Raw genomic sequence first — 72,089 nt, forward strand, 5'->3', positions numbered from 1 at the left:
TCGGAGCTGCAGCTGCTGGCCTACATCACAGCCAGAGCAATGTGAGATCCCAGCCACATCTGCAACCTACGCCACAGTTTGTGGCAATACCAGACCCTTAACCTACTGAGCGAGGCCAGGGGTTAAGCCTGCATCCTCTCCGACACTATGTTAGGTTCTTAACCCACTGAGCCACAACAGGAACTCCCAGCAGAACTTGTTTTGGAGCTTTTCTGTTAAGGGGAGTAGAGAAACACACAGCATCCCTAGGTGGTTCTGGGGTTAGAAGGTGGTTTCATTTTGCAGCAGGATAAATGGCAATATGTTTGGGGGCTCTTGGCAGTGAGTCAGAAGAAAGACTGGAAAGTGTGGAAAAGTGAGTAGCTGAAGGGGTGGAATCTGGTGCCGGGTGGAAGGAGCCTGGGTATTTCTTCTGTAGTAACAAGAGAGAAGGCAGGCTATGGTCACAGAAAGATCTAGACTTTGGTCAATGCTTGTAATTCTCTTCTGACTGCATTCGATTTCCTGGGGAAACAGGAAGCAAGCTCATTAGGAGAGAATTGAGGAGGAGGTATGGGGGTTTGCAGAGGGAGGATAAGACATGACATCGTTGTCTAGAAACTGAGAGTATAGATCAGTGAAATGAAACAGAACTGCTAGACAGCACACTGCATGGACAACTGGTTAGGATTAGGATTTTGTCAGTACCCTGAGGCGAGAGGCGGGCCAGGGAGTTGAGAGTGATTCCAGGGATGACCCGTGGAGTCTAAGCTGAATGGTGGGGGAAGGGGGGAGGGGGCAGTGAAAAGGTAGAGATTGACAGGTCCGAGGTCCAGTTGGATCTGAGAACTGTGGGACTTGGGGCAGGGAACTGGAAAGATAGGAGGTGGAGGGTGGGGAGAGGGAGGATGAAACTGAGGTTATGGAGGAGGTGCAGTCATAGAAACCAGGTTGAGGTGTGACCTTGAGAGCGTGAACTGCAGTTTGGCCCTTACCATCAGCCTCTACTGTGGCTGCTGACTACAGCAGCCCCTGAGTGGAGCTCAGAGTGGAGACCAGGAGTGAGGCACTCTGCTCTGGGAAAACTGGAAGAATAGGTCTTCAGATAGTTATATATATACACACACACACACACAGATAGATATAGATATAGATATAGATATAGATATATATTGCTTTTTAGGGCTGTGCCCATGGCATATGCAGTTTCCCAAGCTAGGGGTCGAATCAGAGTATAGCTACCAGTGTGTGCCACAGCCACAGCAATACAAGATCAGAGCCGCATCTGCAACCTACAGCTCACAGCAACACTGGATCCTTAACCCACTGATCGAGGCCCGAGATCGAACCCGAAACCTCATGATTGCTAGTCGGATTCGTTTCCACTGCGCCACAATGGGAACTCCTAGTTAGATTTTTTTTTTTTTTTAAGAGAAGGCTTTATGAGCCCAACTCTTGCATCTCCTCATAGCTAGAAAAACAGTAAAAATCCGTCTGTGATGACTGATGTCTGTGACTGGTAGCAACCTTCACAAGACCCGCAGCAAACTTCCGTAAAGTGTGTGCGTGGCTGCATGCCCCCCCCCATCGTCTTTATCACTTATATCTTAATATTTCCCCTTTCCTCTTTCGGGGAGTTCCCTTAGTGGCTCAGCGGTTAATGAACCTGACTAGGATCCATGAGGATGTGGGTTTGATCCTTGGCCTTACTCAGTGGGTTAAGGATCCGGCATTGCCATGAGCTGTGCTGTAGGTCTTAGATGTGGCTCAGATCCCTCGTTGCTGTGGCTGTGGTGTAGGCCGGCAGCTGTAGCTCCAATTCAACCCCTAGCATGGGAACCTCCATATGACGCGGAGTGTGGCCCTAAAAAGACAAAAAAAAAAAAAAAAAAAAGGAAATACTGCCTCCTGGGCTGCAGTTGCTGAATCCTTAACTCACTAAGTGAGGCCCAGGATCAAACCTGTGTCCTCACAGATGCTAGTCATATTCATTTCCACTGAGCTACAAGGGGAACTCCTGCACTGTCTCTCCATTGGCTCTCGACGGCTCCTCCCTGGTCTCCGCATCCCCTCCCTTCTCTGATTATCACCTGCTCTTTGGAACTCAGGGAAGGTCATGGAGGCTAAAGCTTATCTCCCAAAGACAAGAAGTGGAGGGCACAGAAATCCTTGCATGCCAGGAGCCCCACAGGGCACTAGCTCGGTTATAACAGGATGGGATGAGGTGGTCAAAGAGCACCCGCTTTGTGGACAGGGGACATGGATTCAAATCCAATTCCACCAATCACTAGTGAGTAAATTACTGAGCCCAGATTTTCAGGATTCTTGTTCTTAAAATGTAGATAATGCCACTCTCTATCACTTGAATAGGAAATTAAATAATGCAAGCGAAAGGTCATTGAGAAGAGCAACTCAGTAGATACTAAGTACTCAGTAAACCTTAATCCTCTTTTTGCTGAAGACTGAGTCCATTCAACAGATATTTCTGAACACCTCCCTCCCTGTTGGCATTTGATAGTGCAGGACGGTGGGAGCCATGCTTTGGAGGGTTTCTGGCAGCCTTTGGACTGGCTCAGGGGCAGTCCTTTATGGAGATTTATTGGCCCCTTACTTGGGCAAAGTTTAATATTTCTTCTCCTGCCTTCATTGTCCCCTGCACCTGTTCAGCCTCTTTCTAATGACTCCTGGTTGCTGATTTAACTTTACGACCTGTGAAAGTGTACTTGCCAGGAGCCTGGCCAGGACAGGGTAGGAGTACTGATGGGAAGGTGAGGGACTTATCAATGGCTTTGATGGGAAATAGATGGGTGGGACCAGGTCTTAGTCAGTCTCTGATTGCTCAACTCTAAAGGGGAAGAGTCATTTTTTACCTCCCAGGTGATAGCTTGGGGAAGTCTCATCTGGATTTCCACTTAGACATAGTGCATTCTTTAGAAGAGTGTCTCATTAGAGTTGTCTAAAGATGGTGTTGGCTGCCCTTGGAGACATCATCATAAAATGGAGTTCCCATTGTGGCTCAGTGGTAATGAACCGACGAGTATCCATGAGGATGCAGGTTAGATCCCTGGCCCTGCTCAGTGGGATAAGGACCTAGCTTTGCCACAAGCGACAGTGTAGGTCACAGATGAGGCTTGAATCCCACTTTGCTGTGGCTGTGGCTGTGGCTGTGCTGCAGGCTGGCAGCTGCAGCTGCGTTTCCACCCCTAGCCCAGGAACATCCATATGCCTTGGGTGCAGCCTTAAAATAATAATAATAATAATAACATACACTACCATACAAAGTGCTCAAAATTAGAGGAAACATTTGAGAAGATACCATTGAGCAGAGGTTCCCAAACCTGAATGGGCATCAGAATCACTCGGGAGGCTTGTTGATACACAGGCGTCTGGGCTTCACCCTTAGAGTTTTGGATTAAACAGGTCTGGGGCGGGGGGCGGGGGGGTAGGGGTGGGCAGAGAATTTGTCTAACAGGCTCCTGGATGATGCTGATGTTGTACATATGGGGGAAACTATAGAGGATATTTAAGCATCACATGGAGGTTATCTTTAAATGTGGGGCCACCTCTGAAATGCTATGTTTCTCTAAGTTCTTGAGGATCCCATTACTAAAAATCTTGTTGTTGTTTTTTTTTTTCCTGGAGTCTTTTCCTACTCCAGTCTTCCCCATCTCAGTGAAGGGCTGTTCACCTAGCTACGTGAGCCCCAAGCCTTGGCCTTGCCCTTAAATTCCCCCTCTTTCTCTGCTGCCTGATACCATCCATAAGCCCTAGAGAGCTCACCTCTGAACCATGTCTCTAAGTTGTCTCTGTCTCCTCTGCGACTACCCAGTCCACACATCAGCATAGTTATTGAACACCTATATCCCTGTATGTTTATAGATCCCATCTTAATTGGTTTTCCCAGAGGAGTCTCAGATGCCCCAGGGTGAGAGAAGCTGGGCGGATCACACTCTTTCCCACCATGAGTGTGTTGCTTGGGACATGGTGATTCTGGTGCACAAAGAACAGTGACTTTTACCCTCCTCATCCTCAGCATCATCACTCATCTCCAAGGCTGACACATTCTTCCTGTAAAAGGACAGATGGTACATATTTTAGGCTTTGCAGGCTGTTTGTTCTCTTTTTTGCACCGCAGAAGCAGTCAGGGATGATATATAAACAAATGGGCGTGTTTCAATAGAAGTTTATTTACAGAAACAGGGGGCAGGCCAGATTCGGCCCACCGGCCTTAGTTGGCCAGTCCCTGTCCTGGACTATCAGGAAATCTCCTTTCCACACCCCTGCTTTCTGTCTTTGCTCCTATCCCATCCTTTCCCTACAAAGCAGGCTGAATGATCTTTCAAGACAGAAACCAGAGAGTTCCCATTGTGGCTCTACGGAAACGAATCCGACACGTGTGCATGAGAATGCGGGTTCCATCCCTAGCTTTGCTAAGTGGGTCGGGGAGCTGGCATTGCCATGAGCTGTGGTGTAGGTCGCAGATGCAGCTCGGATCTCGCTTTACTGTGGTTCTGGTGTAGTCCACGACTACTGATCCGATTCGACCCCTAGCCTGGGAACCTCCATATGCTGCGGCAGTGGCCCAAGAAATGGCAAAAAAAACCAAAACAAACAAACAAAAAGAATAAGGTGGAAAGAAGGCCAGACCTGCTCTGCCCTCCAAGAATGATCTAAACAAGAGCCTTTTGGGGAGAGCAATGTACTGACACCTCAGCTTACAAAACAGATAGGTGAAGAGCTGATCTAGAACCAGAATATGACACATGCCACGTTCCATTTTTACCGCCTGTGATTTCCAAAGGCCTGTGGTCCAGAAAACAAAGACCCACCTGAGGACTTGGAACTCTTCCAGACTAGCTGATGGGCCTCGAAAGGATCCTTGGACAGAGAAGATGCAGGTGCAGAAGGAGAGGCAACTTTAAACAGCAAGCCATCAAGAAGAAACTTCTTAGATAAAGTCAGAGGTTAAAAATATTGACAAGAGTTAAAATCTTGTTCTGTACTTAGTAACAAACAGGCAAAAGCCTTGCAGGGCTTCTGTAGCAAAGGAAAGTTGGATGGCACCTGGTCTTTGGAGATTATTTCTACAGTCCATTGTCACAGAAACTTATGGAAGCCGACTGGCCATCATGGCTAATGCTATTTAAATTAATGTGTGTAAATCTCTCTGGGATTAGTCCCTCCTTTTACGCTTAAGGATGTCCTAGCCTCATACATTTGGAAGATGTCAGAAGACACTGTCGGCTCGTGAGCTCCACGGCATCAGTGATAACAGAAAATTAAAGGACTGGTCCATTTAGTGGATGATTCTCTCCAAAAGGCTTCCCAACAGTGTGTGCTTCCTAAAAAAGTGCTCGCTCTCCTTCAATGCCCCACTCAAATGCTGCTGCCTCCCTCCACCCAACTTGTTCTCTGTTTCTGCATTTCCATTTGCATCGCTGCCAGAATAAATCGGGTCTCTCTCTGGTCTCTTGAGTATCCTCACATTAAGCCCCGTGTTAGAGAAAATGGCTTGCGTATTGTCCTCTCTCATAGAGGAAGAAGTTCTTTCAGGTCAAGACTCTTGTGTCCCCCAGCATTCACTCTCCTGCTGTGAATAGAGCCTTGCACATATCAAATACTCAGTGCATTTTTATTGGTGCACATGAGCGAACGATTAAAGAATGAAGCTTGGGTTGACTGGACATCTGTGCACACAAAGGCCCCACCTGTGGATGCCCTGGGGGGAGGCCCTTTTGGTTAAAATCCATTTCACACTCCTGGCTTTTTTTTTTGTTATTGTTGTTCGTTTGTTTATTTATTTACTTACTTATTTACTTATTTGTTTATTTATTTTTAATTACTTAATGGATTTTATTACATTTATAGGTGTACAACAATCATCACAACCAAATTTTTACAGCATTTCCATCCCAAACCCTCAGAGCACAGCATGATCTCCCAGGTTGAATGGAATGAAGTTCAGGACGCATGTGCTTGGACAGACGTTTTTTAAAGGTGATCAGAGAAGACAGCATCTTGTTTCAGAAGCCCAGCAAGGGGAGGTCCTCTTTCCGTCCCCGTGAAAAATGTTTCTAGAACATTTGGCTTCGTTTATTTGTCGCCCTGGATGTTGGAATAATCCGGTGGCGTATTCTCTGGTTCTGGGTTGACCACTGGGTTTGCCACATAGATGTTTGGGATAACCATGCCCACCTAGAAAACACAGGCACACGGAGGTGCACCAATGAGGGCGCAAGAAGGACTGGGCCTGCCTGGAGGCAGGAAGGGAAGCACCCTGTGCTCTCTACCCTCCTCGGTCTCTTTCCACCCACCAAGGAGCTTCTGGGACTCACAGTTTTGGGTTTGTAGCAGACCAGCTGGCAGCCAAAGTGGGCACATGCACATGCGATGCAGAATTCCAGGAGGCAGAAGATGAGAAACACGCTAGATATCGCTATTCCTGTGATCTGGAACCAGGACAGATGGGGAGACCTGAGTGTTGGCCAGGGAGTCTGAGCTCTGGCTTGGCAGTGGTCATCTCTAAGGCTTCGATGACCTCTCCTAACCTCATCTCAGCCTCCTGGGGAAAATACCTCCCGGGGTGTTTGTGAAGGTCAAGTGTGTTTGTAAAAAACTTGTGATCAATACTTTCTAACAGTTCTCCTCTGAGGGAAAGAATATTCATTGTTGAGGAAGACACCTTGATACCTTGCTTCAGGGAGAGGGGATAAGATCCGAAGGAGCTGATGAAAGAAACGTTTGTAGGAGTTCCCATCGTGGCGCACTGGTTAACGAATCCGACTAGGAACCATGAGGTTGTGGGTTCCATCCCTGGCCTCGCTCAGTGGGTTAAGGATCTGGCATTGCCGTGAGCTGTGGTGTAGGTTGCAGACGTGGCTCGGATCCCGTGTTGCTGTGGCTCTGGCGTAGGCCGGTGGCTACAGCTCCAATTCGACCCCTAGCCTGGGAACCTCCATATGCCGCGGGAGTGGCCCTAGAAAAAGGCAAAAAGACAAAAAAAAAAAAAAAAAAAAAAAAAAAAAAAAAAAAGAAAAGGAAGTGTTCCCAGACTGAGGTACAGGGAAGTCATTCTGGCTTATACATGCGTTAACTTGAATTTTATGTTAACTAAAATAGCCTGTTTGTGGCCTATCAAACATACCTTGTATATCTGCTTTAAAAATTAATTATTAAAGAAAAGGGCATGATGATCAGGAGTTAAGAATGTCAATGTTAAAAATAAAGATTAACTGCCCCTCTTCCTGGACGCACACTGTTCTTCCTTTGATGACAAAACTCCCTTCCCTGGTGCCAAGGCCACACTGACTCATGTGAACATGCGGGCCTGTTCTTTTCTTTCTTTGCAACTTCGAAGAACTATAACGCTGAGCTGTTCAATATTCTTTGTTTTGATGTTCTGATGAGATATAAAACCCTGCTGAAAACCCCCGCTTCTCCTGTTTGGCTTCTCAGAGGATTAATCTGGGAAGCTGGCTTCCGGGGGCTACTCCTTAGTTTTGCTCAAATAAACCTCTTTTCTATTCTTTTTTATTTTGGTTGCCCCCTAGCATGGGGAAGTTCCCTGGCCAAGGACTGGACCCTCGCCACAGCAGTGACAGCACTGGATCCTTAACCAATAGGCTACCAGGGAACTCCTACATAATTCTTTTACAAAGAAAACCTTCCACGGAAAAAAAAAGCCCTCAAGCAGCTTAGGTTTTTTAATTTGATGGGCATTATGTTATCCTTGCCAAGCTTCTGGAGCACCCAGTCCTTTTGCTCATCATTGGCAAAGCTCCGATGGAGTCCAGCCCTCCTTGATCAGAGGGCTGGGGTCGGGCAGTTTTCCTTCTGAAATCAGACATTGGCAGAACCGACATTAGCAGCCAAGTTTTTCTGACTTAAAAAGTTCTCGGTGTCTCTACTCCAGGGAGTTGGCCAGGCTGCAGGGTTTAGTCTTTCCTGACTCTTACCTCCACCCTCTCTCTTGACTCCTCAACCTGCATTTACTCCACATTTTTTTCCACTGGGCAACCCAGGGCTCATTGGTTGGTTCTTTCCCTGCAGGAAAAGACCCAAGCATTCTGCAGTGCCTGCCTCTCCCAGGGGAGGGGAGTAGCTGGAGGTGGGGGCAGTGAGGGTTACAAAGGGAAGTGAGCTGTGGGCACAGAGGGTTGGAGCCAGATCTGCAATAAATACTGGTCTGAGGAATTTAGACTTTAATCCTAAAGCAGCTGAGAGCATCCAGCGTTTCTGGAAGGGGAGAAACTCAAGGTACTTTTTTTTTTTCCTTTTTATTGCTGATTAGAAGTCCATGGTTTAGATAGACCATGGTTCATTTAACCATTCATATACTGAGGAGCATCAGGTTGTTTTTAGTTGTTGGCTCTTATGAATAAAGCTGTTATGAACAATCTTTTTTTTTTTTTTTTTTTTTTGTCTTTTTGCCATTTCTTGGGCCGCTCCCGCCGCATATGGAGGTTCCCAGGCTAGGGGGCGAATTAGAGCTGTAGATGCCAGCCTACGCCAGAGCCACAGCAACATGGGATCCAAGCCACGTATGTGACCTACATCACAGTTCACGGCAACGTTGGATCCTTAACCCACTGAGAAAGGCCAGGGATTGAACCCACAACCTCATGGTTCCTAGTAGGATTCGTTAACCACTGAGCCACGACAGGAACTCCTGTTATGAACATTCTTGAGTAGGACTGTGTTTGACTTCAAGTCTTCAGTTCTGTGGAGCAAGTGCCCTAAAATGCAATTGCTGTCATGTGGCAGTTTCGCATTTAGTTCTACAAGAAATCATTGAAAGAATTTCTGGTGTGTTTATCTCATTTTCATTCCCACTAGCAGGGTATGATTCAATTTCCCTGTGTCCTCATCAGCATTTGATATTATCACTATCTTTCTTTTTTTTTAATTGAAGTATAGTTGATTTATAATATTGTGTTAGTTTTAAGCATACAACAAATCAATTCAGTTATATGTATGTATCTATTCTTTTTTCAGATTCTTTTCCCTCATAGGTTATAACATGGACTTGATTGATAAGTTCTCTGGGGAGAGGCTTTTCTTGGGAATCTTGGAGAGAAAAGTCCTGGGAAGGACCTTCTGATCAAATACAAATCATAGCTAATGTCTTTCATTTACCGAGTACGCACCATGCCTGGTACACCCACTTATTCATCTGACAAATGGTTATGAGGTGTCACGTTCCAGGCACAATTCTGGGTATTTGAGATACAGCAGCGAATGGAACAGAAAAACAGTCTTGCCTTTATGAAGCTCATATGGGCGGAGACAGACAGTAAGCATGAAATGTAGCAGATGAGTAAACTGTAGAGTTTGTTGGGAGATGGTTAAGGTTTTGGGGACGTAGACTGGGGGAGGGGTAGCAGGATCCTATAAGTGATGCTTGCGGCTTTAGATGCAGTAGTTCCATCATTCAGGTGGGCCTCGTTGAGAAGGTGGTTACCGAGCAATGGTCTGAAGGGAGTTGGGGATGGAGGGAGCTATGGGGACATTCGTGGCCTCAAGATGGAAACATGCTCAGTGTGTCTGAGGAACCATCAAGGAGGTTAATTTGGCTCAAGTGTGGAGAGTCAGAGGGTGGGGCCAGGGGGCACCAGAGAGCAAGCATATTGAGGCTGCTGTAGGGATGTTGGCCTTTTTATTTATTTTGAGTAAAATAGGAGCAGCAGAAGGTTTTGAGCAGAGAAGCAATGTGATGTTACATCTCAGGATTATTCTGGCTGCTGTGCTGAACAGGAAGGAGACAAGGGTGGAATTGGGAGCAGTTAGGAAGCTGAGAGGTGATGGTGATTTGGGGCCAGTGTGGTACTGGAAGAACTGGTGAAAATGGTTGGATCTAGATGCATTTCAAAGATAGAACCAATAGGATTCCCTGAAAAATGGGCAGGGAGGGTTGGGGGAAAGATGGGGGGAGGCAATGGTGGCTCCAAGGTTTGTCTTGAGCAATGGGAAAGATGCAGTCGCTGCAACTGGAATAGGAAAACCCAAGGAAAGGTCTGGGAAGTAAAATCTGGAGATCAGAGCTGGATAGGTTCATTTCAAGATACTGAGTAAACAACTGGATATAAGAGCCTAGAGTTTGGGAGAGAGGTTTTGGCTTGGAGCTATTCATTCTAGAGTCATTGTCATAGAGCAGGTGTTTGCAGGCACCCAGGGATAAGACTGCCAAGGCAGTGCCTATAGAGAAAACAAAAGGGGATGAAAGGCTGGAGTTCCTGTTGTGGTTCAGTGGTTAACGAATCTAACTAGGAACCAAGAGGTTGCAGGTTTGATCCCTGACCTTGCTCAGTGGGTTAAGGAACTGGCATTGCTGTGGCTGTGGTGCAGGCTGGCAGCTGCAGCTCCGATTCAACCCCTAGCCTGGGAACCTCCGTATGCTGGGGGAGCAGCCCAAGAAATGGCAAAAAAAAAGGGACAAAGGACTGAGCTTAGGATACTGGGGAAAAAAGAGCAGAACCAGCAAAGGAGATAGAGGAGATAGGGTGGAAGAGGAGGAGCTGCCAGGAGGAGCCTGGACGCCATGCGACATCCATCAGAGAGGAGGCCGGACTGCGGACAGTTTGCAGAGGAGGCCTTTGGCGAAGTGAGGCCAAAAGTCTGATTCAAGTGGGTTCAAGAGAGAATCTGAGAAGAGAGAGCTGGAGATAGTGAGGGCTGACAATTCTTTTAAGGATTTTTTTTTTTTTTTTTTTTTTGCAAAGAGGACCAGGGAAAGAGGGTGGTAGCCGGCAGGGGATGTAGGACCAAGAGAAGGTTGGTTGGTTTGTTCTTTACATGGAAGGAAAACAGCACATTTATATGCTGATGGAAATGCTCCAGTCAAGGGGGAAAATGGCTGATACAGAAGAGAGCGGTGGGGGCGGGAGAGGGCAGGAGAACATGAGCCTTGAGCCGGTGGGAGAGGCTGGACTCTGCTGTACAGGTGGAGAGATTGAGTTTACATGGGACTCCCCTAAAGCTGGTTTCTCCCCCTCGGGAGCCATGAGTCCTCTGTGGCTGTTGAGCAATTGAAATGTGGCTAGTCCTAAATTGAGATGAGCTGTGAGTGCAAAATACACACTGGATTTCAAAGACTTCACATCTCAGAGAATATTAATACTTTTTTACATAAGTTACCTGTTGAATGACAACCTTATGGATAGATTGGGTTGAATAAAACATTATTAAAATTAATTTCATTTATTTTTCTCCCCTTTTTTAAGAGTGGGGACTAGAACATTTAAAAATCATGTACATGGCTCACATTATATTCCTACTGGATGACGCTGGTCCAGGTTGGCAAGTTATGGGCAGTGGGCCAAATCCAACCTGTTGCCCATTTTTTTTTTTATACTTTATCCCATTTTGTATTGCTTTCATCTTTACTATTTAGTATTATCTATTACATTTCAATTTTAAGGATATTATGCAACTAAAATTTATAAAGAAGAAAACCTTACATACCATTAAATATTTTACATAGCATAATAAAAAGAATAACTTAACTGGTAAGAGTAACACCTGTTGCCTATTTTTATCAATAAGGTTTTATCAGCACATAGTCAAGCTCATTTGTTTACGTATTTTCTATGGCTGCATTCCTGCGACAAGATAGGGTAGAGTAGTTGCATCAGAGCCCAGATGGCCTGCAAAGCCTAAAATATATACTCTCTGGCCCTTTACAGAAAATGTTCGCTGACTCCTTGTCTCTAGTAATGGGCAGGAAGGTGAGGAAATGAGCAGAAGTACAGGCTGTCAGGTACATATGCATTAAATGTATAATGGCATAAATTATAATTATAAATTGCACAAATGCAATTATAAATTAAAATTCTCGGAGTTCCCGTTGTGGCGCAGTGGTTAACGAATCCGACTAGGAGCCATGAGGTCGTGGGTTCGATCCCTGCCCTTGTTCAGTGGGTTAAGGATCTGGCATTGCCGTGAGCTGTGGTAGGCTGCAGACGTGGCTCAGATCCCATGTTGCTGTGGCTCTGGCATAGGCCGGCAGCTACAGCTCCGATTGAACCCCTAGCCTGGGAACCTCCATATGCCACGGGAAGCAGCCCTAAAAAAGACAAAAAAAAATTTTTTTTTTTAATTCTCTCCCAAAACATTATGAGGTAGAAATGAAGGCTCAGAAAGGCACGTGCTTAAAAATAACACAACAGTAAAACAACAGGTCAAGAACTTTAAACTCTTCCAATTCCTACCAAATTAGCTTGTCGTCAGGTGCTTTCTAACAATGTTCCAGACCTAGCTAGGCCGAAACCCAGAGGAACACTGGTCCAAACCCAGCTAAGTCAAAACCCTGAGGAACACGGGAATACTTGCCACGTTCCAGAATGGAGGGGAATGATGGTCGGTCCAGAGGAAGGAGGGAGCGATCACTAATTCTGCTGTGAAGAGACAGATTCCAACCAGAGAGTAGATGGCACTGAGGATGTTGAAACCCAAGCTGCTGTTCAGCTGCAGAAGACACAGAGGGTCAGGTGGGAGAGGAGAACCATTGTACCTGAAATGAGCGGCAACTCAACAAGTCTTCTTTTCATTTTTCTTTTCTTTCTTTCTTTCTTTCTTTCTTTCTTTCTTTCTTTTTTTCCCCCGATTTTTAGGGCTGCAAATCAGTGTAGCCGCTGGTCTACACCACAGCCACAGCAATATCAGATCCGAGCTGCGTCTGCGACCTACACCACAGCTCAAGCCAACGCTGAATCCTTAACCCACTGAGCGATGCCAGGGATCGAACTCACAACCTCATGGTTCCTAGTCGGATTCATTTCCCCTGAGCCACAATGGGAACTCCACAACAAGTATTTCTTAATGGGAATTCCCAGAACCTTAGTTCCTCAGCAAGTCAAGTGGTGTTCTGTGCCAAAGTGTGTGGGGGTAAATTAACTTGGAAAAAAGCTGGGTTGAACAAAGTTAAACAGGTCTTTGCTGCAGGACTTTTCAGAGCCTTTAACAAGGATTATGGATCTTCCAGAGAGGGGACTACTGAATAGAAATCTCTCCAAGTTTACCTAAGCATCTTCACAGGGTATGTTGTGAAAGGTCCCCAAGAATAATCGGACACACTTGACCTTTCATCTCATAAGAGATGGGCAGGAGGCTTGGTCCCCATATCTTGGGGTGTGACAGACTCTGATGCTCCATGATTCTGGCCATGTGCGGAAAGATACACCCAGAATTTTGAACTTCTCTTTGAAGATTTTCAAATAGATCTCATCTAGGTTAGGGAGCTGACCATTCTAAAGCCTTTACCCTGGATAACCTGCTTGTGAGAGAAAAAAAGGTACTTTCTTGCTGCATTGCTAGGGGACCAGAAACCCTGTTGATTTAGAGAGCTCAGTTGGCTGGATTTCTTAGGGAGGCAGGTGTCTGAGCCTTCCCAGCTTCCCTGACAAAGTGGTGGGGGCTGCTCTGTGTGCCTCTGGGCAGGAGGGGAGCCCTGGACCCTTGAAAGCTCTCTGTCTCCTCCTGTTAGACCTCGTAGAGAAGTTATTCTCTCTCTGCCTCCACTCTCTGATGCCTAAACTAAGGTGGCTGTGTTGCCCCCTCCTCCAGATCCTCTGGACTCTTTTTTTTTTTTCTTCTTAGGGCCACACCTGCAGCACATGGAAGTTCCCAGGCTAGGGGTCAAATCAAAGCTGCAGCTGCCGGCCTACGCCACGGCCATGGCGACACCAGACCCCAGCTGCATCTGTGACCCACGCCACAGCTTGCAGCAATGCCAGATCCTTAACCCACTGAGTGAGGCCAGGGATTGTGCCCACATCCTCATGGATATTAGTCGGGTTCTTAACCTGCTGAGCCACAGTGGGAACTCCTTCTTGGGACTCTTTCCTTCTTCAGACTCTGGCGAGGTTCATGTGTGATTACGTGTGAGCCTGTGTCAGTGCCCTATGTCTGGTTATAAGTAGGCACAAGGAAAAGGGAGGTTTTTTGGTGTGTTAATCTTCTCTTCCCCCTAGTGTGTCTTTCCTATAGGGCCCCAGCTGGGAGAGCCGGTGTCAGGAGGTGACTTACCAGGCAGGAAGATCTTGGCTGTTTTTCTGCAGTCACTGAGAGGGATCCTGAAACGATAAACTGGCATGGAAGAGAGGGGTTTAGAAAGAGGTCAGAGGTTAGGACTCCCACCTTCAGGCTTCCATGATTCTGTTCATACACCAATTCTCTCTCCCATACTAGGTTCCTCTGCTGGGATCCCAGCTCAACATGGGGGAAAGAATGAATGAAAGAATGAATGAAAGAATGGGTGGGGTGCTGGGTATCACATGACAGGGCATTTGATCGTGGGTAAGTTATGAAGTTCTCAAGTATTGATTTCCTCATCTGAAAAATGGGAAACAAATGACATGGCTACCTGTGTCACTGTCATAAGAAAATATATCCCCCGAATCTGGTCATTAATCTATCTGGCACATAGTAGATCCTGTACTTAATAGATGCTCAGTAAATGTGGCTTCTTTTCTTGCTTTTATTTTCCCACATGCACATCTTGTTGGTTTCCCAACCTTATCTCAGAACTGTCAGGCATGGGGGCTCTGGAGGAGGAACGAAGAGTTACCAGAATCTGCACTGCTTTTATTATTTCATTTTATTTTGCTTTTTAGGGCTGAACATGTGGCATATGGAAGTTCCCAGGCTAGGGGTCGAATCGGAGCTACAGCTGCTGACCTACACCACAGCCACAGCAACACCGATCTGATCCGTGTCTGGATCCTTAACCCACTGAGTGGGGTCAGGGATCGAACCTGTGTCCTCATGGGTACTAATCAGGTTCATTACCACTGAGCCACAAAGGGAACTCTGCACTGCTTTTAGATATAAAAGGCCAACATCAGTCCTTGCTTGTCTGCACATTTGGGTGAGTACCTTTTAGTTACTCAGAAAAATGCTGCATCTCTTTAATGACGGACATCAAGCATGAGGACAATGAGGTAGATTGTGTGCATTTATTCCAACACTGGTATTCCGTAGGCATAATGACTGATGAGATTACCTGCCATCTTTGCCCAGTGAGGCAGCAAGAGTGGCCTGAAAGGGCATCAGCTATGGTTTAGTAGAAGCTTTGCAGAGCATTCCATGAAGTGCTATTTTATTTAATCAACTAATTTAGTTATTTGCCTCTTAGGGCTGCACCCGCGGCATATGGAGGTTCCCAGGCTAGGGGTGCAATCGGAACTGTAGCCGCTGGCCTATGCCATAGGCACAGCCATGGCAGATCCTTAACCCAATGATTGAGGCCAGGGATCAAACCTGCACCCTCATGGTTTCTAGTCGGATTCGTTTCCACTGCACCACGAAGGCAACTCCCATGAAGTGCTATTTTAAACCTTGCCTTATTTAACTGCATAATGGCCCGCCACACACTGTAATTATTCCCATTTTACAGATGGGTTGACTGAGGCTTACAGATTTCAAACAGTGCACCCGAGACCATCCAGCAAGTGGCAGAGCTGGGGTCAGATCCAGGCAGTTGACTCCAGTCCCCTCACCCTACACTCCCTCCCACTTGGGGTCAGTGCCTGTGCCGTGGAGGGGAAATGGTTATTTACAATGAAAAGTTACTCTAGGTCCTTAAGCCTTTTATGGGAAATGCTGATTTTCCTCTGAGTGGAAAAACAAATCTCAGTGAGCCACCCTTTTGTTTATAGACTTGATGGGGAGACAGGGGAACAAAAGGCTGCACTTCTGATGTCTCCGCTGGTGCTTTTGAAATACCAAAGGAGATGGGTCTTTATTTTGGAAGGAGATGTTAGTGATCTTTAGGAAATGGAAAGATAGTCCTGGGGTCAAGAAGCCAACAAAGAACAGAACTGCAGAAAAAAGGGAGGGGGGTGGTCATGAGGGCTGAGCATCCTGGCAGAAGGGAAGATGCGTAGCGAGGATTTAAGATGCCAGCACTGCCATCGGGCGCTTAATACGTGGTGGAATCTAATGCTCAATAGAGAGCCATTAGGTGGCTAGGGTGTTAGTCTTCTCTGAAACTCCAGACTCCACTCAGGTTGGTTATACAAACACAGCACCCCGTGAGTGCTTGAGGGGAGGAAGAGGGGCTGGTTCCAAGTTAAGTCTGTGCAGAACAGAGAGATCAGAGTCGCAGGAGACGAGACATGGATGGAAACAAGAGAGAGTAGGGACTCAGAGAAAGATGCTCCCGAGAGCAGTGGCCCTGCCATCTTGTAGCTGTTGTGTGGAGGTGTGGGTGGGGCAAACTCTAGTCTCTTTTATTCAAATGTCACAGGATAAGGCGACTTAGGCTGACATCTAGGTTACTCTGGAGTTTTACTATTTGTGGGCAAAGCTGCATTTGAGTCCCAGATAGATGTGTGACTCAAGGCTCAGATTGTGGCACAGCAAGGAGAAAAAGGAGACTGGTGGGTGAAGGGGGAGGTGGGAGTGTGTGTGTGTGTGTGTGTGTGTGTGTGTGTGTGTGTAAGGGAAGGATGCTAAGGAGAATGCAAAAGAATCATAAAGGCAATGCCTTAGGGGAGAGAAAGGACCTGTAGTTCTTAGTGTTTGGGGCAGTCACAGATCGCCCTAAGAATCAGACGAAAGCTATGGACTTTGCCAGAAAACCCCCCTCTGCATCCAGCATACAAAATATTTTACCAGAATGGGACTCAGAAGCCTATGGGTGGACTCTAGCCTGAGTCTCCAGGGCTTAATGGCTTAGTCACCCTTGACCATGGCTGGAAATGCTCAGGCTGTGGTCCTGTGGTGAACAACACTCGGGGGCTATTCCCAATGCACCTTTTTATACATGGGTGCTTTTGCGTGAGTTAGAAAAACGTTCATCAACCTCTGCGTGGATGACCTAGAAAAAGGTTCTCTGACCTCTGGGGTGGTCAGATTAGAAAAGGCGCCCCCTCTGGCTGAATGTTGCCTTGCAGGGCTGTCCCTTGGTGTTAAAGGTTGAATTGCACCCTCTTAAAATTTATCTTTTGAAGCCCTAACCCCCAGATCCTAGGAATGTGACTCTATTTGGAGAAGTGCCTTTGAAGAGGTGATAAGTCAAAATGAGGTCATCAGGGTGGGACCCAATCCAATATGACTGGTATTCTTATAGGAAGAGGAAATTAAGACACACACACACACACACACACACACACACACACACACACACGCACATGATGTGAAGACCCAGGGAGGAGATGATTGCCAGGGAAGTTGCGAGGCCTCAAAAGAAACCAACCTTGATCTGGGAACTCCACCCTCAGGAGATAATGAATTTCTGTCCTGTCAGGCACCCAAGTCAGCAATGTTGGTCAGGGCCTCCCACGTTTGGTGAACAGGGCCTGAGCTGGGTTTCCACCTTCCTGCCCCCTTGGCGGGGAAACTTCTTCAGGGTACGACTCAACCGGTGGCCCTGAGCTCACCGGACATCTCTGGAAATTTCCTTGCAGGGTGACATGAGTTACTTACCCAGATGCCCGCCCAGAAGGGAAAGCCTCCATTGAATGAGATCGCCAGATATCCTCTCGCCAAGACTGTCCCCATGATAGAGGCAAGGCCCAAGTAAAACAGGCCGATCAGGATCTGGACGGCCTGTGAGGACAGCCACGAACTGAAGCCTTTTTTTTCTGAGCAGCATCCTGCCTCCCCTTGGTGCCTCATTTTTACTTTAATAAAGCTTTTGTTTTCCTGGTCTAAAACTTAATAAGGAAAATATAAAAATGAAATAAAAACTGCCCGCAATCCTCCCCACCCCCCCACTCCTCAGAGAAAACAACAGTTTACGTTGTCTCACGTTTTGGTGTTTAAACTTACATTATCCTTCTCAAATCTGTACCTTGATAACACAAAGTGTGTCTGTATATTTAACTTAATATTTCGTCATGAACAGATCCATGGTGTTAAGTACGCTTCAGCCTTATGTGTTTTAAGGGCTGCCAAGATTCCATCGTGCTGTTCTGTGGAATTGTTGGAACAGAGATCTTGGACAGGTAAAACTGGTTTTTTTTTTTTTTTTTTTTCATACTAGAAATAATACTGCGTTGAAAATCCTTGTAGATACATCTTTGTGCCTATCACTTCTTTCTTTCTTTCTTTTTTGCTTTTTTAGGGCCGCATCCACGGCATATGGAAGCTTCCAGGCTAGGGGTCGAATGGGAGCTATAGCTACTAGTATCCAGTCGCATCCTCATGGATACTAGTCGGATTCGTTTCCACTGCACCACAACAGGAACTCCCACTTATTTCTTTTTTTTCTTCTTTTTTTGTCTTTTTGCCTTTTCTAGGGCCCCCAGGCTAGGGGTCGAATCGGAGCTGTAGCTGCCAGCCTGCACCAGGGCCACAGCAAGTGGGATCCGAGCCACATCTGCAATCTACACCACAGCTCACGGCAATGCCGGATCCTCAACCCACTGAACAAGGGCAGGGATCGAACCCACAAGGTTCCTAGTCGGATTCGTTAACCACTGAGCCATGACGGGAACTCCGAACTCCCACTTATTTCTTTATGGAATGAATTGTGTCTTCCTCTCTCCTACTATGTCAATGACTATGTTGACATTCTGATCCCCAGCACTGTAGAATGTGACCTTATTTAGAAATAGGGTTGCTGGGAGTTCCCACTGTGGCTCGGTGAGTTGTAAACCTGACATGGTATCTATGAGGATGTGGGTTTGATCCCTGGCCTCGCTCAGGGAGTTAAGGATCCAGTGTAACCCGCAAGCCACAAACCACAAGCTGTAGGTTGTGGATCTGGTGTTGCTGCCGCTACGGCATAGGCCTGTGGCTATGGCTCCGATTCAGCCCCTAGCCCGGGAACTTCCATATGCTCAGGGTGCAGCCCCAAAAAGTCAAAAAAAAAAAAAAAAAAAAACAGAAAGAAAGAAAGAAATAGGGTTGCTGCAGATATAATTGTGTAACATGAGGTATACTGGAGTGAGGTGAACCCCTAATCATACTGCTATCCTTTCCAAGAAAATGCTGGGCGGAAAGACACACTTGAACACAGGAGAATGCCATGTGTGCCAGGAGAGAGGCCTGGAACAGATCCTTCCCGAGAGCCTTCGGTGGAGGGGGGGCGGGGGCATGGCCCTGTGGATGCTTTGATTATGAATTTTGGCCTCCAGAACTATGAGAATGAAATTCTGTTGTTCTAAGCCACCTAGTTTGGGGCACTTCATTATAGCAACCCCAGGAAACAAATACCAACAAGTTCTTGCACAGTGGTATGTATTCAAATGGTATATAGAAATACAAACATGGCAGCCAATACAGATATCACATTCCTTAAATTAACACAAGGGGAAGCAAACTATATGCAATGCCTGCCCCTTATTTTATACATAGTATATGTATCATATACGAATGATACATCTTGGGGGTGCATCCATATCATGACATAAAGAGCTTTGTTTTTAAATTTTTTATTATTTTTTAATTTTTATTTTAATGTTTACAGTTGCACCTGCAGCATATGGAAGTTCCTAGACTAGGGGTCGGATCAGAGCTGCAGCTGGTGACCTGCGCCACAGCCATGGCAACACTGGGTCCGAACCACATCTGCAACCTGTGAGGCAGCTTGTGGCAATGCTGGATCCTGAATCCACTGAGAAGGGCAAGGGATCAAACCACATCCTCATGGATACTAGTAGGTTCTTAACCCAACAAACCACAGTAGGAACTCCTTTTTAACTTCTTAAATTTTTGGCCATACTCATGACATGTGGAACTTCCTGGGCCAGGGATTGAACCTGAGCCACAACAGTGACAATGCCAGGTCCTTAACCTGCTGAGCCACCAGGGGACTCCATTCCTTATTCTTTTTGTATCTCCACTACATTTCATTCTTTGGATGTACAATGCAATGATTTAACCAGGATTATAATGATGGATATTTTTCTTGTTTCCATTCTTTGTTATCAAAAGCCATGCTATAATAAGTTCATACATAGTACATTTCTCATATGTATATGCATATCCACAGGATAAATCCTCAGAAATGGAGTGATTGGGTATTTTGCAAATTTGGCAGATAAAAATTGTCCACCATACAGGTTTATCAATTGACACTCCCATGGATAATACATGCAGATGGGGCTAGGGTTTGACAGCCTGTATCAGCATCTACATGTGTCATGGTTCAGCTCTGCAATGAAATGGGCCTTCTCTTGTCCTACCAAGGAAAGCCTCTTAGTGTGAAAATTGCTGTGAGCTTTATTTTGTTAGTTGTCTAACCTGCTTTTTTTTTTTTTTTTTTTTTTTTTTCCTATCAGGGACTCACTTTCTTTCAGAGGCCACATGGATCAGCACAAATGCTGGCAACAAGGCCATCATTCCAGTTTACCGCCTTTTTGTTTGTTTGTTTGTTTTGATTGTTGCTTTTCTTCCTCTTTCCTAAAATGCCTAAATCAGAAAATACCAGGCCCTATACTGAGGTCCTGGTGATGTTGTGCAGCTAAGTTTTCTCTCTTTTTTTTTTTTTGGTGCAGAACATGGAAGTTCCTGGGGCGAGGGGTGGAATCAGAGCCACAGCCACAGCAATGGTGGATCCGAGCCAGATCTGCATTGCTTGAAGCAACACCAGATCCTTAACCCACTGAATGAGGCCAGGGATTGAACCTGAATCCTCACAGACGCTATGTCAGGTTCTTTACCTGCTGAGCCACAAGGGGAACTCCAGCTGAGCTTTCTAATAGACCTGAGTTTGGCAGGGCTGGGTCAGCTCCAACCCGCCTTGCTGGATTTGGAGTTTCTGTATTTCCAACCCCTCACTCCCAACGCCAGCCATGTAGTCCCTGACTGCAGAGGGAAATTTCACTTACCCCTAAGGCTTTGCCTTCTTTCAGGGTTCCCTGGGCAGGTGGTTGACCCACAAATGCTTGGGGCTGGTAGCTTGGATACACCTGGGTCATGCCGGACGGCAACACAGTGTACCCATCCGGGGATGTCACCACAAACACGGAGTTGGGCGCGGGGCCTGCCGTATTCATTGGATTCATGATGCTAAAAAAAAAAAAAAAAAATGCAATAAGATAAAGGTAAACAATAAGGACCTACTGGATAGCACAAGGTGTTAGGAAGTTTGACACTTGCCACCAGCCTCTAGATGGAGTAAAACATGAGCCCCTGCTGCTGCTGACCCCCAGCACCCCCTGAGCAGACCTCAGGGCAGAGACCAGGAGAGAGGCACGCTGTGCTCTGGACACACAGGAAGAACAGGTCTTCAGATGGTTAGATACTTTTAGGAGAAGATTTTATGAGCCCAATTCTTGCATCTTCCCATATCTAGAAAAACACTGAACTCCTTTGATGACGACTGACATCTGTGACTGGCAGTAGCCTTCATGAGACCAGCAGCAAACATCCGCAAAGTGTGAGGCTGGCGGCAGGCACCCCCCTCCCCTTGCCTTTGGGACTTCTATCTTGATAGCCCCCTTTCCTCTTGGGAGCGGTACTTCAGAGCTGTCTGAAATACTGCCTCCTGGGCTGTCGTCAAGTGGACAGAACAAAGGATGTCATGGTCCCCTGTGAGAACAGCTACTCCCAAGGGTGGGCCGGTGAGTCCTGAGGGAGCTCAGGAAGAAACAAAGACTGGCCCGCAGCTGAGGGGCATATCAGAGGAGTGAGTCCAATAAGCCCAGACTGGAGTTCTCGTCGTGGCTCAGTGGTCAACGAATCCGACTAGGAACCATGGGGTTGTGGGTTCCATCCCTGGCCTTGCTCAGTGGGTTAAGGATCCGGTGTTGCTGTGAGCTGTGGTGTAGGTTGCAGACGTGGCTCAGATTCCGCATTGATGTGGCTCTGGCGTAGGCCGGTGGCTATGGCTCCAATTAGACCCCTAGCCTGGGAACCTCCATATGCCATGGGAAGCAGCCCAAGAAATGGCAAAAAGACAAAAAGACAAAAAGACAAAAAAAGAAAAAAAAAAAAAAACCCAGACCTTTACATCTTCCCATAGAAACTGGTTTTCTGTAAATCTTTCATTCCTATTACCTTCCCTTTGTTTCAAAAAATCATATATCTTGGCTCCCCTGAGGTATCAGGAATACCTCAGATGCTGTCTACCAGGCTTAAGTCCTAATCTTGCCCCAAATAAAACTTAACTCTAGCTTTCAGGTTGCATAATTTTTTAAGTTGACAGTTTATCTATCTATCTATCTACCTATCTATCTGAATCATTTTGCTGTATACTTGAAATTAACAGAACATTATAAATAAATTCAATTAAAAAATTCAATTCAATTTGTCAAAAAAAATCAACAAATGCAATAGTTTTTCCTCCCACGTGCACTAACATTCACATTGAAAATGATTTTTTCTTTCATGTGCTCATTTGAGCACCTCAACATTCTGTGCTAGAGATAATATGAGTACTAGTTATAGGGCATTTACAGAGTGCCAGACAGTCAGTGCTTTATAAATTCATCTCCTTTAATCCTCACACCTGCATTTTTTTTTTTTTTTCGCTTTTTAGGGCTGCACCCGCAGCATATGGCGGTTCCCAGGCTAGGGGTTGAATTGGAACTGCAGCTGCTGGCCTACACCACAGCCACAGAAATGCAGCATCTGAGCCACATCTGTGAACTACACTACAGCTCATGACAACACCGGATCCTTAACCCACTGAGCGAGGTCAGGCATCGAACCCACAAACTCATGGTTCCTGGTCGGATTCATTTCTGCTGCACCATGACGAGATCTCCTCTGGGCAGTTTTCAGAGATGAAAAAACTAAAGCCCTGAGAGTCTAAGCATGGCTGGGGTGGGGGAAGACAAGAGCCAGGTCTTTTGGTGTTTTGTATCTTTCATAAAGCTGAACAGGGTGCTTTGCATAGCAGTACCTCTGATTACAAAATTTCCAGAGGTGGAAAGTCTCTTGGAGAACATTGAGTCCAATTCTCTCAAGTTCTGGAAAAGGAAGCTGCAGCTGGGAGGCTAGACATGAATTCCCCAAAGTCCCGGTCATATAAATATTAGTTAAGTGGAGATCAGCCTCATCCAGGAAAACCTTGCTCCCAGCGCAGGGTATAGTCACTGGGCATCTCATGCTACTTCGTTTTCCAGGTTACTTGTGAATTCTGGTCTGGTTTACGCATTTCTTTTCTCCCTCTTTTTTAGGAGCAGATCCCCTAAAGCTAGTACAAAAAGTCCTGCTGTGTGTTCCACCCCACACCCAGGCTCATCCAAGTCTCATTTAGCAGAAAAACCTTATCCTCACCCCTCAGGTATCCATAGGAGCCATTAGAGTAACATACTCACTTTTGTTCTGCCAGCAGCTAAGTCTCCCTTGCTTCTCTGTTCTCAGTTTTTGCTGTAGGCAACTTGTTTTCCCTAGAGGATGATGGCCCTGGGTTCTGTTGAGGGACAGGCTTAGAAATATCCAAAGGTCACTTCACTTTTCTCCTAGGTGCAAGCTTGGTGACTAGTGGCGTAGGGCTCAGTGCCCCCACCCATATTTGCTTCCTGTTTTGGCCATGGAGCCACTTTACTGTAATTCAGTTGGGCAAGAGTTTAATGGTATCTGTGCGCAGAAGAAAGGGTTGTGCTCTGGGAGACACAGGAATGAACAGGGCATGCAAGGGTACTGTCCGTGGCTGTAAGGCAAGGCAGAATTACAAAAATGCCATGGTAGAGAAACAAGAGTCCCTTGCAGGATAACAGAGGTGAGACTGATTTACAGGGTTTGAAGAGATTAGGGAAGACTTCAAATGGAAGGTGGAATTTTGAAATCAATAAACTTCATGGGAAAAGGGGAGTCATGACAAGTGACAGGAGAATCACAATTCACACGAAGCCTATTTTTGTCTATGTCAGATCTATAGAAAATCAGAAAACCCCCAGGAGTGGGCAGGCATGGGTCCAGATGCATCCATGATGGACATCATGTGAACTGCACAGGCCAAGGGTACAAGAACCGCTGTACTAGCAATGAGGATCTTGATGGAATAGTCCAGGAGAGTCATGTTTATATTCCTACTGGCATGTAATGGGCACGAAGCAAATGCTGGCTGGGTGAACAAGTGAAATTGATGGGTTGGCAAGAACTTTGTAAAAAAGTGAGTGGGAAGAATGTTATCACAAGCAGAGATTATGGAGGCTGGCAAAGGCATGGGGGAGAGATGGCGTAGGACATATCTTGGGTTGGATAATAGTGGCTGAAGCATTTTGTGGTTGAAAGACGTTGAAAGAAATAAGAAAAGGTAGATGGAGCCAAACCTCATGTCTTTATCCATTTTTGGGGGACAAATTTCTGGATCTTAGTCAATTTTAAGAGTTCTTTGCTATATTTGGGATGTTAGCTCTTCACCTGTGATGTATTTTCTCCAAGTTTGGCAATGGTTTTCTGACTTTGTTTTTGGTGGTTTTTTTTTTTATGCAAATTAAAAATTGTTCTGTAGTAAAATTTACCAATCTTTTCTTTGGTATTGCTATAGACCAAAAGTTGGCGTTTCCTCAGCAACTCACATGTTAGAACCTCATCTCCACGGTGATAGTGTTTGGAGGTAGGGTCTTTGAAAGGTGATTATTAGGTCACAAGGGTGGGGTCCTCATGAATGAAATTAATGCCCTTATAAAAAGGACCTCAAAATTCATGGAAAAGCGCCACAATAGGTTTGTAAAATCTTAGACGTCTAGAGCTAGAATTAAGATCACTGAGCTTTAAACATCTTTCAGTTTCACAGATGAGTCTCTCATTACACCAGCGAAGAAAGTGAGAAACAGAAAAGTTGAGGGACCTGACTTGTGCTGCCAGGGGCACAGCCAGGGATGATGGACCTAGGCTTAAACCTCCCTCTCCAGTTACCAGCTCAGACGTCTTTCCATTTCAGAGGGGTCTTAGAGGTGGAAGGCCATCAACTAAAACATACAGAAGGAATCAAGATGTAAATAAGACCAGGGCCTGGAAGAAGAAGAATAGTCAAGCTAGGACACAAAAGGCAAAAAGGCTGATTTCTTGACATTTTTCACGAGGCATGCTGCACAGTGATGGTTTAGTCATGAAGTTTTTCCAAAAGTCTTGGGATTTCTGTTGGGCTTTGTTTTTTTGAAATTGTTTCAAACGATATTAAATATTGACAGTGATGTTGCAATTTTTTTTCTGCGTAAATGGCAAGCACAATCACATTTCAACAATTTCCTGCAATTATACAAAGTTTCCTTATGAGATGTAAAAGTTAAAACCACATAAACCACATGAAGTGGAACGTTACCATATGAAATCATTTCTGAAAGATGGGTTAGTATAGCTCCATGATACCTCTTACCTGTTATTCGAGAAATTGCCTTCCCTGTTCAAATTGCTTGTAATAATCCTCAAAATGTTAAACATGAGGTATCATGTAACCTAAGTGAAATGAAAATATACGTCCACACACAAACATATTTAGGAATGTTCATAGCAGCACAATTCATAATTGTCAAAGAGTGGAAACAAATTTATTAAGGCACTTGTGAGGGATGCAAGCGGGCAGGCAAGGAGGCTTTGCCTCGAGGATTAGGGGGGCTACAGTTTTACAATCCAAGGAAAGTGGGGAGGAGGAAAAGACCACCTCTTCCTTATTCAAGCAGACACCAGGCTTGCATCACTAGCTCCTCCTGTAGGACTAGGACTACCATGGCTATTGTTCAAATCAGCAGAAGGGTGGTAAAAATTGTTAAAATATATTGAATCATCTCAGATTTCTGTATAATGAGGGTCTACTACTTTGGAATGTCATCTCTCCCTTAAATTCCTATCCTTGGTCCTAAGCATCATTATCTTATTGAACTTGAATGCAGGTCCCGTTTGTCTTTCACTTAAGGACTTAATGATCTGAGCATAGCTCACGCTTTTACTTTTGGTTTATAGTTAAGCAAGTCTGCTTCATTATACAAAGTTCCATGTTCAGATGTCTTTTCTTGAGCAATTATTAATTTACAGTGATCTCCCAAAGTTCCCTAGGTATTGGGACTTCTACAACTCCCTGTGTAATTATCCTACTCCATCCCTTTCAGTATCAGATCCCAGCCACAGTTTTGATGTACATTGCAGTTGTGACAATGCTGGATCCTTTACCTCACTGTGCCTGCTGGGGATCCAACCTGCATCCTGATGCTGCAGAGATGCTGCCAATCCCATTGCACCACAGTGGGAACTCTGCAATGTAACTTGTTCTTTTTCTTTTCTTTTCTTTTTTTTCTTTTTTTTTTTTTTTTTTTTAGGGCTGCACCCGTGGCATATGGTGGTTTCCAGACTAGGGGTGGAATCAGAGCTGTAGCCACTGGCCTACGCCACAGCAAAACAGGATCCAAACCATGTCTGTGACCTACACCACAGCTTCTGGCAACGCTGGATACCCACTGAGCAAGGCCAGGGACCAAACCCGCATCCTCATGGATCATATTTGCGTTCATTAATCACTGAGCCATGATGGGAACTCCCACAATGTAACTTCTTAAAAGAACAATATCCTTTCACAGCTCTGTAGGGGGTCATGGTGACTGGCTGCTCACTTTGTGTGTCCTTACCTGGACTGTGTATCCTTGGTGACCTTTATGTTGTCAATAAAAAATTGATCAGTTGATCTAAGAAAGAATTGGAAAATTTTGTTGGAGCCAAATCTGAGGATTATAACCTGGGAAGAGCATTTCAGAAAACTCTGAGAATTGTTCCGCCTGTTAAAATTTGAGACACAGTTTATATAATTTTTTTTGAGACAGAGGTCTGTACATCAAATGATGTATTATTGACTGTTTGCACAATCCAGATCTACGCATAGTACTGGTGGGTCAGGTGACCCCTTATAAGATCCAGGAATGAATGTCATCTTTAAGGAGTTGTCTTTTTTTTTTTTTTTTTTTTTTTTTCCAAGGCTTCACTTGCTGCATATGGAAGTTCCTAGGCTAGGGGTCGAATCGGAGCTGCAGCTGCCGGCCTACACCACAGTCACAGCCACACTGGATCCTTAACCCACTGAGAGAGGCCGGGGATCAAGTTCGCATCCTCATGGATACTAGTCGGGTTCTCAATTCCCTGAGCCACAAGGGGAACTCCAGGAGTTCTCTCTCTCTCTCTCACTCTCTCTCTCTCTCTCTATATATATATATGAGTATTGTAATTCTTGTCCTTAGAAGATATAAAGACTATCATGATTTGGAAATGAGACTGTATCAAACTATGGCCAAAGAAGAACTGTCCATTCTATGCCTTCTCTTTCACCTGGTCACTCAGAAATATAATGTTATCAGCTATAATCATTGTTGCTTGTGGTCTCACATTATTTTAATCCATGCATTCACCATAGTCTACTTTCCTTTCCATGTAAACTCGAGACCCTTTTTCATATCTTGACATGCCTCATCTCGGCGGCCTGGTGGGAATACTGAAATTCTGTGCCATGCTGTCTTTGGACTGACATCACCCATTTGGTATGCTTCAGTTCCCCCCATCACCACATCTCATTTGTTGCTAGAGAAAACATTGTGGCTGGATTTTTTCCTTCCACCTGCCTCATAACAGGGTCTGACCTACTTGACCAAGTAACTGCACACAATTCAGAGATCTTTCAAGAACCAAACTGCCAGCTACTTCGGATTCATGTCTTACAAACTGATGAAGCACCTGAAATACAGGTCTTTGAAGCATGGCTTCTATTTTCTTTTCTTACAATCTAACCTTTAGTCTTTTCCCCTGACTGTGTGGATGCCTCTCAAAGGTGACGCCCCGGATCAACAAGGTAAAGGGCCTGGGAGGCGGAACGATACCGCAGAGTCCTCCTTGTCAGTGAGAAGAGCCGGCACCCACTCAGCACCACCTCCAAAGCCACGCAGGGCCATCTGCACACCTAACAAGACTCGTGTGTTGTGCACTCTCTCCCTGTGTCCCTTAAAGCCCTCGCCCAGGCAGCCTCAGGAGTTGTCTTGTTGCTCTTAGGAGAATGCTGCTTTTTATGGTTGAGCAGGTGTGCTGGCTGATGGCGGAGGTCTGACTGATGCAGAATGCACACACACAAAGCACAATGGGGGAGAGAGGAGGCCAAAGAGCAGAGAAGAATTTTTATGTTTAATTTTTTCTTGTCTTGCCATAAAATACGATTTTTATTTCACAATGTAAAATATCAGAATGTCATCTTAATGTGCGATCCTTTGTCTCAAAGATGTATTTGACTATGCCTTCGTCTTCTAACAGGCCGAACAGTTCTCAGAGCTTTCTGAGAATCTGCTTCCTGGGTTATAGTTCTCAGTTTGGCTCAAACATACTTCCCCCTTTTTTTTCTTCTTGATAGTAAACTGAATTTTTGTTGACTATAGTTTCCAGCGAGTAAGAAAACAAGTTCTGGGGGACTTGACTAGGATGGCTAGTTCAAAAATTTATATTGCATTGGTGTAGACGGATGCAAGTTCTGCTTCGCTGATGCCTCCAGTTTCATCTTAGATCTTTGACATAAGTGACTCCATTTTTTTGTGCACAGCCACAGGAACTTGGGATCTGAGCTGCTGTCTGTGGCCTATGCCACAGCTTCCAGTAATGCCGGATCCTTTAACCCACTGACAGAGGCCAGGGATTGAGCCTGAGTCCTCATGGATACTAGTTCATTACCACTGAGCCACAACAGGAATTCTCTGCCAGAACTTTTCTTAATAAATGAAAGGTGGGTATTTCTGGGTAATTACTCTAGCCTCCTTACCTCTGAAGGGATTATCCTAAAGTTTGTTTCATTTCTCACTTGGAAAGTCCTCAAAAAGATTGAGCCCCTGTTCCCTGTAACAGGAACCCACTAAGTAATGCATACTTTATTGGCTTTCCTCTTTTCTTGTATCATTTTTCCATTCTGTTGCAATATCCAAATCCTCATGTCAGCGCCTGCTCTTGAGGGGACGGAAAATAAGACACCCATTTGTTCGGTTGAAATAACTGCTAAGACTAAGAATATGAGGCTTGAAAGATTTCAGTAGATTATAAAGACTGTATGTCTAATTTAATCCTCCTTAGCCCCAAATGATGCTCACGTCCCTTCTACAGCATCCTTGTCAGTGCTAAACACTTATGGGAATGGAGAACTTGTTACTTTAATTCTCCTGTTGAGGAGAAGCAGTGAGTGGGTTACCTTCCCTTCGTGACCTAGAGAGAAGTGAGTATCCCCCCAAGATGCAGTCTCTTCACAGTGACCCCAGTCCTTCCGGGCATGCTGATGGCTTATGCAAACTTTGGTGCATTATTGTATCACTTGGGGTCCCAGCAGAAAACAGAAGGCAGTCATAAAGTGTTTAACTAAAGGAAGATTAATGAAAGAAATATTTACAGAAAACATGGGCAGGTCATGGGAACCCAAAGGGGTGTGGACACGTGTGGGAACCAGTTTACAGGGAGAAGCCATTACTTCCCCTAAGCCTTAAAGGGGTGAGTGACAGGAACCATATTCCTGCAGCAATTAAGAGCTGTAGCCAAGGACTCAGGATGCTTAATAGGACCTGAGGCCCTGGATAGAGGAAATCAGCTACTGCCAAAGCCATAACCACAAAAGGGGACTTTTCTCTCCTGACTTCCAATTTCACCGGTGGAACACCACCGGAAGGATAAGACAGGGAGAGTAGATGATACAGTCTGCATGGGTTAGCCTCCAGGGGTCCAGAGCTGGTGGAGAAGGGCTGTATTTTACCTGCCTCTCCAGACCTCCCCTCCATCCTTCTGCAGTATATTGTGTCCCAGAGGGCTGATCTTTATATGTATTTCATTAACTGGAACACTTGCCCTCCCACCCCAGCTGGTTGCAAACAACAGAAACCCAGCTGGAAGACCGTAGGAGAGAAAGGACAAATGATTTATTCTCTCAGTTTCCCCCCAGTGATGTTGCCAAGGATTGGCAGGTCCCTTGACCAAAGGTCTTAACTCCCATCAAAGTGGGCTTCTCTGTGTGGTTCTGTCTCCTGAGGTCTGGGGAACCTCTCCTTTCACTTGCCTCTTCAGGCTTAGAGGATTACAATTTGCTTCTGCTCTTAACAAATTTGGGATATTATTCTATCACTTGTGGTTTCTCTACATCCTGCCCACATTTTGCAAAATGCCCCTGTATTAACTGTCCCTAAGATTTGACCAGCCTGACCAGTTACCTGATAGCTGTAAGGGCAGAACACGGGTCTGGATGAGCAAGTAGAGACTTGTCTTTCTCTTGGGTCTCCCTCAGCCTGTCTCAAATGGAGACAAACATGCTACCCATGACGCTGTTTTATATTTCAAGGAAGAAATTGGAGTCCTGTTTATGCAAATCAATACAGAGTCCCCAGTAAATCCATGATAGTGATCCTCTTTGGGAGAAGGTCTGGCTCATGGAAAGTTCAGGGCAACTGCATGAATGTGATTTTTTTTTTCTATTGAAGGGATACAGTTTTTCCAATTTCTCTTTGGAAAAAAAGAGTGAGTCAAATCTTCAACTCAACCAAACAATTAAGAATTGTTTTTCCATCATTAGAGCAAATTCTTTTCTCTTTTGTGGAGAAATCCTTGGGAATTGAGAGCTGGGAGTGGGGAATCCATGAGGCTGCTACAATGTCAGTAGAGATGTTGGTCTTTTTTTTTTTTTTTTCTTTGGTCTTGCTTGTGGCATGTGGAAGTTCTTGGGTCAGGGACTGAACCTGTGCCACAGTAGTGACCTAAGCTGCTGCAGTAATAATGGCAGATCTTTAACCACTGCACCTCTAGAGAACTCCAGAGGGAGTTCCAATTATGGCTCAGTGGGTTAAGGACCTGATGTTGTCTCCGTAAGAATGCAGGGTTCATCCCTGGCCTCACTCAGTGAGTCAAGGGTCCCATGTTGCCATTGCTGTGGCTATGGTGTAGGCCTCAGCTGTAGTTCCAATTCGTCCCCTAGCCTGGGATCTTCCATATGCTGCAGGTATGGCCCTTAACAAAAAAAGTCCTGATATTTTGGTCTTCTTGCATCATATCTGCAGGGCAAGGTTTTCCAAGAAAAAAACATTGAGGAGAACCAGGATGTACAAAAGTAAATTGGTTAAGTTTATATATTTCTAGAATTCTCAAATATAAAGGCCTGGAGTCTCCTGCCCCCAAAATAAATGCAAGAGTTTCTAAGGCTGAATCAGTGTAGTTGCAAACAGTATCAGTTCCTCAAGATCCAGATGGATTTATGAAGGATGAAGAAGAAAACACTTCCTTTAGAAGGCTTCCTTTGAACTAGATTGATGGTCCATCCTTGGAGGCCATGAAAGAATAAAGGCTGTAAAATCTCTTGAAATAGCTAAGCTCCATTTCTATTGGCTTCCAGAAACTATTTCAGAATAGTTTATATATACAAATATAAGGTAAAGGCTTTCAAAAACCCTAAGAAGAAAAATAATAAGAATTATATAAGAAAATCTCTTTGTGCTTGGATAAAATTAAAATAGAGGCTCTGTAGTCACTGTTTACAAAGAGAGCCAAATAGTGAATTCTATTCTGGTGTTTGTACAACTATGCTAAGTAGACTAAAAAATTAGTTGTCATATGACTGAATCTTATGATTTTCTATTTGGAAAGTATATTTCTCAAGTGGAAAACTAAATAATAAAGGTGTATATTTAAAAAAAAATATACTTGGAAATTGTAAAATGAAATAACGTATAAATACTGTATGGAATAAAAGTTTAAAGAGGGTTCAGTTTTTTAAAGTGTAAACCCCTTTTTTGTCTAGCAGTTTTTTTTTAATGAGAAAAAGAGACAATTTAGCACTGTGTATAATGGCCTCACATTCTCTGTCTAGTTGTAAGATGACAAAAGTTTGGAACTTGGCAATAGGCTAGCAATTAGCAGTCATAAACATGAGGATAAAAAAAGAAGACAAATACATACAGGTGACTACAGTATACTCTCTATTTTTGGTTATCGAAAGCAATTTTATTACATGAAATTAATCTCAAATATTGAGTTATATAGCCAGCTCAATTTTTCATGTTCTTGAACACAGTGATGGGCTTTCTCTTGCTCTCTCCATTCCCAAAGAAAGTCTTAATTTAAAATGCTTTCCTTCCTGTAGATTAATTCCTTCCTTGTATATGTGTACAGGAAACTTCTCATGTTCATTGCTTAGTTGTCTCTGGGGAATCCACATATTCCTGTGGCTTCTAAAAGCTCGGTCTCTATTTATTGCATTTTTCATATGTTGACATTTCTGCAATGATTCACTTAGAGCTGGGAAGCTCAGTGTTTACACTATGGAGGGGAAATTATTGTATATCTAGTGTGACAAACAACTCTTCTTTGAAAGTCAAGGACTGTGCACCAGAACATTGTGTTAAAAATACTGGTTAGAAAATGAGCTTAGCTAAGGCCACAGAAGATCAAGTGTTGTACATAAAACTTAAATAGTAATCCTTATAAAGGTCAAAATAATAGCAATAAGGAGTTCCCATTGTGGCACAGTGGAAACAAATCTGCCTAGTATCCATGAAGATGTGGGTTTGATCCCTGGCCTCGCTCACTGGGTCAAGGGCCCAGAGTTGCCGTGAGCTGTGGTGTAGTTCGCAGATGTGGCTTGGATCCCACATTGCTGTGGTTGTGGTATAGGCCGGAAGCTGTAGCTCCACTGTGACCCCTAGCCTGGGAACTTTCATATGCCGTGGGTGCAGCCCTTAAAAAAAAAAAAAAAAGAATAGCAATAAGTTAGAGAGTAGAGTCTTCGATCCATTGCGTTATATTAAAATTTTGAGCGATATATTTATAAGAACACCTAGAACTTATTTCGTCTAGCCCTCTCACTTTACACTTGACATAACTAACACTCAGAGAAGGGCAGCGACTTGCTTACCACATACAGCTAGTTAGTGGCAGAACCAAGACTGTCTGACTATCTTCCAGCCAAGAGTAATACCTTCATTGTACTATAAAGGGCAAAAAAAAAAAAAGTTATAATAAAGTATCTATTTCATTGTGTAAAATTTCAGGACTGAATATGTTAGAAGACAATAGTTAGATGTCTGTATATTATTGTAATAATAAGTTTGGATTTAAAAGGAGAAAATCAGAAGCCATCTGTACAAGAAATATATACACACATGAGAAGCAGAGGCATGAGTAAGAATTACTACTGTAAATAATAAAGAATAGAATAAAGTAATAAAAGAACAGAGTTTTTAGTCTATGATAGGAGAAAGCTGGATAAAGTGTTAATCTGTGTATGCAGATCAGGCCAAGGCCAATGACAGCATGTCGAAGTAGAGAAAGTAAGAAATATTTTCATAATTAACCAGGGAAAATACAGTGTTAATTCCCTGTGTTATGACATGGGATGGGGAAGTGGAAAATATCCCAAAAATGTATGCACTATAAGAGATGCCACCATATACTGAGACATATGTTCATATGATGATCTTAACATGATCTTGGGTGTTGTCATCGTCAAAAAACAATGGGGTATCAAGGATGGGTTGGAAGCCATATTGGTTATAAAAGCAGCTTGGGAGAAGTTGTACAGTGAACATCCATGGATTAGCATCAGAGGAAAACTGGAAAACAAGAGCACACCCCCAAATATATAGTTTCAGCATGCAATGTTCACAACTGTTCATACTATAAAATGTTAAAATATACATATTTGAAGAGACTGTCTTTTTTTCCATTGTATATTCTTGCCTCCTTTGTCATAGATTAATTAAACATAAGAGCGTGGGTTTTATATCCTGTTACATTGATCTGTCTTTTTTTTTTTTTTTTTCTTTTTAGGGCCACACCCACAGCATATGGAGGTTTCCAGGCTAGGGGTCAATGCCAGATCTGCACTGCATCTGCAACCTACACCACAGCTCATGGCAATGCCAGATCCTTAACCCACTGAGCAAGTCCAGGGATCAAATCTGCATCCTCATAGATACTAGTCAGATTCATTTCTGCTGAGCCATGATGGAACTCCAATCTGTCTGTTTTTGTGCCAGTACCACGCTGTGTTGATTACTATAGCTTTGTAGTATAGTCTGAAATCAGGGAGGATAATCCCTCTAGTTCTGTTCTCTCTCAAAATTGTTTTGGCTATTGTTTTTTTCCATACAAACTGTAAAATTATTTGTTTTAGTTTAGTGAAAAATGCCATTGGTATTTTGATAGGGATTGTATTGGATATGAACTATTTTAAAGAGGACTTTTTTCTTTTAAGACTTCTATTGGCCACAATAGTGTGCTACTCAATTCTGAGCAGTTCTCTTAGGCATTTGTGGCCTCTTTTGTAATTTGGCCTCATTGTCCTACAGACCTTCAACTGGCAGTGTTTTGTTAAAGGCTTTGCTATGCATTATGCTCCATGCTTCATTTCTTAGGAAGCTTGAGCCTTCCCATCTCATCTCTCTCTAGTGTCCAGTTTTGGGGTCTGCTGGCTGTGGTGGCATCCTTTTTTTCTACCTCTTTCAAATTCTGAACTCCAGAGGTGGTCCATGGCCCCTCTACATGGTCACATAGCCATGCCTTCCTTAGCATTGCTAGCTCTTGCTCCATAGGTTCTGGGGCAGACCAGAAAGTCCTACATAGGTCTCAAAGACTATCACTGGGGAGTGAGATTCTTCCTGAAGACACCCACCAACTTTACAGCTATATCTCTTCTCCCTCATCTTCAGAGAGTAGACACATTCAAATGCCACACTCTCACTGTAGGATGCTGAGGTGAGAGGGTAACCTCTCTTCATAAACCTGACAGCCTCCAGAAAAGTGGGGGTGGAGGGGGTGAGTATAGTGTCCATTAGTGTAAAGGCACCAGTATTAGTCTTCTAGGGCTGATGCAACAAAGCATCACAGACAGCGTGGTTTAGAACAACAGAAGTTTATTGTCTTACTGTTCTGAAGGCCAAAAGTCCAAAGTCAAGGTCATTGTCCTCTGAAATCTGTAGGAGAAGGATTCTCCCTTGCCTCTTCCTAGCTTCTGATGATTTTCTGGCAATCTTTGGTATTTCATAGCTTGTAGATGCATCGCTCCAGTCCCCTGTTTTCACATGATGCTTCCCCATGTGTCTTCACATAGTCTTCCTTGTGTGTATGTCAGTGTCCAAATTTCCCTCTTTCTCGGAACACCAGTCACATCAGAATAGGGGCCACCCTAATGACCTCATTTTAACTTGGTTACTTCTATGAAGACCCCATTTCCAAATAAGGTCCCATTATGAGATACTGGGGATTAGGACTCTAACATAGCTTTTTGGGGGGATACAATTCAACCCATAACAGCACCTCTCAGCAAGCCCTCAACTGATTTTGGGGGCTTAGAATGTTGAGTACATCTTCTGCCTTCAGAAGTGGACCCTGATTACCAAGTCTTGAAAGACAGGAAAAATTCCTCCTATATTATCATGCTACAGATATAATGATAAGAGCTAATAAATGATAAATAATAATAATTTACTGAGGGCTTATCATAAACTAGGAGCTACTGTAAATCCTCTTAATGATGCATTGTCATTTAATCCTTGCAGCTACTCTTTGGGCTAGGGAACATTATTTCTGTTTTACAGGTGGGAAAATAAAAGCATGGAGATCAAGAGTCTTGCTATTGCTCCATCAACATTATGCCTGCTTCCAAAGTTAGAGTATTTCCTTCTTTCAGATGAAGTCCCTTCACTTGGGCCAATCTCCTCCAACTTGAGATAAACTGGACTTTCAACATTACTTTCCTACATTCCCCAGACTGGCTATATTTGTCCATGTCAACTCAGGTTGGGTTTTATGAAAGGAAGAGTTACCTTGTGGTCAAATTGCACCCTTTATTGAAGAAGTAGGGAAAAGGAGTACTGGAAAAGACTTCATTAGAATGCATTTTCCGTGAGACCTCTTGAAAAAAAATTATGGAGTTCTTCACTAATTCACAATTAATCTTTTCTTGACTGGAGTCACACTGGTTCTTTGCAAATTACGAAGAGACAGGGGGTTCCGAAGATGAGTAACCTGGGGTGAGTTGAGTAACAGCAAATTGCTCATTATTATACTCTAAAATAAGAGCCTTGTCCTTAGCCACTGAGTCAAAACAAAACAATAGCAACAAACAAACAAACAAACAAACATGTAAATCTAGAATGTGGCCAGTTAAAACCAAGCCCAGAAAGTGGCATCTACTCTGTCCTGGGGAAGAGTCAAATGCACATAAGACCTATAGCCCATCAGAAAACCAGAGGTTTCAATGAACTACAACAACCATATTAAACTAAAATATTACTCTTTGTAAAATGACTTTAACCTTCAGCTGGACTCTGGTGGGTCCTGAGATTCCTTCTGGGTCCTTTCCTTCATTGTTCTGGGTCAGAGGGAGAAAGAGCTGAATAACCAATGGAGTAGAGAACTATCTGGCTCAGATTAGAGGATTTCGGGGAGTTATTGCAGAAGCCATTCTAATGGGAATAGTGTTATTATTTTTTTTTCTAAGTAAAATTCTTGTGTTTTTGCTTTTTTGTATTTTAAGTTTGTAGTAGAATATTGTGTTATATATATTCACACAGACACAAAACCCTGAAAATACATGAGTATTTTGAATGGTTCTATAATCCAGTGAAATACAGGTCAGTACTTAAAGCTATGCTCAATAGTTTGAGCAGTACTGGAGTTAGAAATAAAGGATAAGCAGTTTATGAAACTAATCTAAGACCTTAGTTTTCTAGCAACATTGAGTGTGAAACTAATATACAAAATATTAATAAACATCCTAGATACCGTTCAAGTTTATCATCTTCTCTTTATTCTCTGTTGTTTAAATTTAGATAGTCATTGTTTGGCTATATAATGTGGCCTCTGTTGGTGCAACCACCTAATTATCCTTGTCTCTAGCCTTGTTCTTCCCTGATTCTATCTCTATTCTTCTGATGAATGGCTCCTTCAAAATCACCCTACTACACATTTATCTACATTCTTTATGGCCATCCCATCCCCTTTGCCATTACTCAGCTCAGAGATGGGCCGGCCTAAGGCAACTAGGTCAATGGGAGGTAAAGAGAGACTTCCTTTTGGCTTCTGAGAAAGGGAAGCCAGTTTCTTCTTCTGGATGTGAACCAGGAACTATGCCAACCTAGGCATCTTAAGGCCTTAGAAGAAAGCTGAAGGTTGCAGAGGAAGACAGAAAGAATCTGGGTCACTGATAACATCACTGAGCTGTTGGCTAAATCAATTGATCTCTCCTGAGTGTGGACTTGCTGTCATAAGAGAAGACACATTTTCTGATTTATAAAGCAGTTTGAGTTGAGGGAGCTGTTTTTGTTGTAGACAATATTCTCATGGAAATAAGTATATAACCATAAAGTGGTTTTTTTTTTTTTTTTTTTTTTTTTTTTGTTTTTTGTCTTTTTGTCTTTTTGTCTTTTTGCCCTTTCTTGGGCCGCTCCTGCAGCATGTGGAGGTTCCCAGGCTAGGGGTCTAATTGGAGCTGTAGCCACAGGCCTACGCCATGGCCACAGCAATGCAAGATCCGAGCCACATCTGTGACCTACACCACAGCTCACAGCAAGGCCTGATCCTTAACCCACTGAGCAAGGCCAGGGACTGAACCCGCAACCTCATGGTTCCTAGTCAGATTCGTTAACCACTGTGCCATGATGGGAACTCCAAGAGCAGATATCTTTATCTTGCCAGATCTTAGAGGAAAAGTATTCAGTATCTCTTCATCCAGTATGATGTTAATTGCGGATTTTTCCACAACTAAATGCTGCTCTTTAGGTTGAGAATGTTCTCTACCAGTCTTAGTTTGCTGAATGATTTTGTCATGAAATGGGTATTGGAATTTGTTAAATGCTTTTTCTATGTCTATTGATATGATCTTTTCTGTCTTTTATTCTGTTAGTATGGTGTGTTACCCTGATTTTCATACCCTAATTGGTCATAATGTACAATACTTTTTCTTTCTTTCTTTCTTTTTTTTTTTTTTTTTTTTTTTTTTTTTTTTTTTTTTTTTTTTTTTTTTTTTTTTTTCTTTCTTTCTTTCTTTTTTTTTTTTAAGGGCTGCTCCCACAGCATATGGAAGTTCCTAGGCTAGGGGATGAACTGGAGCTGCAGCTGCCAACCTACGCCACAGGCACAGCTGTATCTCTGAACTACACTACAGTTTATGGCAACACCAGATCCTTAACCCACTGAGTGGGGCCAGGAATTGAACCCATGTACTCCTGGATACTAGTTGGGTTTGCTACTGCTGAGCCATGACGGGAATTCTTGTAGTACTTTGTGTAGTTGCTGGATTCCATTTGCTAGCATTTTTTTTTTAGGTTTTCATATCTATATTCATAATGGATATCAGTCTATAGATTTATTTTGGTTGTCATTCGGTATCAGGGCAATCCTAACCTCGCAGAACGAGTTAGCAAATATCATCTCCTCTTCTATTTTTTGGAAGAATTTGTGAAAGATTAGTGTTAATTTTCTAAATATTTGGTACAATTCACAATGTAGCCAGCTGGGACTGAGTTATCCTTTATGGAATTTTTTTGATTATTAATTCAATCTCTTGTACTGAGTCTATTCAGATTTTTATTACTTCTTGAATCAGTTTCAGTATTGTGTTTCTAGGAATTTGTTGGCATATGATTATTCCTGTTAGTCATATCCCCTCTTTCATTTCATTAATTTTCATTTCATTTAGTTTTGTCCAGATATATACCCAGGAATGGGATTGCTGGATCGTATGGTAGCTCTATATTTAGTTTTCTGAGGAAATGCCATACTGTTTTCCATAGCGGTTGTACTAATTTTCTATTCTTTATTTCATTATTTTACTAATTCAAGTCTTCTCTCTTTTTTTCTAGGTTAACATATCTAAAGATTTGTCTTTTATTTATTTTTTGGTGCTTTTCAATAGAATCAACTTTGGTTTAATTGTTTTCCTGCTATTTTTCTATTCTTTTTATATCTTTTTAAGAATTAAAGTATTGTTGATTTACAACATTGTGTCAATTCCTGCTGTACAGAGAAGTGACCGAGTCATACATATATACATTCCCTTTCTTATATCATCTTCCATCAGTGGTCTATCCCACGAGACTGGATATAGTTCCCTGTGCTATAGAGTAGGACCTCATTGCTTATCCATTCCAAATGTAATAGTTTGCATCTACTAACCACAAATCCCCAGTCCATCCCACTCCTTCCTTCCTCCTCCTTGGCAACCACAAGTCTGTTCTCTATGTCTGTGAGTCTGTTTCTATTTTGTAGACAGGTTCATTTGTGCCATATTTTAGATTTCCCATATAAGTGATATCATATGGTATTTTCTTTCTCTTTCTGACTTACTTCACTTAGTATGAAAATCTCAGTTGCATCCATGTTGCCACAAATGGCATTATCTCTTTTTTATGGCTGGGTAGTATTCCATCATATATATGTATTACATCTTCTTAACACGTTCATCGGTTGATGGACATTTTCTCCACTCTAGTCTATCATTTCCGTTCTTCTCAATTTGGGTTTGGTTTTCTCTTCTATTCTAGTTTGTTAAGGTGGAAAGTCAGGGTTTTGATTTGAGATATTTCTTCTTTTTTAAAATATATTATTTACAGCTCTAAATTTCCCTCCAAACACTACTTTAGATGAATCCAATAAGTCTTGGTATGTTATGTGTTTGTTTTTATTCATCTTAAAATGTTTCCTATTTTCCTTTTGATTTCTCCTTCGACCTTTGGTAATTTAGGAATGCACAGTTGGGAGTTCCTGTTGTGGCTCAGTGGTTAACAAATTCGACTAGGAACCATGAGGTTGTGGGTTCAGTCCCTGGCCTTGCTCAGTGGGTTAAGGATCTGGTGTTGCTGTGAGCTATGGTGTAGGTCGCAGATGCGGCTCAGATCCCGAGTTGCTGTGGTTCTGGCGTAGGCCTGTGGCTACAGCTCCGATTAGACCCCTAGCCTGGGAACCTCCATATGCCATGGGAGCGGCCCAAGAAAGAGCAAAAAGACAAAAAAAAAAAAAAAAAAAAGGAATGCGCAGTTTCACTTCTGCATATTTGTAATATTTTCAAATTTCTTTCTTGATTTCTAATTTAATTCTGTTGTGCACAGAGAGCATATTTTGTAAGATTTTATTTTTAGGTATTGTTTTATACCTAAAAATAGTCTATCCTGAGAATATGCTATGTGCACTTGAGGGGAATGTGTCCTCTGCAGCCATTGGATGGAATGTTGTATAGACATTTTTCAGGTATAGTTGGTAAATAATGTTGTTCAGGAATCCTGTGTCTTATTTTCTGCTGCATAGTTGTTCTGGTTTATCCAAATTATTTAATGTGGGATATTGAAGTTTCCAACTATTATTTTTAAAATTTTGTGTTTCTCTTGTCTAATCTGTCAGTTTTTGCTTCATGTAGTTTGGGACTCTGTTGTTCGGTGCATACATACTTGTAATTGCCATGTGCTCCTAATGGATTAACCTTTTTATCATTATAACAATGTTCTTTATCTCAGGTAAAAATTTTTGTCTTAAAGTCTGTTTTGTCTGACATTATTATAGCCACTTCACCTCTCTTTTGGTTTCTGTATGTATGATATCCATTTTCCATATTTACATTCAACCTATTTGTGACTTGAACTTAAAGTGTCTCGTATACAGCATTTAATTGGAGCAAATTTTAAAAATCCATTTTGCCAATCTCTGCCTTGTGATTGAAGTGTTTAATTTACGTAAATTTAATGTAGTTGCAGATGAGATAGGATTTATGTGTGCCATTTTGTAGTTAGTTTTCTACATCCTGTGTCTTTTTTATTCTTCTATTTGTCCATTATTCCCCCTTTTCTGTTAAAGTTTAATTATACTTTTACTTCTTTTAGTATATTATTTTTTAACTATTTTCTTAGTGATTATCTGGAAATTATAGTTAACATCTTAATTTATAACAATCTCACTCAGATTATACTAATTTCAATAGTACATAAAAATTTGCCCCACAGAGTTTTGTTCTCCACCTTTGTGCTTTTATTGCCGTAAAAGTTACATCTTTATATCCTATAAACAGTTTTATAACTATGAGTTTTATTTTGTTTTTATTTTGATTTGTTTTTAAACTTTATTATTATTTTAAAAATGAAGTATAGTTGAATTACAAAATTGTGTTAGTTTGAGGTATATGGCAAAGTGAGTCATATTTTTTTTTCAGATTCTTTTCCATTATAGGTTATTAAAAGATATGGAATATACTTCTCTGTGGTATACAGTAGGTCTTTGTTATTTACCTATTTTATGCATAATAGTGTGTATATATTAATCCCAAACTCCTAATTTATCCATCTCCACTTTTCCCTTTGGTAACCATAAGTTTGTTTTCTATGTCTGTTAGTCTGTTTCTGTTTTGTAGATAAGTTCATTTGTATTAATTTTTTAGATTCCAAATATAAGCAGTATAATACCATATTTGTCTTTCTTTACAAGTTTCTTCTTAATCAAATAGAAGAAAAGGGTTTCAAACAAAAATACATTTATACTTAATTTATATTTTCCTATGTATTTTTTTTTTTGTCTTTTTTTTTGCCTTTTCTAGGGCTGCTTCCTGTGGCATATGGAGGTTCCCAGGCTAGGGGTCTAATCAGAGCTGTAGCTGCTGGCCTACACCAGAGCCACAGTAATGTGGGATCTGAGTGGTGTCTGTGACCTACACCATAGCTCACAGCAATGCCAGATCCTTAACCCACCAAGCAAGGCCAGGGACTGAACCCGCAACCTCATGGTTCCTACTCGGATTCGTTCACCACTGTGCCATCATGGGAACTCCTATGTAGTTATTTTTAATGATGATCTCTATTTCTTCGTATCAATTCTATTTACTCTCTAGTGTCCTTTCCTTTCAGTCTGAAGGACTAACTCTAGAATTCCCTATAGGGTATGTCTGCTGTAGTGACACATTCTCAGTTTTACTTATCTGAGAATGATGTAATTTCAGCTTTATTTTCAAAGGATAGCTTTGCTGGGTATATAATTCTCAGCTGACAGTATTTTTCTTTCAGGGTTTTGAAGGGGTTATCTCACCCAGTCTCCTGGACTTAATGGTTTCTGATGAGAAATAAGCTGCTGGTTTAATTTAAGATCCCCTTTTACAGGATAAATTCTTTGTCTCTTGCTGATTTCAAGATTTTTGTCTTTGTCTTTTGGCATTTTGTTTATGATGTGTCTAGGTTTGAATCTCTTAATTTATCCTATTTGGAGTTTTTTGAGCTCCTTGAATTAATGTTTCTCATAACGTTTTTGAGGTTTTCATCTAAGATATTTTCAAAAACTCTTTGTATGTATTGTTTTCCCTCTCTCTCCCCTTTCCTTTTGTGACTCTCATTAAGCACATTTTGGTATAATTTATTGTGTTTCAAAAGTGTCTGAAGTTGTACCCATTTTTCCTTTGTTCTCACTCTATTTCACAGTCTAGATAATTTCAGTTGACCTATCTTTAAGTGTGTAGATTATTTCTTCTGTCAGATTAAATATTGTGTTGAGTTCCTTGAGTGAAATTTTCATTTTGGTTATTGTCATTTTCTGCTCTAGAATTCCTATTGGGACCTTATTGTTTATTTCTTTTCTTTTCTTTTTAATTGAAGTATGGTTGGTTTACCATGTTGTATTAGTTTCAGGTGTACAGCAAAGTTATTCATTAGACATGTATATGTATATTTATATGTATATATATTCTTTTTCAGATTATTTTCAATTATAGGTTATTACAAGATATTCAATGTAATTCAACATGGAGATGACTATTCTGGGAGTTTTAGGTGTCATGTCTTATATTTAAGTCTTTAAGCCATTTTGAGTTTACTTTTGTGTATGATGTGAGGACATGTTCTAACATCATTGACTTCACTAATTTACTGGTTTTTTAAAATAATTTCTATGTCTTTATTGATATTCTCTTTATCATGAGACATTGTTCTTATACGTTACTTGAGATTTTTTAGACATGCTTTATTTAGCTCTTTGAACATACTTATAAAAGGCCATTTAAAGTTTTTTTTTTTCCCCTCTGGTAAGTTCAACATCTAGGCTTCCTCAGATACTCTATTAATTGCTTTTCTCCCTGTGATTAGGCCATACTTTTCTGTTTCTTTTCATACCTCATAATTTCTTTTGCTAAAAACTGGCTATTTAAAATAATATAATGTGGTACTGTTGGAAATCAGATCCTCTCATGTTGTTGTTTTTGTTATTTCGTTTAATGGCTTTCCTGAACCAATTGTGTAAAGTATTCATATTTTTCATGTGTGGGAATTGATGTCTCTGCTCTCTTGGCTTAAGTGGTCACTAAATGATTAGATATACTTACTTAACTGCCCTCAACTAATATATTTCTTAGTGTTTGTTGAGAAGCTGTGTATATGTGCACATGCATGCTTGTGTGTGTGTTGGGGTAAGTCTTTAAAGCCCTTGGAGACAGTTTGCCTCTCTGCTTTAGCCACCGCTTCCTGCTTGCAGATAGCCGCAGATCAGCCAGAGGTGGGAGATTAAGGCATTCTCAAGTTTTTCCTTGCATATATACATCCCTGCTTATGCACATGGCCTTTATGATTTCCATGTATTATCATAGTTTCAAAGTTCCCTATGGACATTGCACTCCTCAGTTTTTTCCATTAAGTTTTTTTTTTTTGTCACTCTTTTGTTTTTCTCAACTGTCATTCTCGATTTAGGCAGACATGATGTTAAATGCCACTGACAGTTCTAGAATATCAGGAAAAAAGCTGTTCACAGTGACTGAGCTTTGACTGAGGTCATTTAAGAAAAGCCTTGCCAGTAGGGATTTCCAGGGAGCTGCCAAACAAGTCAATAACAATTCTCTGAGAATAGGGATTTTTGGGGAACTCCAGTTCCATTGCCTGGCTTTTGCAATTATTAGGTTGCTGTTTTCCACAAGTACTGTACTTTTAAGTTTTTTTCATGTAAAAACTACCATGGAGGAGTTCCCTGGTAGCCTAGAGGTTAAGGAGCCTGCAGTAGCTCAGGTCGCTGCTGTGGGGTTCAATCCCTGGCCTGAGAACTACCACATACTGTGGGCATGGCCAAAAAAAAAAAAGCTACCATGGAAATGGGACAAGGAGGATGGAAATAGGGCAAATTACAACACAACAAAGCTCAATCTTCTTACCAAGATTCAGCCAGTCTTCATGAAAAAGTGCTTTTGGATTATTGCAAAATTTTTTTTTGTCTTTTTAGGGCCACACCCACAGCATATGGATGTTCCCAGGCTAGGGGTCCAATCAGAGCTGTAGCTTCCAGCCTATGCCACAGCCACAGCAATGCCAGATCTGAGCCATGTCTGTGACCTACACCATATCTCATGGCACTGCTGGATCCTTAACCCACTGAGCGAGGCCAGGGATCAAACCCACATCCTCATGGATACTAGTCAGGTTCATTACCTGCTGAGCCACGATGGGAGCTCTGGATTATTGTAAGTTTTGACTAATTTCCAGAGTTCTGAAAAAGTTGATTTTGACAACTTCATTTATTTTTATCAAATAATGGATTTTTAGAGATCTTTATTCTTTTATTCCAGAAGTAGTCTCTTAAGTGTCCTCTAAATCTTCATTTTCTGAAAGCATCTGAAGATCTCAAACTTGGGAAACCAAGATTTCATAACTGATTTGAATCTCAGAGTCTATGGAATTCAGTGTCCCTATATTACTTCATGGTATGACCTATGAAACCACTTCAGTCTATCTGTTTCTTCTATTAACCTCCTTGGAGATGCAAGTCTGAAAAACAGCATTCTCCCACAGAACTTTGCCTAAGACAAGCTGGTTGACTTCAGTTTTGCACAGTATGAAGCAAGAGACATTTTAGCATATTTTTAGCTGCCCTTGACCACAGTTTAGAAGCAACACTTTTATTCCTCAATTCTAGCTAAACTTTAGTCCCTCAGAGAAGGTTCTTGACAGAAGCTGCTTTATCGTGATCTGTCAGCCAGAAACAAAATTACTTACTCTCTTCACTGGTTTCTGGATGGTATAATGCTTTCACAATCCAGGAGAGAGTTATGGAGACAGTGATCAGTTCTGTGATGGCACTGAAGAGTAAATATTGTAAAATCATACTACCAGCTAACTGAATTAAAAAGAAAAGAAATATTCCTCATGTTAATTAAACATTTAGAAACTGTATAAGAAGAACATTTAGGAAAAAGTATAAATATCATTCATCCTATCAGTCTCACACAACCGATTTTTGTGGGGGATTTTTCGTAACACCAAAATATGTTTGAAATTTAAGACTTCCATGTGTATCACGCATTATGTTAAACTCTCTAATTCTAGAGGCAACCCTATAAGTTGGATGCTTTTATTTCTATTTTACACATGAAAAGTAGACTGAAAAGAAGAGGATGGCCTATAGTGTCATGTACCATACTGGACACCCATCTTTTTATCTCTTACACTCTCTCTTTTGGTGAGAATGTCCACATGATCTGGGTTTTATGTTTTTCCATCAATGTCTGTGTAATTTCATGTTTTCTTTTATATCATGAACATTATCACATGTCTTAGGTGGAACCATTCTCCCTCTCTTTCGTCATTTCTACCATGGCCCCAAGTAGGATTTTCTGCTCTCTTAGAAATAGGTAAAGATTGGGTTTTGTGCTTTTCAATGCTGTTCATTTACAATTCCCCATGTGAGAAGCAGGGATTTATCTGGTGATTTTTGAGAGAAGGAACTCAGCTCCTTCTGGGTTCTCTCTCTCTTTTTTCTTTCCAGAGTGATTTGTGTTTATGTGTACACATTCTTTTTCTCAACATCTGGTCCTCGTCTAGGGCCAGTGCATGGAGGCCTGTGGTCTACCTGTAACTAGCAGGTTGAGTTTAGTTCATGAAGGGAGGTATCAGTAGGTCAGTAGGCACATCTGGCCAAAGATTTAAAACTCATTCTCCAACTATATAATCAACGATAAAGTGGATAGTTCTTTCTCCATCTAATTGATTCTTGTGTCTTGGCTCTGTTGGTTCTGAACATGAGAGGAGAAGAGTGGATGGCTATTCACTGGCTTCCTCTACTGGTTTCCTAGGGCTGCTGTAAACAAGTATCACAACAAGGGGCCTTAACACAAATGAAGTGTATTGTCTCACAGTCCTGGAGGGTAAAAGTCCAAAAGGACTGTGTTGGCCAGACAATATTCCTGCAAAGCCTGTAGGGGAGGACTCTTTCCTGTCTCTTACAGCTCTGGGAGCCTCAGATGTTCCCCTTTCTCTGAGGTTTCTAATGCTTCCAAATTTTGGAAGAAAACTGATTTTTAAAAAAAATATTTCCTTGGCAAAAATTTGGAGGAAATACACTTTGTTTTTACAGTTCTCTGCCAAAGATGTTTGACAACTTGTTGCCCTTTCCATACCTTGCACATCGCAACCTACATCATTCACCATAGCTTTTTCACCTATCTCTAAAATTTTGATCAGTTATTATTAAACTTGGTACTTACATGTGACCAAACATATTCATTCTTTTCTGAGCTATAAGTGAAACATGCAATCAGTAATATAAGTGCTCCAATTGCAGAAAAGCAGGCACTCAGGATGTTCATAACAATGGCAGAAATAAGCTGTAAAAGACGTACAAAGAAACTGGTCAGGGCCAGCATAAACAAGATTCTGATGAAGCAAGCAGTCTGTAGTATTGGCCAGAACATTCAAGTTGAAATTTTTAATCTTATTTTCTGGAATTTTACAGTGACTGATATCAGACTCTGCCTTAAATTTGTCCAGAACCTAATTAGTAAAAACATTTTCTTTTTCAGATAAGTTATTTGTATATTCATTCAACAAATAACATATAGGACCCATAACCTGGGAAATTCTATATGCCATGGGTGTAGCCCTAAAAAACCCCCCAAAACAAAAACAAAAACCAAAACCAAAAACAAATAATTATATAGTGCTTACAACAGGCTAAATATTGTGCTAGGGATTAAAAACTCAGACTTCAACTGGAGAATCTTACAATCCATGGGGGAAACAATATGACAAACAAACAATTTCATTTAATGAAATCAATAAATGTCATGACATGGATGAGCTTCAAGTCTAGGATCTGTCATTGTCATTTCTCTTTCAGTAATGTCACTTTACTACTTCAAACTTTTCCATGCTTCCCAACCTCTCCCAAGAGAGCATCCAGACTCTTTTGAATGGCACTGAGGAGAGAGGCTGTGGCCCTTTACAAAGGCACTGCATGTATTTTGTATATACCTGTGGAGATAGTTACATGTATTTTTTATGTGTGTGTGTGTGAAGATAGTTACATTGTAAAGATTAAAAAAAAAGTAATGGAAAGAAGGATGTGCTTTGATGCCAGTTGAGTAAAGGACTGAAGTAGACATAATAAGTTTTGGTTGCCCAGCAGGCAGCCCCTTTCCTACTCTGAGAGCTCTTCTCATTGGTTTAGTCATTATGAAAGATGTTTACCAAACTTCTACGAACGTCAGAGGAAGGTCCTTCCTCTCTTCAATTTCTAAGAACCAAGGTCAGGCCATGGCCCATGAAATTCTCCTCCTAAGGATTGTAAATCTGGAGCAAGTAACTTAAAGATGAACAAAAGGGAGTTCCCGTCATGGCTCAGTGGTTAATGAATCTGACTAGGAACCATGAGGTTGTGGGTTCGATCCCTGGTTGCTGTTGCTCAGTGGGTTGAGGATCCAGGGTTGCTGTGAGCTGTGGTGTAGGTCGCAGACATGGCTTGGATCCCTCGTTTCTGTGGCTCTGGCATAGGCCAGTGGCTACAGCTCTGATTAGACCCCTAGCCTGGGAACCTCCATATGCCATGGCTATGGCCCTAAAAGGACAAAAGACAAAAAAAAAAAAAAAAAAAAAAAGATGAGCAAAAGAATGGAATTCATTCCTATGAGAGACGCTGTGATGTTATGCAAGGCAATGGGGGCCTTGGGTGCCAGATGAATGACACTAACAACTGACAGGATACTCCTTTTTGCTAGAAGACAGCTATTGGACTTCAACGCTCCCTGTTGCTGGTTCTCTGGAATTTCCCCAGATCCTGTTTATTTTCTAAGCCTGGTCCTTCACCTCCTGTAGATGGTGTGAAACTGGCATCTTCTCGATATTTCCTGTTTTACCTTGAGATAGCCAGATGCAGTTCACAGTGGTGGATAAAATTAAGAAAGTGGATCATGGGAAAGAGAACCATGTACACACAAGTTCAGAAGCATGAGAAAGCAGGCCTTCAGGAAAACTCCTGGCATTTGGTGTGGCTGAAACGTGGACCGAAGGGGAGTTGGATAAAATGTGGCTAGAGAAGTGGGTGGGGATAGATTATGAGGAATCTGGTTTCTATGCCAAGGACTTTTCCAGTTTTATCTTTATGGGTATGTAGGGCTACTCAGCTGAGAGTATCAGCTAGAAGGACTCTTCCTTAGCAAAATCTAGGCTGTGGCATGCTCCAGAAAATGTATTCTTGTACTGGCCATTTATGAGGTCAGAGAGGCTTATGAACCAGAATCATGTATAGAAAGTTTTTGCTGTTGTTGTTCTTGTTGTTTTTTGCTTTTTAGGGCCACACCCATGGCATATGGAAGTTTCCAGGCTAGGGGTTAAATTGGAGCCACAGCCACAGCAATGCAATACCTAAGCCTCCTCTGCAAACTATACTGCAGCTCACAGCAACTGAACCCAAATCCTCATGGATCTTGGTCAGGTTCTTTACCTCTGAGCCATGATGGGAACTCCTTGGCAATGAATTCATAAATGTGACAGCAAAAGCATCAAAAGAGAAATAGAAAATTGAGCTTCAACAAAATTAAAGCTTCTATGCTTCGAAGGACACTCTTTCAAAAGTGAAAATACAATCCACAGAATGGGAAGATACTTGCAAATCAAATACCTGATTAGGATTTAACATATAGAAAATATAAAAACTCCTATAACTGAGTAATAAAAAGGCAAATAACCAATTGAAGTGGGCAAAAGGAGTTCCCGCCATGGTGCAGCAGAAATGAATCCACCTAGGGACCATGAGATTGCGGGTTCGATCCTTGACTTCACTCAGTGGGTTAAGGATCTGGCGTTGCCATGAGTTGTGGTGTAGGTCACAGACGCGGCTCGGATCTGGTGTTGCTGTGGCTGTGGCAACAGCTCCGATTAGACCCCTAGACTGGGAATCTCCATATGCTGCAGGTGCACCCTCAAAAGACAATAAATAAATAAATAAATAAATAAATAGGCAAAAGACTTGAACAGACATTTCTCTAAAGAATGTACACAAATGGCCAATGAGCACAGGAAAGATGATTGACGTCATTCATCATCAGAGACATGTATAGACATACTACAAAGAAACCCCACTTCAAATCCACTAGGATGGCTACAGTCAAAGGTCAGATGATAACAAGTGTTGGTGAGGATAAGGAGAAATAGGAGCCCTCATACACTGCAGGTGGGAATATAAAATGGCACAGTCGTTTTGGAAAAATGGTCTGTCATTCTTCAAAGGTTGAAGAGTTACCATATGATTCAGCAATTCTATGCCTAGTTATATACATCCCCCAAAGAATTGAAAATATATGTTTAAATAAAAAATTGTACACAAAGTTTAGCAGGTGGCTCATCAGGTTAAGGAGCTGGTGTTGTGACTGTAGCAGTCTGGGTTTGATACCTGGCCCAGGAATTTCTGCATGCCATGGACGTGATGGAAAAAAAATTATGCATAAATTATGCAGCATTATTCATAAAACTCAAAGACAGAATCAACCCAAATATCTATCAATGGATGAATGGATAAACAAAATGTAGTAAAGCTGGATAATGGAATATTATTTAGGCATAGAGAAGATGAAGTACTGATATATGCTATGATATGGATGACCCTTGAAAACATGATTCTAAATAAAATAAGTTGTTCATGAAAAATTACATATTATATGATTCCTTTCTTATGAAATGTCTAGAATAGGCACATCTATGGAGATAGAAAATAGATTAGTGGTTTCTCCAGGGCTGGGGAGAATGGGGGATTATGGTATGGAGGGTGATAGCTAAATAGTTGCTTTTTAAGATATTGAAATATTCCAATATTGACTGTGGTGATAGTTACAGATATTTTTGAATATACTAAATATCATTGCATTGTACACATAAAAAATCAAAATTGACTAAGAGAGTAAATATTTACTTAGGTGATTTAACATTTTTCTAGGTTAACATAAAAATAAACAGACATGTTTTCAGAAAAGAAAAGTTGCTGGTATCAAATATTTGCACACAGATAAGGGGGCCGTCTAATTTCTATTATTTTTAAAAAATAATTTCTAATTTTTTTTCCTTTTTAGGGCCATATCTGCAGTATATGGAGGTTCCAAGGCTAGGGGTCAAATCTGAACTGCAGCTCCTGGTCTACACCACAGCCACAGCAACTTGGGATCCGAGCCACATCTGCAACCTGCACCACAGCTCACGTCAACACCGGATCCTTAACACACAGAGCAGGGCCAGGGATAGAACCTGCATCCTCATGAATACCACTGAGCAACGATGGGAACTTCTGATTTCTAAAATGTTAATGCAGAAGACATATACCCTAAATTTATTTTCTGCTTTAATTTGAAAACATACAGATGAATAAAAGATAAATAACACTGTACTCTAGGACTTTCTTTTTTTTTTTGTCTTTTTGCCTTTTCTAGGGCCGCACCAGGCCAGGGGTCTAATCGGAGCTGTAGCCACCGGCCTTCACCCAAGCCACAGCAAGGCGGGATCCGAGCTTCGTCTGTGACCTACACCACAGCTCAAGGCAATGCAGGATCCTTAGCCCACTGAGCAAGGCCAGGGATTGAACCTGAAACCTCATGGTTCCTAGTCGGATTTGTTAGCACTGAGTCATGACAGGAACTCCCTCTAGGTCATGATTTTAAACCAAGGCATTTTCAACCTAAATAGTTTTCTTCTTGTCTTCTTCTTAGTCTTCCTATTGGAGTATGCTAGGGTATACTAGCGAGCATTTTCTCTTTTCTTCATTGCCACAGCATCTCTCCATTGGGGATCTTGACAATCTCATTGCATTAAATATCATCTTCATGTCTAATATTCCCAAGTCGGTCCTTAAGACCTTAGTTAAATTCCTGACTCATCTTTTTTTTTCTTGCACCTCACACACACTATGAAGCCTGGTTGGCACTACCTTTAAATATACCCAGAACTCAAGCACTTCTTATTCCCTCCAGTTCATCCACCCCAGTCCAAACTACTACCACTTTTTACCTGACTAACAGTTAGGTAAAACTAACTGGACTCCCTGCTTCTCACCTTGTCCCTGCCTTCCAGGCAACTATCAGAGAATTTCAGTCAGAATGATCCTGTTAAAACACATACCTCATCATGTTACACCTCAAAATACTCCAATGTCTTTCTATTTTCCTCAGGGCAAAAATGGCTCAACAGGTCCTCCATGCTCTTGTTCTCCATCAAACACTGACCTCATCTCCTTTCCCTGAGTTACAGCCACACTGGCCTCCTTGCCAGAACATGCCAGGCATACTCTCACTTTATGGCTTTTGCAATGGCTGATCCCCTTGGTGGGAATGCTGTTCCCTCCAATCTACTCGGCTAATTTTCTCCCTCAAGCTTTGCTCAAATGCCATCTTCTCAACAAGATTTATTTGGATCATTTTGCTGAAACACACAGCCTCCCAGTGGTAGCCCTCTTAGATTTTTTTTTTCATTGTAGCTGTCACCTTCTAACACTATACTGTTTATCTGTCATGTTTATGGGTTTTTTTTTTGGTTATGTTTATGGTTTTTATCTCTTTATTACAATATAATTTCCACAGAGGCAATAAATCTTTGTTTACTGATGTATCCTAGAACAGAACACATACCCAGAACACCCCTAACACTCAAGAAACCTTTTTCAAATTGGATTATTGAAATTTAGGTACATTAGATACATTATGGTACTTAAGGATAATAAAATATTATGCTGCCAATAGAATAATTTTTCCAAAGCACATTTTCATGACTTGATAAATAATTATAATCAATTTCCTCTTGTGGAATTGAGCCACATGGGTTTGGAAAAATTCCTGGACAAGCATCCCTGGGGCAGATGAACCTTTGTGTTTCTGTGAAGAGTGATGTCAAATGCTTCTAGAGAAGGAAAGAGAACGACCGTGCATGAGCAAAGGAGTTTACTTTGCTCCTTGGGGTAAGTGAGAAGAGGGCAAAGGGAGGAGAGAAAGCAGAGTGATATTGGGGGTTGGGGGGAGAATTACAAGAGGAGCCAGATCATGGCTAGACTTGGAAATTACAGTCACAACCCTTTCTCATCATTCCTCCAGTAAAACACCAAACATTTGCGGTAAGTTCTTGTGTAAATCAGTCAAGGACCCAAAGTGACCTACACCTCTTTTCTTGGATGTTATGAGAAAAACTGGGACAGTTATAAGCAAATATAGAAACTGAATGATGAGAACGTCAGTTCCAGGGATTTGCAAAATCACAAGGGGTCTTCATGGGCTTTGAGGTCAACTGTACTTATTTCTCCTGGGGAAAACAACATCAGATCACATCTGGGTCACATTTACATGCTGTTTATAACTGTCCTTTATGCTTATTTACCCATTTAATCCTCACAACAATCCTAGGAGGTAGGTCACTTTTTTTTTTTTTTTCAGATGAGGAGAGTGAAGCACGGGGTCAAGTTATCACCCAAGTTCAGGCAGCCAATTTGACAATCCACCGCCAGACCTGTGATGCTAACCCACAGTAGAGGAGGCTCTACAGGAGAAAGTGACTATCCTTTGTTGGATGTATTTTAATGGCATCTGATCTGTTTTCTAATATTATTCTCTAGACCTGGGTTTGCTGAAGGCAATTCTCTTTTCAAACATCATTTTGTCTTATGCCCTTCCCACCGCTTTCACTTCCAGGTCAGAGCTGTGTTTGGTTTTATATATACCCCTCTACGTAGCTTGAAATGATCTATCCCTTCAAGACCCCCACATACGACACCTTACACAGCCCACTCCTCACACTGCACCCTCCTCAACACCAGTTCAAGAAAAGATGCCCTGGAGTGCATTCTTAGAAAACAAGTCTTTTTTTTTTTTTCCTATCCAAACATTTGGAAAAGTATTTCCCCCCCAGAAAAGTTGGCTCAGAATCAGTAATTTCTTCTCAGTTTGTGCCAGGCAATCCTTTTACATTTGGCATTTTTGCTCCAAACATTCCAACATACCTTATACCGTATGGGTTTCTTCTGGGCTCCCATGGTGACAGATCCTGAGATGATGAACTGGGGGGGGGAGAGGGTAGAAACAGGCATTTGTAAACACCCTTTCCTGTTGATGGACCCCTAAACATACTTTTCCTAATGCCAGTAGCATCCTTGAGATTTAATGTATCATTGAATTTGAAGAAGGCAGTTTTACTACATGTTTCAGTTCTTTGGTGACCAGTAGAAGACTTTCTAAGAAATGGAGTTACTATTTATACTCATCTGTTATAAAGATAAAAAGATATTTTAAAGCCTCTGGTCATTAAAGAAACTTTTGTGTGGGTGATGGGGCTGAGGGATCTCACAAAGGTTTTATGACAAACAATGCTTCCTCGTAAAATGGATGCTTCACTTGTCTTGATTTTCATTTACTAAGCTCATGACCTTAATTATTAGAAAGCAACCTCTGGTGGCCAGTGGGGTGGCTCTCATTTGTGACAACAATTCCCCCGTCATGCCCTAGAAAAAAAGATCTCTTCAATAGAAAATAGTTTCAGAAAGCATCTGCTCTGAAGAGTTAGAGGTTGACTTCTACATATCATGTTCCAAGGACTGTTGTTTCTGGTATATCATGAATCCCCCCCCCTTCAGTGGCATATCTTATACCTACTTTCCATCTGCTCACAGCACTAACAAAAGATGACTTAGGCTTTTACTCTGTAGAAGTGACTTATGCTTTCTAAATCTTGGTTTCCTCATTTGTCAAATTGGAATCAATAAGAGCTATCTCATGGGGTTGCTGTGGCAATTCTATAAAATGGACCAGAAACGTTTTTGGATGATGCCACATGCACAGTAGATATAAAACTAAATAATTACTATTTGTGGCTAATTTCTACTTCTCTTCTACATCTTGGGCCTAAGATCCTTTCTAGATGCCTTGTGTTGAGTGATTCACTATATCATTTCAGTTTAGAGCATTTCTCTTTATAAAATTTGGCCCTTTCCAGAAAGTTCTCAGTGTTGGCAAATGCCCTCCCTTTGAGGACTGGTGCTAAAGGAGAGCCTCTGAGGAAACATCTCTCATCCAGAGCACTTTTACCAGGCCCTCCTCAAGGTAAAATTACCCTAGACATGTGTTTCAGAGTCCTTTTCACAAAGTACAGGGCTGGGTACATTCAGATCCTCACTTCCAAAGCCCTGTTTTTGGTTGAAGAGTGCAAAAAAGTTGGTAAAGGGTTAATAAAATCCATTCTCCTCTAAGGAGACATCTGGCCTTGGGTCAACTTTCTAGCTCTGTTCAGTTGGAAAGTTGATATAATCGGAATATTCATTTGTGTTACTAGGCCACATCACTTGTGAATAAAATGACCCCTGATTGATAAATTGCTTCTGGACTGGTTGTAACTATGAGCTAAACATAGCTTATGGGAGGCCATAGCTTTGGGCTTCTCTGAGTACGATGGCTTGTAATTAACTGGGCATGTCTCTGGTGGGGACCTTGGCCCCTATGTCTATGGAATTATTAAAACATCCTTTCTTACATCCACCTTTTTTTTTTTTTTTTTTGCTTTTTAGGGCCACATCCATTGCATATGGAAGTTCCCAGGCTAGGTGTCGAATTGGAGCTACAGCTGCTGGCCTACACCACAGCCACAGCAATACCTGATCCAAGCTATGTCTGTGACCTATACCACAGTTCATGGCAAAATGGGATCCTTAACCCACTGAGCAAGGTCAGGGATTGAACCCACATCGTAATGGATACTAGTCAGGTTCGTAACTCACTGAGCCACAGTAGGAACTCCCAAAAACATCCACTTTTGAAACCTGTTTAATTCCCCCTCTATTCCATGCCTCTTCCTTTCTCTTTCCTATGTGACCTCTCTAAAAATTACTACAAATCATTAAACTCAGGCCTTTGAATTTTCACTCTGCCAAAGAAAAGTCTCATAGTTATCCAAACAGCTACTTCCTTCATTATTCCTCAAGCATATTCTTTTAATATCTTTTATGCATGCATGCCCCATCCTCTTCCTTTATCAAACATGTAACAAAAATAAAAGCTTTTCCTAAGTATATGCTCTCCACCCCCAACCCCATCCTACCCTCCATTTCGTTAAGGCTGTTTCCACAGGAAAATGAATTCTTTAGGTCAGAGATTGGGTCTTTTCTTTTTTTTTTTTTTTGGCCACACCCCAGCATGTGGAAATTCCTGTGCCAGGGTTTGAACCTGTGTCAGAGCAGCAACCTGAGCCGCTGCCGTGACAACACCAGGTCCTTAACTTGCTGTGCCACAGGAGAACTCCCAGAGACTGGATCTTTAGTTCATTGCTCAATCTCAATATAAGTCACTTGATACATGAGAAAAAAATGAAGTAAAATATACCATGGTTTACTCACAAACAGTGAGGACCAAAATATGTACCCGAGTATAACCAACACAGGTATAAAACCAGTATTTTGTATATTCTCCTCTTTGAGAAACAAACGATCACAGAGAATCCCCAGGGCACAGTGAATCAAGGCAAGAATTATCTGCACAGCCTGTGAGAAGAGAGAGCCATCATCATTACTTAAGTCAAGTTTATCACAGACAAATACAATTCGAGCGACTCAAACGTCATGGCATGTCCAGCTTACCCTGGTGTTTTTGGAGCAGTGATGAAAGAATTATGTGTCAGGGAGGAACCAAGGTGTATAAGGAAAAGGGGGCACAATGGGGTGGTGGGGGTCTCCATATGTAATTAAAAAGGGAGTATTTGTTTTTGTCTTAGAGGAATCTTCAGAGATCATTAATACATTTTTTTTTTTTTTTGCTTTTTAGGGCCGCACCCAAGGCATATGCAAGTTTCTAGGCTAGGGGTCGAATTGGAGCTACAGCTGCCAGGCTATGCCACAGCCACAGCAACATCAGATCTGAGCTGTGTCTGTGACATACACCATAGCTCAGGGCAACACTGTATCTTTAACTCACTGAGAGAGGCCAGGGATCAAACCTACAACCTCATGGATCCTAGTCGGGTTTGTTAACTGCTGAGCCACAAAGGAAACTCCAAAATTAGTATTTAATTTTCTAGTTGGTTCTAGTTAACTAAAAGCCAGAGCTCTATTTGTTTGGTTCAGGAAGACACACAAAAAGGAGACCTGTTGGCTCTGGGGATGTCTCAGGCTCTACCTTGACACCTGCCTCCTTCCTGGGGTTGGTTCTATGAGGCCACCTCCCTTGTTACTTTTGGGCCTGCCTCCTTTCTCTCATCCTCTCTTGTCTGGGATTTGGATGTGGGTTTCCCTTTGCTCTATCCACTCCCACACCCTGTGCTGACCTTTGTAACTACAGACTGGCACAGATCCCTAGGCTTTGTTCACGAGGAATGCTCTCTGATAACTCCTGTTTTTTTTGTTGTTGTTTTTTAGGGCTAAACACCCTCGGCATATGGAAGTTCTCAAGCTAGAGAGCTACAGCTGCTGGCCTACACCACAGCCACAGCAATGCCAGAACTACACCACAGCTCACGGCAACAATGGATCCTCAATCCACTGTGTGAGGCCAGGGATCGAACCCGCATCCACATGGATACTAGTTAGGTTCATTACCGCTGACCCACAATAGGAACTCCGACTCCTGGTTTTCTGTAACTCTCAGGAGCCTGGGCTTATTTTCCTGCTGGCGTACAGCCATATTCACACATTAGTGATGAGGTGCCTGCAGTCCCTGGAGCAGGTGGGGAAGGTCACTCTTTTGTTCTAGTCAGGCCTTCAACTGATGGGGTGAGGTCTACTCAAATTATGGAAGGTGAACAATCTTACTCAAAGTTCACTGATTTGTTAATCCCATCCCCCAAACACCCTCACAGAAACACCCAAAATATCTGAGCACCCTGTGGCCCACATTAGATTAACTACCATAGAAAGTCAAGAAGTGGTATCAGGTGATGATACTCCTCTCCCTTAAATATTACCTTGACCGGGAGTTCCTGTTGTGGCACAGTAGAAACGAATCCGACTAGTATCCACAGGGATGTGGGTTCATTCCCTGGCCCTCTCACTGGGTCAGGGATCTGCATTGCTGTGAGCTGCAATGTCGGTTGCAGACATGGCTCGGATCTGGTGTTGCTGTGGCTGTGGTACAGGCTGGCAACTACAGCTCTGATTCGACCCTCTAGCCTGGGGACTTCCATACGCTGCAAGTGCAGCCCTAAAAAAAAAAAAAAAAAAAAAAAAAAGACTACCTTGACCCTAAGGCAACACACAATCATGCATTAATTGGTGAAATCTTCCTGCCATGTGGCAGGTGACAATTTGGGCTTTGATCAGATGGACTTGTCCATTGATGCCACATGCTTCAGTTTCAGCTATGAATCCACTGACTTACCCTGAGTTCAGTGAAGGACCCAGGAGAATTTAGTGGGAGGAGGAACTAATAGAACATAATAAACCTTTATTCTCTTAAGGTAATGGGTCTTACTGGTAGGTCAGGGGGCGGCCACTGGCAGGACTACACCTTCTCGCACATTGCCATCAGCACCCTCCTGGCCAGATAATGAGATCAGGAACAAGCAATCCAGGCCTAAAACACCGTGGTGATGAGGGGTGGGGTAGAGAAACCGCCACCCCCAACTCTGCTCTATATGAGGCTTTGCTGCATTAAGGTGTGCCCTGCATTCTGCAAGTGGGCCAAGTAGGTACCAATCAGCTGAAGATAATCATAGACTTGATATGTTGGGCATTTTCCTAGTGCAAATTTTAATCTTGCATCAAAATGTGCTTCAAGCCCCTATAAACACTGGTGGCTAATACCAAAGGATGTAGCATTCTAAGGTTGAGGAGAGGTGAGAGGGAGAACGTTGGTACAGATTATGACCTCTGTGAGCTGAATATATGGGGAGCATGCTGAAAGCTCGGTTTTATCAAATGACCACAGGCTACAGAGGTCCACTGTCTGTAGCCCCTTCTGGCTTGGGGCCCATTCCTGGACCACCACATTTATGATCTATAAGCTTACGTCAAACTGTTTACCAAAAAAGGCAGAAAAATGGACCTTCTCATTGCTTAGGAGATTTATAAGCAATCTCAGAGTATATTTGCTAGAACACTAGGTAGGTTGTGATGACACTGAACTATTCAGAAATGGTTTGTGGATCCATGATTTGTGTCCAATGAGCTCCAGCCTGATTAGCACCACCTCAGAACACTTTTGTCAACTTTCCTTCCTTAGGGGGTGCTCACTGTAGATGTGGTCAATGTCTCTTTCCTTTTATGTTAGGAAGATGCAACATTTGTCATTTATTAACCCAAGTAGCCCTCAGTCCTTACCCCTAATGCTCTGGCCTCCTTTCTTAAAGGATATCTTCTTGCCATTTTGATTAAGATATGGTATAGAAATTACAGAGAATAAATGGACTCCTTTTCTGTAGAGAAATATAGAGAAAAAAATAATACTAATTACTTTTGAGATAAGCCATTTAATACTGCAGCCTGTGGCTTTCTACTACTTTCCTTGAGAGAAGATTTTTGCATCCATTCCCTGATGTTATTCTCTGCTACACGGCTAATGACTTCCTGTTAAAAATTACCAAGAGGTACTTCCTGGATTTGACCCTTCCATCATAGTCTCTAAATGAGACTGAGTGAATAACTTGATGTAGGTGCCCCACTCTTCTTATTTTTAACTTTTCCAGGAATTACCTGCTCCCCTAAATGTCCGTGTTCACTCAGGTGTGAGTTTCTGATTTCCTTGTTTGGTCTTCACAAGAATGTCTCTCAATCTACCCACAGTGGATTGGACAAGATGTGGGCATGTGGCTTTAACGGAGCCAATCATAATTCCCTTCCCAGGAAATTTTACAGGCATGCCTTGGAGATACTGCAGGTTCTTTACAGAGCCCCCACAATAACAAGATTATCGCAATAACGCGAAATGAATTTTTTGGTTTCCCAGTGCATTTATGATTATGCTATACCATAGTCTATTGTATGCAATAGCACAGTCTAAAAAGTGCATACACTTTAATTAAAAAGTACTTTAGGAGTTCCCATCGTGGCGCCGTGGTTAACGAATCCGACTAGGAACCATGAGGTTGCGGGTTCGGTCCCTGCCCTTGCTCAGTGGGTTAATGATCTGGTGTTGCCGTGAGCTGTGGTGTAGGTTGCAGACGCGGCTCGGATCCCGCGTTGCTGTGGCTCTGGCATAGGCCTGTGGCTACAGCTCCGATTAGACCCCTAGCCTGGGAACCTCCATATGCCGCGGGAGTGGCCCAAGAAATAGCAAAAAAAAAAAAAAAAAAAAAAAGTACTTTATTGCTAAAAATGCTAACCATCATCTAAGACTTAATCATTTTGAAGCCAATCATAATCATTTTGCAATAGTTCCATCAAAGATCACCAATCACAGAACACTATAACACATACAGCACTAATGAAAAGTCTGAAATATTGCAAGAATTACCAAAATGTGACATAGAGGCATGAAGTGAGCAACTGCTGCTGGAAAAATGGCACCAATAGATTTGTTCTATGTAGGATTGCCAAAAACCTTTAATTTATTAAAAAAAAAACCAAAAAACCCCAAAACTCTGAAGTATTGTGAAGTGAAAATAAAGTGAAGCGCACAGTATTTAACCCTAAGACATTACAGTACCAATCTGCGCTTATCTCTTAAACAAGAAGAAACAGCATTGCCGTATTCCGCTTTATGGAAAGAAGAGTGGAGGAAGAGCCAGGGTAAAGAGATGACAGGGGAGTACTCCCTAAAAGTTCTGGTCATCCTCATTTCTCTGATTCTAGTTGCTTTTTTAGGCCTGCCTATGAGACACACCTGCATCTTTAAAATAAATTCCTCTTTATTTTGTTAAAGTTAGTGTAAGAGGTTATACATCAAGTGAGAATTTTCACAGTGTTCCAGAATAATGGCTGACTCTTAAAGCTTGGGACAGAAGGCAGTATTTTGCATCTTAAGCTTATAAGATTGCCAGAGGTTGTGGCTAATAGCCTTCTCCAGGGGCTTACTTGGTAGGTGATTGTTCAGAGAAGTGGCTATGGTCACATAATTATTGCCCCAAAAGGGTAATTATTCTTTACCCTTTGCCTGTTAGAGTTACACACCTTCACAGGTTACCTTGTCATTTGAGCTGTCCCCCTTCACTCCACAGAAGGAGAATTCATCTCTACTCCCTGATATTGGTCTTGACCCTGTAACATGCTTTGACTGATCCACATGAGGGACATGACACATGCTACATCTGTAGATAATCCTGCATATTATGATGAAAGTTTAACAGGGTGTTCACATGTTTCCAGTTATTCTAATTAACCAGATCAATATATTGCAATGGTGGAACAAAGGAGTAAGTACGCAACGATCGCCAGGTGAAACTGAAAGCCTTATTCATGTGAGATGAAAGGAACGTAAAAAGTCTTGTGATGGAACTGAGGGTCAGTCTACAAAAACTCAATTTGATGACCAATGCTTGGGTATGCGTACTTTTGTACTGCAGAGCTGGGTCCCAAGACTCTACCAACAATTCATGGATCTGACAATCCTTATACTGTAACTTGCTTAGCCTGAGGAATGTCATATTTCCTTTGGGTCTGATAAGATTATTTGCAACTCTAGTATGTTTAAAAATAGTATTTAAAACTGTTAAAACTACTGTTACCCTTGGAAATATAAAGAGAAGGGAAGCTAGAATTTACTGAGTGCTTACTCTGCCAAGTACTCTCCTAAGTTCTGTGCACATAATAATTTATACGGACAACTCGATAATCCTAGGAGACAGGTATTCTGAAATGGCTAAATTCCTAGAAACATACCACCTACCAAAACTGAATCATGAAGAAATAGAAAATCTTAACAGATAAGTAATGAGCAAGGATATTGCATAAGAAATTAAAAACCTCCCAACAAAAAAGTCCAGGACCAGACAGCCTCACTGGTGAATTCTACTAAAGAGGGGAATACTAATTCCTTGTAAATTCTTCAGAAAAAAATTGAAGAGGAGGGAACACTTCCAAATGCATTCTATGAGGCCATTATTACACTGTTTTAAGAGCCAGACAGGGACAGTACAACAAAAGAAAATTTTGACAAAATGTTAGCACATACAATTCAATAACACATTAAAAGAATCATACACCATGATCAAGTAGGATTTATCTCTAGGACGCAAGAATAGTACAACATATGCAAATCAATAAATGTGACACATCACATTAATAAAGTGAAGGACAAAAAATCATCTTAAATGATACAGAAAAAACTTCTGACAACATCCTTTCATGATGATAACTCTCAACAATCAGGTGTAGAAAGAATGCTTCTCAATGCAATAAAGCCCATATATGACAAATACACAGCAAACATCATACTCAATAGTGGAAAGCTGAACACTTTTAGGTCAGGCATAAGATATGGGTGCCTATTCTTGTCACTTCCATTTAGCATAATATTGGAAGCCCTAATCAGAGTAATTAGGCAAGAAAAAGAAAGGAAAGACATTCAAATAGGAAGGAAGATGTGAAATCATGTCTGTTGGTAAATGATACGCTCTTACATACAGAAACCCCTAAAGAAACTGTTAGAAATGACAAATGAATTGCAGGATTCAAAATTAATGTACAAAAATTAATTTTGTTTCTATATACTAACAATGAACTATCTGAAAAAGAAATAAAACCATCTCATTTACAATAGCATCCAAAAATACTTAAGAATAAATTTAATCAAGAAAGTGAAAGATCTGTGCACTGAAAATTACCAGACATTGATGAAAGAAATTTAAGGCACAAATAAGTGAAAAGATATCCTGTGTTCATGGATTGGAAGAATTAATATTCTTATAATTTCCTTAATAACCAAAGCCATCTATAGATTCAATGCAATTCCTATCAAAATTCCAATGACATTTTTCACAGAAACAGAAAAAAAAATCCTAAAATTTGTATGGAATGATAAAAATCTCTGAATACCTAAGGCAACATTAAACAAGAAGAGCTGGGAGCATCATACTTCCTGATATCAAACTATATTACAAAGTTATAGCAATTAAAACATTATGGAATTGGCATAAAAACAGATACATAGATTGATGGGACAGATCAGGGTGCTGAGAAATAAACCCATGCATATATGGTCAACAGAATTCAACAAAGGCACCAAGAATAGGCACTGAGGGGGATAATCTCTTCAATATATGGTTTTGGGGAAACTGGATATTCACGTTAAATAATGAAATTGAACCCTTATCTTACACCACAGACAAAAATAAAAACGGATTAAAGATGTAAACATAAGACCTGAAATCACAAAACTCCTGGAAGAAATCCTAGGGGATATGCTCCTCTCCTTTACCTTTCTCCCTCAAGGCCAAGCCAACCCAAACAAATCAACCAACCAAGCAAAACAGAGAAGCCAAAAGTCAAAATCTATTGCTGTATCGAGGGGTAGGTAAGTACAGAGCTATAAGAGGGTGACAGAGTTAAGAGATCAGTAGCTGAGCTGACATGGGCTTCATTTTTTATTTTTATTTATTTTATTTATTTATTTTTGCTTTTTAGGGCTGCACCTGTGGCACATGCAAGTTTCCAGGCTAGGGGTCAAATGCCAGCCTACACCACAGCCACAGCAACACGGGATCTGAGCTATGTCTATGAGCTACACCACAACTCACGCCAATGCCAGATCCTTAACCCACTGAGTGGGGCCAGGGATCAAACCCTCATCCTCATAGATACTAATTGGGTTGGTAACCACTGAGCCACAATGGGAACGCCAGCTTCATGTTTTTACTTGGACTATTGCAAAGGCCTCTAGTTTGGTCTTCTTTCCTCTGATGTCTCATTATTCCTTTCCTTGCCCGTTCAGTCTATCCATGCACCACCCCCCACCACCCTCCTCCACCCATTTTCATCTCAGCAGCAACCTTTCAATTTGATATCGCTTCGGGGCTCCCCACTGCCTTCAAAATAGTGTCCAAACATATGACAGCCTTTCACGATGTGCCCTCTGGTTTCTTTTGCAGCTTAATTTCTCAAGCCACACTCCAGCTATTTCTGATCAATTTTAGTTCCTCCATATTTTTTGGTATGTTTGTGTCAACTCATCTTTTAATTATAACTTTAAGCACTCCTTATGGCACATTTCTGGAGCTCAATGGTTGCTGAATATCTGTATAAACACAAATTTCTACATGTTCCTGGAACTGCAAACATAATTGAACTGGCTTTCATTTCATGGCATTTGAGGAGACAGGTCTTAGTATAGGGGCTCATGCCATTCATGAGATTAAAAATTAAAGAGAAAATCATTTAAAAAGTTTTTGTCTTTTTCTGGGGGGGAGGGCACACACATGGGATATGGACATTCCCAGGCTAGGGGCTGAATCAGAGCTGCAGCTGCTGGCCTTCACCACAGCCACAGCAACTTGGGTCCAAGCTGTATCTCCACCCTACACCACAGCTCGTGGCAATGCTGGAACCTTAACCCACTGAGCGAGGCCAGGGATCAAACCTGTGTCCTCATGGATGCTAGTCAGATTCGTTAACCACTGAGCCACGACGGGAACTCCTAAAAAGTTTTTATTATGTGGTAGTTGTGCAGCAAGTGTAACCGTGATTATCTTATTATTACTACTGTCCTAAAGAGCAAGCTGAAACTTGGATGGTATATTTGGAATGGAATGACTTAAGTCTAAGCTATGAGAATATACAAAATTCCCTTTAGGGACCCTGGAGACTCACCTTAAGGTGATAAATAGCTGAAACCCAGACTCAAGAGGCTCTCATATGAAGATTTGAGCATTGGGATGAAAAAAGGAAACAAACAGTGGTTTCAAACTGAACCGAAGTTGGGGGCTGCCTTAGTTTATAACAGTGCTACAACTCAAGAGGTGAACTCTCTCCTGATGTTTACTTACTTGAAATGATGGAAGATTCTCCCAGGTGAAGTTTGGTAAATCACCTAGCCTCCTGAATGGTGCTGAAATGCGTAGGATGAGCATGGATCTTCTGGACTCAACTATGGTTACCAGTAAACCATTCCTAGCAACAATGGGACAGTCAAGACGAGGGAGTCCCAGGGTGCCAGGGCCTGGCAACCTCTGATCTCAGCGTGACCAGGTCTGAGTCCAAATGGCAACCCAGCCAAGGCTCCCTACACTCACGTCATGCCCTGAGCACAGGGCCAGAGGGGTGTGATCCCGCGAGAGGCACCCTCAGCTCAAGGCCTCCCAGCCCGGGTAACCGGGTGGGAGCTGCTTCCTCGGTTGTGCCCCTCATTGCCTCTCGCGCGGTTCCAACGCTGCGGTTGTGGCCAAGAGCGCGGCTGCTGGCGGCGCTGCACGAGGAGCCCCGCGCGGACACCCGCGGTGCCGGAGGATCTCGTAGCTTCGCTGAGCCTTTCCGGTCTGTGTCAGCGTCTTACTCTCTCCTTGGACCTGGGCACGCACAGGGGAAGAGGTTGTGCCTGACACCACCCACCGGCTGCTAACTCTGCAGAGACACCCCTTTGAAGAAGCATCATTGTGGAAGCTCCCTGCCACTAAGAATCTTCTGCATGATGTGGTGGGTACCACGCTGGGAAGCATAGTTAATTTCTTTGGTCTTCAGTATACTCTGTGAAGTGGAGGTAATGCCTGCTCAGGTACCAATTCACAGGTGCATGCTACAGAACTCTGAAAACCAAAGTTGTTATACAAATGTAATCTACCACTATGATTAGTTACTATTCTTTTCTTTTATCCTGATTAAGTGAAAACCATGAGTCACATATTTAGAATCCTGACAGTTATTTTTATGAGGGCAGAGATGTTGTCTGACTCAACCTCTCTGTGATGGGGATTTATCCCTTCCTATCCACCAGCCCCTGCCTCCGGCAATCAGCTATTACCAGTGAATAGCACTGTCTGTCAAGTAGTCAAAATGAATGAATGAATGAATGAAATAATGAATGAGAGAACCATAGATATCGTTTAAAGACTCTTTTTACACCCTGACCCTACTGAAAAAGTCATAGGAGGACTATTAGAAACAGGTATGAGTTAGGGTTTGTGCTTTGCTAACTAAGAGGTATTTATAGGGTACCTACATGTGTACCTACATGTGTTGACATGGCTCTTGGTACTGGGATTACAACAGTGAAGAAAATAAATGAAAATCCCTGACCTCAGTTGAACTTGCATTCTAGAGCAAGCGGATGGATGATAAATAAGATCTGTAAGTGAAATAGGTAGTATGTAACCTAAGAAAAATGCTGAGGTGGACAATAAAATAAGAGTAGGGAGTGTGAGGTTGACTTTTTAACAGATGCTGGTAGGGAAGGCCTCATTGCAAATGTGGTATTTGAGCAAAAACCTAAAGGAGGTACTGGTTGGAGCATTTCAGATATCTGAGAAAAAAGGCGCATGGAAGAGTTAATGCAAATACAGCTTCCAGGTCTTCTGAGGTCAAAGAGGGGGTCTGGGAGTGGTACAACTGACAAGAACTTTTCAGAATAACCAGAAAATATAAATCCACTGAAGGTCTTTGCCCTTAAAGACTTAAAAGCATAAGAAGGCTAGAAAGAGATGGTAAAAATCTGACACGATGAGTAATGCTGAGGGATGTAATGATGGAGTAGGTGGTCTTCTTGGGCTGGGGAGACTTGCAGTACATTTTGCAGTAAAGGAAAGATTTAGGAATAAACCAGTGTAGATTCTGATATTTCCACATGGGAGGGGCTTGCAGAGATAGTCTGGTACAAAAATACTGGAGGGGGACAGGTGTTGGAATGCCAGAGGGGAGTCATCCTGAAGCTTTTTTTTCTTACCAAACACACTGATTCACAATCAGAATGTGATCCACTGAGATGTATATCCAGAAAAACCTTCTCCAGAATCTATAATCTAGTGGGAAACAGCCTTAGACTTTGCACATTCTTAGATGTCCTGGGGTGGCTTCAGAAGAGAGAGAGTTGGCTATGTATAGATTCTTTTGAGGTGGGATAGTATCCTTAATGCATAATTTTCCAAGGAAAGAAATGACAGAAATAAAGCATGTAGGTAAAGTCATTCCCTAGTACACAGTTAATGCCCAATAAATAATATGTAAAAATGCATTTTTATTATTAAACTGAGAAAGTAGCTGTGTAAGACTTGCAAGTTCAGATTCTGAAAAAATAATGACAGCACAGCAATCTAATGTGGAACATACAACTACCTCCCACTTCTTGATATCATCTCTTGGTTTTACTTACTCTTTTTTACACCCTGACCCTTATAACTAAAAAGTTATAAGACTGCAACTATCTGTATTGGCAGGAGTCTGAGGAACATGTGTGGGGAGGGGATTCTAACTTCACCCCCATCTTGTCTCTGATAGTTAAGTGCCAAGACAAGGTCTCTACCACTTTGGGGCCCCAGAATTCCCACTGATATCAGGATGCTCAATTCTGATGCTGCATCATCCTGTGCCATCTCTGGCTTACAAACCACATATACCACAAAACTCTTCAGCAGGTCCCTGCTCTTTCGTGCACGTCTTAATGCCACCATGGAGATGGTGTCCTCTGGAACCTCCTAGAGAATGTCATCAGGACATATTGTTGTAGGTAATAGATTCATCCCAAGGTCCCTATTTCTCTGGATCTTCAGACTCCTTTTTCTAACATATGTAAAGGAAGTTCTAATGTGTTTGATGTCATTAACTGCAAGCCAGGCTCCAGCTAGTAATGAACAGACTAATAAGTCATTGCCAGGTGCTTGAGCTAGCACATTAAATTCTAACTTGTGGATAAGTGTACCTTTGCCAATACCTTTATATTTCTGGAATGTCCCTATACCCTTGCCAACATGTATGTATGCAGTCTAAAGGAAACTTTAACTTAGTGAAAACTATAACCGAAACCTGCATGGAATGTTATGCATTAGGGAATTTGAGATTAACTCCTTTTAAGGTTGGGAGAATCCAAAGATGTCCACTAATAATGTTATTGTTGAACTACTATTAGCTACTAATGTCACTGAACTGCTGTGATAAAAGAATAATAATAACTGAAAAAGAAAAGAATAATAAATGAGGTTTACTTTGAAAAGTCAATGCTATCTACCAAAAAAGAAAACCACTAGAACTGAGAAAATAATCTAGTTTTTCAGATCCAAAATCAACCTAGAGGCAGTCCGAGGACATGGTGTATCAGGTCATCAAGTGCAGGGCTATGGGTGTCTGGGAGGCTGGAAAGCCTCTCTCATAGAGGAGATAGAGGTGGCATCCCCAAAGGCTCATGAAGTTCGAATTAAGATTATTGCTACTGCAGTTTGCCACACTGATGCCCACACCCTGAGTGGGGCTGATCCTGAAGGGAGTTTTCCAGTGATCTTGGGACATGAAGGTGATAGAATTGTGGAAAGTGTTGGTGAAGGAGTTACTAAGCTAAAGGCAGGTGATTCTGTCATCCCACTTTACATCTCACAGTGTGGAGAATGCAAATTTTGTCTAAATCATAAAACAAACCTTTGCCAGAAAATAAGAGTCACTCAAGGGAAAGGTTTAATGCCAGATGGCACTAGCAGATTTACTTGTAAAGGAAAGACAATTTTACATTACATGGGAACCAGCACCTTTTCTGAATGCACAGTGTGGCTGATAAATCTGTGACTAAAATTGATCCTTTGGCCCCTGTGGATAAAGTGTGCCTCTGGGTTGTGGCATTTCAACTGGTTATGGTGCTGCTGTGAACACTGCCAAGGTGGAGCCTGGCTCTACTTGTGCTGTCTGTGGCCTGGGAGGAGTTGGATTGGCAGTTATCATGGGCCGTAAGGTAGTTGGTGTATCCTGGATCATTGGTGTGGACATCAATAAAGATAAATCCGGAGGACAAGGAGTTTGGAGCTTTTGAATATATTAACCCCAGGGCTTCAGTAAACCTATCCAGGAAGTGCTTGTTGAGATGACTGATTCGGGAGTGGACTATTCCTGTGAGTGTATTGGTAAAGTGAAAGTCATGAGAGCAGCGCTGGAGGTCTGCCACAAAGGCTGGGACGTTAGCGTGGTGGTTGGAGTAGCTGCTTCAGGTGAAGAAATCGCCACTCGTCCATTCCAGCTGGTCACAGGCTGCACATGGAAAGGCACTATGTTTGGAGGATGGAAGAGTGTAGAAAGCATCCCAAAGCTGGTGTAGAATACATGTCCAAAAAAATAAAGGTTGATGAATTTGTGACTCACAATCTGCCTTTTGACCAAATAAACGAAGCCTTTCAACTGATGCATGCAGGAAAAAGCATCTGAACAGTTGCAAAGCTTTAAATTCAAAAAAGAAAAATTCATTCATCCTTGCACCTAGGTCTTGTGATCTCTTTCAAGTTCACAGCTCCCTTAGACCTTCATTAACCTACTCTAGGGAATAATGTTTTCTGGATAAATCACAGGTCTCTAACCAAGGACAAGGCTAGTACTGTCATAAATCTGTTTTCTGGACTCTTCTTCACATAAGTCATTACTAGCTCATTAAGGAATATTTTTTAACATAATAAAAGGAATTTCTGCATAACCCCCCCAAAAAAACCCACAAAATCAACCTAGAAAAACAATATCATTTTTCAATACTGGTTGTAGCCAACTACAAAATGTAATTAAGAATGAGGCCATGTTCATAATAATAAAAACTGAAAGTATCCAGAGGTTAATTTTACCAAATATTTATGGAGAAAACTTTAAAACTCCAATAACAGATGATTAAGAAGATCTGAATGAATGGAGAGACAGTCCATGCTCCTGCATGGGGCCACTCCATATTATACAGACGTCAATTCTTCCAAAATTAATACATTAATTTGATGACAAATTTCAGTTGGATTTCTTGAGAAGCTTGATAAACGAACTCTATCATTTATATAAGGAATATAATTTCATGAATACTAAGTTAACCTTTAAAAGAGAAATAATGAAGGGTGGCCTTGCTCTGTGTGTTATTAAAATGTTTATGTGGGAACTTACATAACTAAGATAATGACAGAAATGAATGGCAAGAGATGACTTGTATAGTCCATCTTGTTGGGAAAAACACCTTACTAAATAGAGATAAATGAACCTGGATCATTACCTGTCAACATGTATTAGGTGGATTCTAGATGGAATCTACTTAATGGGTGGGAGATCTAAATGTAAAAGGTAAAACTCGAAAGTTGATGGAAATGTAGGAGAATATCTGACCGCTACAGGTATGGAAGGACTTCTGAAAAAAATTTTAAAATATTAACCATATGGAAAACAATTGATGAATTCAATTCCATTAAAATACAGGGAAAACCTAAAAGTTAACAATCAAAGAAGGAAATGGTCAAAATTATTGATAATCAGAGAAATTCAAATTGAAAAGTAATGAGATACAACACTTAAGATCTATTTGGCTGTCAAAACTAGTAAAGTTGGATAGTTCTGCTGAAAAGGATATGGAGTTTGGGGTTGCTCATGCTTTGCTTGATGGACGTATATACTATAGCAACCTTTTTAGAAGAGCTGTGGTACCACAGGTAAATTAAATATATATAAATGATTTAATCCACTCTTCTACAGAGAATTTTCCACAAGAGAGGTATGTATGAGAATACACTGTAGAGTGATTCTAGGAGGTAGGGAGTTGGAGGCTACAAGAGTGTTGATCCTGCAGAGGGTGAATCTGTAAAGGTGCATTTTAGGGAGAAGTCTGCAACATTCAGACCAAATAGTTTAGATCTATTATTGGCAGCACAGATGGATTTTAAAATGTAGTGCTTAGTAACAAGAGAATGGTACACATCTGTGCACAAGCACATGTGCCCATGTACACACATGTGCACATACACACACTATACCATCCACAGGATTTACATATATACACACAAAAGAATGCTATGCATTTTAAAAATACTTATAAACAAGAGAAATATACATTAAAGAGCAGGGAATGTTTCCTCAGGGGAGACGATTGAGAGTAGAGTGTAGAGATAAAAGAAAATAATAAAAAGAGGGTAGGAAATTAACAGATATAGTGAGATAATTACAGTAAAATGTTTAATAAGGTTCGTATTGTGATAAAACTATATGGCACCATTATCGTGGTTAGACGTCAGGCATAAAGGATGCCATGACTCTTTGGGAGCTGGACCTTCTGAGAAACTGAGGGCTACACTGTTGTTAAGAGGTAGCTGGTGTTAACCAGAGAGTATTAGCTTATGCAGTCTCAACCTGATGAAGATATGGTGACTGAAACATGCTCCTTCCCTCATGGCAAGCTATGCCTCTTTCAACATGTTCACCCGAGAGAAATGAACTCAGAAATATGTACTTAGAATACAACATGTTTAGCACTATTATGGACCCATTTAGGCTATGGGGATGCTTATACTTTATGTTGATTTTACTCTATAATGAATTAATAATTTCCGTATGTCATGCTTTAAAATATCCCATCAATATTATGCCCCTTCCCCACCTCCCTCTTATTATTATGCGTACTTTGGAGAACTTGTTCCTGTCCCTGGGGCTTTTTTCTTTTCCTTTCTTTCTTTTTTTCTCCCATGTGAAAGTAGAGCATATTGTATTACCCCATAGTTGCATTGCGATGGTTCCTTTGAGTTGGAAGAACCTTGCTTTTTACAGCATTTCTAGGGACTGCTGGCCCTAAGTTCTCACTCTGACCCGGTGTTGGTAGCAACCATGGTGTGTGAGCCATCAAAGCTTTGACAACGTTGACACTTTCTTTCCAGACTGAAGAAAGTCTTTTTAAGATTCTGTGGCTAAATCATGTTCCCCCCCGACAACCCAGTCTATTTGGTTGTGCATGTGTGTGACACCTGGGCTCACAAGTGGATCTTTGAATTCTGAAAAAATAAAATAGACACTCAGGACTGTTCCCTCTCCAGCACAACCCCCATGAGAGATATGAATCATTGTTCCCCATACTGATTTTCACAACCATGAAACAAGAGAAATACTACTCTTGAGGCTTTCTTCCTTTTGGGAGATCAGTGTATCTCTAAGCTTTGAACCTCCTAAATCATAATTTAAGCACAAATTCTCCACAACTTGGATTTGCAACATGTAAAATACAGGTCTGTTAATTGATTCTTTGCCTTAAGGGATATTAGTACTTGCCTTGGGGTTTTTGGAAGACATGTGGCAGGACAGAACTGGTCCCTAATATAGGGTACATTAGTCTAAGAACACTGAGATGAGGGAGTTCCCGTCATGGCTCAGTGGTTAACGAATCCGACTAGGAACCATGAGGTTGCAGGTTCCATCCCTGGCCTTGCTCAGTGGGTTAAGGATCTGGCGTTGCCTTGGTGGTGTAGGTTGCAGACACGGCTCGGATCCCGCGTTGTTGTGGCTCTGGTGTAGACCGGAGGCTACAACTCCGATTCGACTCCTAGCCTGGGAACCTCCATATGCCGTGGGAAGCAGCTCTAGAAAAGGCAAAAAGACAAACAAACAAACAAACAAAAACCAGCCAAAAAAAAACAGAACACTGAGATGAATTAATAAGCTAAAAGCCTACAAAGCAGAAAATTCACATATTAGATATGAGCCCATATTAAATATGAGCTCAATATTATACTGGGGGAATACATTCAAGGTGGAAGTTTTTGTTCCTCCAAGGTTTATTTTCCTCCAAATTAAAAAAATATATATACATGAAAGAGCTCCTCTTCAAGTTTACATTTGTTTTCACCCTCATAACTCTTATTTCCATTCTACTCTGTCACAGAATTTTATCTTTAAATAATACATAGTTTAGTTTGTTTTTTGCTTTTTAGGGCTGTACCCATGGCATATAGAGGTTCCCAGGCTAGGGGTTGAATCAGAGCTACAGGTGCTGGACTACACCACAGACATAGCAATGCAGGATCTGAGCTGCAGCTGCGACCTACACCACAGCTCATGGCAATGCTGGATCCTTAACCTATGGAGCAAGACCAGGGATTGAACCTGCAACCTCACAGTACAGGTTACTAGTCGGATTTATTTCTCCTGTGCCACAAGGGGACCTCCTTTCCTCCAAATTTATCATTTGTTTTGCAGCCCTGGGAGAAGTCTTCATTTCCCTTTTCCCAACATTG

At 41.9% G+C, this 72,089-nt stretch overlaps 1 protein-coding gene and 2 pseudogenes across 1 annotated transcript; 1 reads left to right on the forward strand and 2 right to left on the reverse strand.

The window, feature by feature from the left end:
• Positions 5,789-23,463, reverse strand: LOC110259710 (membrane-spanning 4-domains subfamily A member 8-like). Its single transcript, XM_021085457.1, has 7 exons — positions 23,190-23,463; positions 20,754-20,934; positions 17,404-17,526; positions 14,002-14,061; positions 12,307-12,441; positions 6,315-6,428; positions 5,789-6,174 (listed from the first exon to the last, which is right to left on the reverse strand). Exons 2-7 carry the CDS (start codon positions 20,928-20,930, stop codon positions 6,073-6,075), a joined length of 711 nt encoding a protein of 236 aa, XP_020941116.1. The 5' UTR covers positions 20,931-20,934; positions 23,190-23,463; the 3' UTR covers positions 5,789-6,072.
• LOC106509339 lies at positions 27,072-27,555 on the reverse strand (annotated as a pseudogene).
• Positions 67,175-68,298, forward strand: LOC100525630 (annotated as a pseudogene).

Source organism: Sus scrofa, chromosome 2, assembly GCF_000003025.6.
Source record: "Sus scrofa isolate TJ Tabasco breed Duroc chromosome 2, Sscrofa11.1, whole genome shotgun sequence".
Lineage (NCBI taxonomy): Eukaryota > Metazoa > Chordata > Mammalia > Artiodactyla > Suidae > Sus > Sus scrofa.

What these genes read in the sequence shown, in the direction of transcription:
- LOC110259710 (XM_021085457.1), bottom strand. Translation starts at nt 20,930, where the DNA reads ATGAATCCAATGAATACGGCAGGCCCCGCGCCCAACTCCGTGTTTGTG. An exon ending in AAGAAGGCAAAGCCTTAGGG is followed by an intron (nt 17,527 to 20,753) that starts GTAAGTGAAATT and finishes CTGTCCTCACAG; the next exon opens with GCCGTCCAGATCCTGATCGG. An exon ending in TCTGCTACAAACCCAAAACT is followed by an intron (nt 6,175 to 6,314) that starts GTGAGTCCCAGA and finishes TGTGTTTTCTAG; the next exon opens with GTGGGCATGGTTATCCCAAA.